We start from the raw sequence: 72,089 nt of genomic DNA, 5'->3' as shown, positions 1-72,089 counted from the left end.
ATCGTTACATTGATCTTTCTTCGGGTAGAATAGGCTCAGATTGAGTTTCAAAAATAAGTTGTCAAATAATTTACAACCAAGGCATTCTCCACCCTCTAACTCACAATTCTCTTGATATGTGTAGTAGAGCTGTGTCATGTTCGAGAAAATTGGTTCTAAGTATTCTCGTGATGTTTTAACACGACAGTAATGCGACGGCATATTTGGAAGACCTGCAAAAAACTTTTCAACATATTTGTGGTCTTCAATTTTCTCTGGATTTCTGCGGTTACTGGTTGAAGTAGACAAATCTGGAGGCATGGCATAGTCTGTTTTTGTCAGCCAATATCTTATAAACGAATCTTTAATGCGCCAATCAAGAGTGGCCAAGAACATTTTTTTACAGACTTGGTGACGTACATTATCAATCATGAAAACGTAAGTTCGACTATCAGTTCTTTTGGATGATTTCTGGATTTTTTGTAATTTTCTTTGGTACTTTATTAACATCAGAAGTTATAAATGATCTTTGCTGCTCCCAGTTCATGTTCTTCCAGAAATTTTCAAATAAATATTGCCGCTTTTGTTCGTTATGTTGTCACATGATCTGAGTTTAGATTTCTTGCAAAACACCATCATCACCTGAACTCCATGAATCAATTTCTTCTCCATCCATAGTGTATTTCAATTATTGAGCTTCCTCAAAGAAATAAAATACATTTTGAAACACCGCCCAAGTTAAAAAAGCTGGTTAGTAAACACCGCTTAAGTAAATGAAGATATTCAATAATGATTTCTTTCTATATGAATATTATGTGATAATCAATAAACATTACTGTATTATATAGCTTACCTCTTAATCTTCTATTAAAACATCTTGCAAAGACCTTTCGGCGATAAAACTCACATAAAAATATAATAATCACGGAGCGCGAAGTACTCTTACGAGAAATGTATGACAGACTAACGACTTGTGCGGTGTTGAGAGGCTAACCGACTTGCGCGCTGTTACTACTTTTTGAATGAAGGCTTCTAATTGACTGAAATCTATATCATGTGACCAATGGTTAGACGCGCAATGAGCAGCTCTATCTATCGGCATTAAAATGTGAAAACCGCCAATTTTCGACTTGAGCGGTGTTGTAAGCTAAGGGACGTTATGTGTATATTTATCTTATTCCTTGGATTTGACTGGGGTTAGCTGAGTAATGAAAACATTATATCATCACACGATGGCATTTTGGCACATATTTATTCAATATATTTATTGCATAAAAAAGCTAGCACACGACCTTACAGTGGCAGTGGCAGTTTAGTACTAAAAACTAAAACTACGAAATCGAAAGCAATACAATTGTCTTATCTTTAGCTTACCACGGTAATGTTTCTATGGCACTTCTATATAAATTGTAATGTCATTGGATGTATGCTTTTGTTATACATCACAGTTCACAGTTGCGATACTAATAGTATCCACAACTCTTTTTAGTCCGTAAACTAAAGCAGCCTCTGTTCACCCACGCTGCTAGTCGTCTGTTGCGAAACAAGGATTATTCAACTGACCTTACAGAATGGATGACATTTATTTTCCATCCGTGTTATCCCTTTTACATATAATCTTGACCCACATCCTTGTTTGCTTAATGCGTTTTACCTACAATTGTTTTGTGCGTTTTCATGATGATCGAAAAATGAATGATGATCATCCATTCTTGCCGACATTTTTTTACAAAATGAATTTTTATTTTTCTGATGTAACAGTTAAGAACCAAACAATATGCGTACTGAATTATTCTTTACATTAAAATCGAGTTTTACAAGTTTCATAGCACATGATGATTTTTTTTACAGTCATAATTAAAGACATCTCCTAATAACATACACTAAATCTCAAATACATGATTTTTAACTGTATTTGTCCAATACCTTCCAAATTTAAATTAAATTGTAGGTATTTTTTTGCATTTTTACGTCAGTTAAACATTTAAACGGTTTCGTCAGAAATATTCTGAGTTTAAAAGGCAAGAAGCTTTGCATTAAAGATTTTCACTCGGATTACAAAAGCTGCATAATGTTACCAGATACAATAATAATTTCCTGTTTCGGTCATTGCATTTTGGACCGGTTTTCGTATTATTTTTGTCGATATCCTTTGACCTAAAATCCCGGAGTTCTCGGCTCAGATCCTCCCACGTGCACTTTGAATTTCAAAGCAAGAATAATCAATATTCTACCCGCAAATTAGCTTTAACACTAGATTACAAACTTATGTATATTTGATTAAGCTGAAAGCATAGTATTTTTTTAACACGTTGACAGACTATTTTAATGTTTTTGTAATCTCATTCGGCATTTTTAACTAGTAATTCTATTAACAGTAGGCCTTGCTTCCAGTAATTTTTTTCTAATTTTAATTTTTAATTTCCTCTTAAATCACCATATACTAAAAACATTATATCTAAAAAAGCGTATGATTAAGTCCAAACAAGTACGACAATTTAACGTGTAAAAAAGATTTTTTTACAGAACCATTAAAACGGCCATCAATTTAAAGCGGAAACGGAACGTCTAATCTCATTTACAGCCAGACATGAAATGCAAAACGGTCGAGTTAAAATCCACTAGATGCTCCATTTTGATGCTCCATGGCTTCTCTCACTAATTTTATGTATATTTCTTGTTCTCAGAGATCGTGTGAGGAATGAAATGTGCTCTGTCGATATATTTAATTTTAATAAAATAAGTCATTTAAAAATCAAATAAACGCATATACAATATGTAATCATATATCAGTTAGTTATTATGTAAATAGGATTGGTTTTGGTTTGGGTTTCGATAGTTGTCTATTCTAGAAACGCCTCCGTACTAGATTAATTTTACTTAGAAACGCGTGGGTTATGAGGCATAGTATTACCCGTTCTTAACCTTTTCACCGCTTGATGTTTCAATGTAAGCAATGAATTTATTGTAGAATTTAATATTTACTTTTAAATTCGAAAATAATGTAAACAATAAAAGCACATGGACAGACATTATTTCCCTGCTTCAAAATCATTCAAACCACAAGCATAAATTGTTTAAGTAAACAGACAAAAGCAGTGATATCAATATCATTAAAATCTACATTTTTGGTCAAACCTATTTTGTACATAGAGCGTTCAGCTGATATAATCTAACCATATTTTTTATTAATATTTATTTACGTGTTTACGGGTTTGTTACTTTATCTAGGTATCTAATTTGCCTTATTTTTATTTTTTTAATGATAGACTAATGTTTATATGACAAGGTTTTATGCATAGCATAAAAGATAACAAATAATTGTAAGCAATAATTAGTCGCCTGAAATATTAATACAAATTGAAAATATCTCCCGAGTTTAAATAAATGCCACCAACGGGAATTGAACCCGTGCCTTCTGATGTCCGGTCAGGTGCTCTGAAACCACTAAGCTATATCGGCTTATTTCCAACCCGCCAAATGATTCAATATGTACTAGTACCTCAATCAACAATTACTGCTAATTATATTTTTTCCACCTCTAAACAACCAACTTTATTTTTGTAGGAAAGGCTTGGTTAGTGCTAAATTTCTCACTAGATGGCGTCGAGACATATAATATCTTCATTTATTGGTGAAATATTTTTTACTTGTCAAATATTATTATTTTTAATGCTAAACTAATGTTTATAATACAAGGTTTTATGCATAGCATAAAGGATAACAAATAATTTCAGGTTACTAATTATTTCTTATCCTTTCTCTGAAAAACTGAATGTGAAACTCCGTGGATCGTATTTGCGATAGTCGCGCATGGGAAACGCCGTCAAAATCTTACAGCCGCTTGCATCAGGTTAACACAGGTTTGCAAGGAATTATGTCGCACAGAAAATCACTGCCATTCGTCGTAATTTTTACGATACAATGCGGGAAAGCCTTCCTGACAAGGTTCTTGCAATAAATTAATGGCAGTAATCACCAATTAAAACATTACTTCAAGTAGTAATGAGAAATAATGCTTCCATTCGAACTCTCGACATTTATCTATATTATCTAATGGCATGAAATAATGCATAATTAATTCCCTTTAGTAAACAATGTAGGTACTTTTCAATGATATTTTAGTTATTTCTTCTGAAAGTTATACAACTATCAATACTCTCTGGAAATTTTCCAATCTTGGTAATGCGTATCCCCTAAACAAAATGAAAAATGGCAAATGGCAAACCCAAGTTTATAAAATGTGGTTAAGCTAAATAAATTAGGAAGAAGAAGAGGAAAAATGGTTATGAAGTATCCACCTAGCCAATAGGATCTTTCTGAACTACTCGTTATATTATAGGTACTGCCAGTTCAATCTTCAGGCGTACTTGAATGGTTAAATTGTCGTCCATCGCATCAGTTCGAAGTCTCTGTAAGTATTTCTCTCATATACGGTCGACTTCAGCTACTCCAGCGACGTGCTTTTGCATTTCTTAACACAATTTATCTATTTCTAATTCATCTCTTCCTGATAATCCTTTCCACAATTGATCTTTGGCACATCATATTTGTAAAACACCCCTTTTCAGGCGTACGAAGACTGCCATGGACTTCTGGCGTTTTTGAGACGGAAGCTTTGTATCCATTTGACAAGTTGTACAATACATATTTGCGCAAGGCTCTATGCGTAATATTTCCATATATATTCTGAATATCAACAATAATTTCAATGTAATCATTGAATCAATCAGACTTCCTGTACGTAATATTACGTGATTTCATCAACCGGTACTATAAACCATAAATCTGTTTTTCGAAGCAGCAAAATCTCTCAATTGTAAACATGTTTCTGGCTTTCACCTTTCAAGTGTGTTCTAGGCCATAATTTCAAACTATGGAGAGAGGGAAGGTGAAGGTTAGAATTATATAACTTTACAATTGAAAAAGTCCTCCACAACACAGGTGAACTCCTAGCGCGGAGGACAATTATACTAGGTATACCATTGTATAACAAATATATTAAAGAATAAATAAATAAATAAATGTTTGTATTTATTTTGATTGAATTGGGAAAGTTCATAATTGTATGGAAGATTGGAGTCGAATTCAGACTTAGAAGAGATGAGTTATTGAATGGAGGGACTTGCTATATTGTTTTTTACAACGATCGATTCAACTTTAAAACGTCCATTTTACTGACCAAAAATAATACAGCCAGAGTTTCGTGTCTTACGCTTCAAATTTTCGATAATAAGTTTCGTAAACGAGTGCCTACTGAAGCTAGGGCTGAAGTTGGTTTTTAAAAGTAATAAATTATTTAAAAAAATCAAACTCCCAGAGCACAATGTTACATGATCTCATCGAAAACATATAAATCAACACACGATGAATATTAACATAGATAAACAGCTACATATTATGGCGAAGATTTGTCAAGTGACAGTAAAGTGGATAGAATGAATTATGATATGATTAACGTATTCTCATGCTCTTTTGGTCTGAGCACGACCAAATGTGGATCAATAATTTTTTTCCACTGTGATAGAATATTAACGCGATTCCAATAAATACCTTGGTGAGTAGAGTTATAGGCATAACAAGTACGGCTTAGTTTAGTTCGGTATTGAATAAGACGATTACATTACTAAGTATTTATTTTTGGTTGATTAAAACATTACACTTGTTTTCTTTTATGGCTTGTCAGGAAATATGACGTGGGATAAATCTGTTTTGCGGATAGGCAGTAGGTAGCTCTAATCCTACTTACGAAGTATTTATGCAGTATTAATAAAGCACGGAAGTATGTTTGCATGAATCAAATTTCAACCCACAAGAAAGAAATATGATAGAATACCTATATTGTTATTTTTGTGACATTTTTAAGTAGCAGAACATCTGTTACATACTGCTTTGAAATTGTTTCATTGGTCGAGTCATTTTCTTTATAAAAATAACATGAGTACTATCGTGAAATTGTGTAAGAAAAACCATAACAGGCGACAGTGATTCACGTAAAAGGGCAAACCGCTTCACTTCGTAAGGTAACTAGATTCTATCGGTAATGTTGTAAGTGGCAAGTGAAATGTTAACAAACCAGCTGTTGGTAATAATACTGAAAATTCTTGGAAAAAAAATTAAAAACAAAACACATGGAAGCCCATATTTATTGTGAGAGATCTAAATCCTTTATTCTTCTTCTGCAGATAGTTGCCGAACAGTTGTATAATCTATAATAAACTCTATATTCTACTAAAACAAACCATCTAAGTTTTTAGATCGAATACTTTCTCATGGCGACAACGCTTCGTCTCTTACTAATCAAGTCAACGGATAGTATTGGTTAGTTTTTCACCCCGCCCGCGCCACTCTGGCTTACTGGTGTGATCCCTAGAAGGAATTTCACAGATGTGATGACCGATAGAAGGTCATGTTTGGCTCAAGAAATTTAAGTTACTAACTGACTCAAGCGACGCTTTGTAGATCGTTGCGTTCAGAGTTTAGTTAACCCGGAGGGATGATGTACCTACTCATTCCAATCCTTTTGGTAGAACCGACGGTTAAGGGAAGAGAACATATTACGGGAGGAACGGTACAGGTGTAAGCTGTTTCCTCACTGAACCCACAAAGGGGATGTTAAAGTTTATTACACCGTCTTACTATTGGTAAACTGCTATAAATATTTGTCATACTTTTAAATTGATTCTACCTAAAATAATGACTTGTGTTCACAGTTAAAATGTGCATGTATTTAATTTTCCCGTTAAACTACAAATATTTGTGTTTTTTAAAAATTTATTTCATGTTAAACCGATTTATGTAAGTAAATTATTACAGTTCAAAAATAGGTTTGGCTCGTTGAATAAAGCCATAGACACATTATGCGTGCATAAATTGGGCATGTCATGTAGTATTATGTGTAGGGTTGACACACTACGCTATTATCTTCCCCACAGAGGGGTCAGATCAATTAAGGGACTGCCGCGGAATATCGTTTTTTTTGTATGGGATCTGTCACCTTCACAGATGACAGCCGCGTAATTACCGTGCTTCGTAAATTGTTCTGACCCCTTTCGTGCCGTAGGTTTCAAATATAGCCTGGCTTGCAGATCACAATGCATATCGTCGCCACGCCCACACGTATAGCACATCATCTTTTTAGGTGTAACAGGTCTGTATGGGATTTTATGGCGAGCTATATAGAGTTATATAAAACGATTTGAACTTATAGCAAAATCTGTCACTCTCTTAAAGAACAACACAATGAATGCGATATGGACGCGTTTCGTGATCCCAAATATTGACTTCGCTCAAATATCAAATTCAGAAAATCGATCTCGGAAGGCGAATACGATGTTAGGCAGTGTTAAGAGAGATAGAGTACACAATGGTGATTGGCTGTCTCTATATTTTAGTCAAAATATACAAAAGTCAGTGGCGACTTTATTTTTTTGAAGTTATAAACAGATATAAAGCTATGATCAGGATGTGCCTCGTTATTTATAAATTTCTTTCCTTTAAAAAAAACATTATTTAAGTTAATAATAAATTGTATAACAGTGTATAGTAATTACTCTTTACTAAAAGACTTAGAGCACCAACGCAAATCGCAGAACAATGAAGACTTAATATTACATCATTCAAACTGCAAACAATACAAAATGCTTTATGAGGTGTTGTTATAAATGCTCGCTGTAAACATTAAAGCATGAAATACTGTACCGAGATATGTGTATATACCTCCTAACATCAATTCTCTGCCATCAGCACCGCCTCTCTCCTAGTTTAACGCGATGGAATGGATGGTAAATGGATGAAAACTTGGAAAAAGTTTATAAGATAAAGTACTTGGGAGTAATTGTGGACTCAAGATATCTCTTGAAGAAAACGCATATTTTATTGCAAAAAATTATAAAACAATTGTTGCAACAAACATAGACTGCTGTTCTAGTATACTAGTTTTCTGTAATTTGGTTATGTAGGTAGATTATAAAACAACTGTTGCACGAAACATACACTGCTGTTCTAGTATAATAGTTTTCTGTAATTTGGTTATGTAGGTAGATTATAAAACAACTGTTGCACCCAACATACACTGCTGTTCTAGTATAATAGTTTTCTGTGATTTGGTAATGTAGGTAGATTATAAAACAACTGTTGCACCCAACATACACTGCTGTTCTAGTATACTAGATTTCTGTATCTTGGTAACGTAGGTAGATTAAAAAAACGTCTAATCCATAATAGAGCAATGAGACAAATTTTGAAGTATAATAAATATAAATCAATACAGAAAATGCTTAAGAAATTTGATTAATGAGTGTTAACAAAGAATTTTGTGTAACGTTTTATTTTTTATCTACAGTTTTTAACAATTTATTACAAGCTAGCATTAGAGATAAACTACGATAAAGAACATATAACCATAAAGATAACATCAGACAAAAAAATGATCAAAACAAACCCACATAATTGTTTGGTGTATAGAGGAATCCAAATATATGGCTTAAGTTCTATTTAAATTAAAATTTACCTTGTTTTTGAAAATTCAAATAAAAATTTACGTAATAAGCATTAGAAGTCTAAGTTAAAATGTAACGTAATGTTAAATGTAACGTAATGTTAAATGTAACGTAATGTTAAATATAACGTAATGTTAAATGTAATGTAATGTTAATATTAGATTAGTATTAAAAAAGTAAGCGTAATAAAATAATGGGTAATTTTCCTATGTTCCTTCCTTTCCCAATAGAGTCTTTCCGTTGACATACAATAGGCAATAGGTACTCGTACATAGTACATACACAATACACTTTATATTCACGCATACAGGGCGCTATACGGCCTCCGTTGGCGAAGCAGCGCATGGCAGATGTTCGCAAAGGGAAGGGTGCCCGGGTTCGCTGCTTTATTCGCCACCGAGTAGCCGGTACGAATCAGCGCTACCAGAAATCGGAAAACACTCGCCGTCGCCCTGGGGCACTTCGCGCCGCCGCACAGTGGGCTGAAAATCGCCTTTCATAGACATAGAGACTTGAATTTTCAAGGGTATTTTTTTTGGCTAGAAATGGATTCTGCTGATCATTACTATGCTATAAAATGTCGTACGAAGCAATTGCGTGTACAAATGAAGGAGTTATAATTTTTTTAAGAAAAATTTGTATGGCGCTGACATTAAAAATGAGGCTATCTCTGGTATCATAAGGTTGGCCGTTCTATCTTTACACACAGATAATACTACTATTTATTTTTATTTTTTTGACATACTTCATATTGTGGCGCAAGGTGCGATTTTTTTTTTTAAATCCTAAAGTTGAAAAAAAATCTTTTTTTTGTTGATGAATCATTTTAATGCTTAAATGCTTTACATATGAGTATGCTTTGTCTAGTTTACAATATTTTATTTACACTGCAAGCCAAAACACTGTGCACAGTGGGCTGAAAATCGCCTTTCATAGACATAGAGACTTGAATTTTCAAGGGTATTTTTTTTGGCTAGCAATGGATTCTGCTTATCATTAATATGCTATAAAATTTTGTATGAAGGAATTGCGTGTACAAATGAAGGAGTCATCATTTTTTTAAGAAAAATTTGTATGGAGCTGACATTAAAAATGAGGCTATCTCTGGAATCATAAGGTTGACCATTATATCCTTACATACAAATATACTACTATTTATTTGTATTTTTTTGACATACTTTGTACTGTGGCGAAACTTGTGATTTTTTTTTTTTAAATCCTCAAAGTTGAAAAAAAAACTTTTTTATGTTGAAGATTCATTTTAATGCTTAAATGCTTTACATATGAGTATGCTTTGTCTAGTTTACAATATTTTATTTACACTGCAAGCCTAAAAGCATTTAAGCATTAAAATGAATCATCAACATTAAAAAGGGTTTTTTTCAACTTTGAGGATTTTTAAAAAAATAATCGCACCTTGCGCCACAATATGAAGTATGTCAAAAAAATACAAATAAATAGTAGTATTATCTGTGTGTAAAGATAGAACGGCCAACCTTAAGATTCCAGAGATAGCCTCATTTTTAATGTCAGCGCCATACAAATTTTTCTTAAAAAAATTATAACTCCTTCATTTGTACACGCAATTTCTTCGTACGACATTTTATAGCATAGTAATAATCATTGGAGGGGACCCACCCTTTCCCGACGGCTGTGTGAGGAAACTGATTGTTTAACCTCCTTAGCCGCACACGTCAGGACTCTAATTTTTTTTTTGTAAAAAGAAGCTACATTTATTTTAAAACGAATCTAGACCCTCCAATGTCCCTGCATGCATGATTGTTAGTACGAAATAATGTATGCATACTTACATTAATAGTAACACAAAATAAGAACACATATGAAATGTGTTCGCCTGGTGGTTTGGCATCTAAAATTAAATAATAAATAAGGAGCACAAATTTTATAAGTGGAAGTATGATTGAAACATAAAAATATACAAGCCGCGTATCGAGGGCAGTTTACCCCACTATCACGGGGCGGTCCCGGCAAGAATGAGCGTGGCAAGCGGCCTGGCCACAACGATCCCAAGCACCCGCGTCCCTTAGCCAGTTTTCCGAGAGTACCCTCGAAGAAATGTAAATGGGGGGAGGGGGGGGGGAGATACTCCCAAAGACCCTAGGGAATGAAGTGAGCCTCAGGTCACCGGAGGCAGGACGGAAGGGGACCGGGCTCGCGCAAACATTCCCCAGGCCCGCTCATGATGCCGGGGGAGGCACCCGTGGTTCGTGGGACAGCCGCCCCGGATTAATGTCACCTTACTGGATGCAGGAACAGGGTCTATCCGCCCCCGTGGTGGGGAAATGGACAATACAGTACGATAGAGTTCAGTTCGACAACCTATTCATAAACCAATTTGTTAGTAACAAATAAAAAGGCAAATAACAAACGTAGAAAATAAGTTGTGATCAACAACAAATTGACCGTTCATAATAGAAAAAAAAGAAGGGAAAAAAAGATTAATATAGTATTAAAGAGCTAAAACACAAAAAGAAACAGTATTATCATTATCAACGCGTTCCTAATAAATAAATAAGGCCCAAATTCAAAAGTAAAAGAAAGAATGTGCATAAAAAAAAACAGTGTAAAGAATTGGCAAAAACGGTGTAAAAAGCCAGTGTACACAATAAATGAATAAGAAATAATAAAACAAACAAATAAAATAATAAATGCATTGCGATCATGCCATAAGACAAAGAAAGTAAAACCAATGAGTATATAAAAATAGTAATAATCAGCAGAATCCATTTCTAGCAAAAAAAAATACCCTTGAAAATTCAAGATTCTATGTCTATGAAAGGCGATTTTCAGCCCACCGTGCGCCGTAGTAGAAGTGTATTTTATTTTATTTATTCTATGTTCAATTTTATATCTTGTAATACATTTATATTTATGTCTCAATAATTATTTTTGCTACCGTAAGGGAGTAAATTTTTTTTTTAAATGCCGTAAAATTAGGGATCCCTATTATTGGGGAACGATTTGGTACTCTTATTATTTCGAATAGTGCTCTTTCACATTTTTTGTTCTGGAAAACCAAGCGTGAAAGCCAGATCGAATCATGGTTTTATGATAAACTTAATGCCTACCTACTTCTTTTATAAAATCTGGTATCTTATGGACAAGGATTCACTGTCGTCCTCCGTAGCGTAGTGGACTACGCATTTGTTCTTGAGCAGGGAGCCTGCGTTCATAATTCTCTATCAATTACCAAAAGATATCTTTGCGTTAAAATAAACAAAAAAACTTACCCATAAGTGCTACCAAGTCTGGCCGTTGTAATCATCGTTAATTTAGATGCACTCCACGTAAAATTAATGCATTACCGGACTAATATTTTGTGGCTTGAGGGTGATTTTATGACTTTGATTTTAAGATAGATACGTCAAAAATACATACATCTGTATCTACGTTACTTTCACATTCGTATTCCAATAATGAGGCGTGTAAATAGGTTTGACAAAGAACAATGCTGAGAAATGCAAAATCGACATTTACAACCCAGCACCATCCGCTTTATCAAAACAGTAAGATCCTTGGCTCTGGGCCCAGAGGGCGCGGTATCATAACCCGGCATAGCACAGATAAAATGAATTAGATTCATAACACGTGCATTGTACAAGCTAAACCATAAATAAGTAAAGTAAATAAGGTGAGCTCAAAAGTGATGAATTTTGCGCATCTTTTTTCTGGTATAACTCCTTACTTATATTCAAATTGCAACGTCATTTCTATTACAAGCTTTGAGGAATTATTAAACTATTAAAAAAAATACCAGATTACGACAAATACACAATAGTATAAAAAACACGGAGAAAAATGAGTATCGCTTTTTATTACGAATCTCTTCAAATTTTTGGTAATCCAATTAAAAACGAGATTGTAAGCCATCTCCTTTTAGGAGTTTAAGCCATAAACTTTTGGAAAATTCGTAGTAATATCGGAACACGTGTTCATGCACCTGAGTTTGTCTTGATAATACGAAAAATGTTAGGATTTTTATGAACACGCATTCAAACATCGGGACAATACATTGGTATTTTATTAAAAGATTATCAGGAAACCTACAAGGTTCTGCAATCCAGTTTTTAAACGGAAAACGAATAATTTGAATAGATTTTTTTATATTTATCTGTGTACCTACCATTAAAAGTATTCCATATGTTTTTGTGAATTGGTAAAGAAAAGTTTTCGCAAAAAATTGTGTTGGAACTCTTGTTGTGCCGGGTATTAACTATTATAAAATTAAATAACACAAGTGAACGACATTTTCAGTATTGCTTTTCAGAAGCAATAAGTTTTTTGTGGTTCCATACACCCGCTGGCAGAAGGACAGAACTTTTGGGTGATATTTAAGTTTATATATTTCTGCAATGGATTGGAATTTTTTTATTTTTTTTTAAGGTGTACTTAACCTAGTTATATTTATACACCCTGAAAACATAAAAAAATCATGCAATTATTGTCAATTTAATTAAATTTTTGCGGTCGTAAAAGGCAAAAGCCCACAAAACAACAGACATTAGCCGCAATTATTTCAGCAAAGTTATTCAGTAAACTAATTTAAAGCTCATTTATTCAAAACAAGGGCATTAAAGTCCCACACGAAAGTTCAGAAACAAACACAACATCAATAATAATCGAGTGTCGCATCTCATTCTACCGTTAGTTAGGCCCCTCTACAGCACAACTAGTTTACTAATCATAAGCGGAGGATAGTACAAATACCTGCAAGGTAAACTATACCACTGAGAAAAAAGTCCAAAGATAATAGATTGCTTGATCTGGGATCTGAGTAAAAATAGATTGTTTTGCGATGAGGTGCCCTGAATTTAAGTCTATTTTCAGCTATTTCAAGTAAGCTGTACCATTGAGTAGAAATGTGTAAAAATAATACCCGGCTCGGTCTCGTGTCTCGGTGTAAATGGTTGGAATTTTTGACGAGGTGCCGTGTTGTTTTAGTCTACTTGCGACTCTACCGGGTCAAGCAAAATCTGTGACCGCCCACTCACAGAAAAGCTCGAAGGTAAGAACCTCGTTGAATTTCAAGAAGAAAGATTCAAGATTATGTCATTGTGGTAAAATAAATATTACGCACGTATTCAAGTATTAAATAGGTAAACAAAAAGTGATGAAGTCATTTCTATCATGGGCTATGCATCCAAATATTTCATTGTTATCATATGTTATAAGATTTGAATACTCCTAGTACCTATAAAACGTATTGTCCTATTGAAAATGGTTTTCACATGCGTATTAATTGTTATCAAGCTTAAGGCGAAGCTTAATGCTAAATCATTATTTTGATTAATCTTTATAACGAATTGGTGTACATTATGAATACCAAAAAATATGCTTTAGGTAAATTGAAGATTTTCCTATCGTTTCGCTTGAGTAGAATACAAATAAAATAAAAAAATTACTCAATAAAAAATATAAATTTAAACTACAAGAAAAAGCATTTTTTCAATAGAAATGTATGAACACGTAAAGGAACCAACTTTAAAAAAATACAGTGTTATTAAAATTATCTGTGACAGTATCACTTGATTAATTTTTTTGCTTTCTTATAAATTTATTTACAAAAAAAATAAAAACAAGTTATGTGCTTGAAATCGTACATTTCTAGACTCCGTTTGTCAAGCGATTTTTTTTATTTATTTATTTATTGACGCCCTATTGGGCTTTTAAGTACATAAAAACAACAAATTTCATTTTTAGCAACAGTATAAAACAAAAATAGGAAATCGAAATAATTTTTTTTTTGATTTTTTATAGTGAACACATCACAAGAGTCCCAACTGCTCCCGTCCGGAGCCAGTGAGACTATGGCATCCCCAATCGGGGGATGTTGTGAGGCTGAAGGTAAGTGGGGAAGGGAAAGAGGAAGGTGGGGAAGTACCTGGCTATTCAGATCTAGTCACTAAACACGGCTAAAGCCATTTGGAGCAACGTTTCAATTCTGAATGGTGGTCTTACACCAGGGCGATACTGGTTGTATCTTCCACTCTGGAATGATTTCTATGGAATGATTTCTCATACATTATTTACATTTAAAAAGTGGCGGACTAATTTTGGCTTTAATCGACATTTTAATGCCTATTACCTACAATATAAGGTATACCAATAATATACACAATTTGGCTTGTAGCTTCCTCTTAATTTGTAGAATTCAATTTCAATTTAAACTTTTTATTTTATATACTTATTAAAAACAGTTAATATTATGATAATGTCTTAAAAGCGAAACAGCCGTCACGCGTGGTAATAATTACACAGCAGAACATGTTTATAAATAAACAGTGTTTTTAATAAAATTAATAATTAATGTTATTGAATATAATAGATAAAAGAAAAATTCAAATGCTTATATTATATGAGAATATATTTCCATCAGAATTTTCTTCGGAGGTAGGTACAAAAATGATTTATAATAAAATGGGGTAAAAAAGTAAATATAGGTAAGTACCCAGAATACTACACGGAGAAACCTTACTGATATTGCTAACTTATTAAGAAACTCATCAAATTATTCGTAATCCGGTTAAAAACGTGAGTTTAGGCCTTAAACGAATGAATTGATAGGTTTCCTAATAAACTTTCATTGAAACACGAATATGTTATCGCGATGTTGGAACACGTGTTCATAAAAATTCAAATATTTTCGCAGTTCGTCACTTTAATTGTCAGGAGAAATGCAGGTGCAACGCCCTGCAACCCCTTTTTTAACAGGATTTTAATAAATAACATTTTTCTCCGTGTGCCTGAATACGTTTACATACTCAAAACACTGATTTAAGGATATATATATACATGTTAAATTTGTCACGGAACATTATCATATGCAACATAAGAACTTTGTCTACATATCTGCATTTGAAAAGAAGGCACAAACCGGTTTTATTTCATTTTTATATCTCCCCGTGCAAAAGTACGGTTGTAATGAAACATTTTGTCAAATTATTCTAAAGCTATGTCTAAGGACCAGTAGTTTCACAGAACTTAAACAATTCATCAAATTTCAATGTTTATTTTCAAGTTCTGTTATTATTTCAGCTATGTAAAATAACTGGCAGTAATGATATGATAACCGAACTTGAATAGAACCTTTACAGACCTTGAAAATTAATAATGAAATTCGATCAACTGTTAAAATATGGTAAGCTTTTTAGTGATAAAATGACCTTAAGGGTGCTTTACATTTCAATATAATGATATGTTTGTTAATTAGAATAGTAGTGGTTTTATCCAAATGTATCCTTTGCATACAGCGCCAATTCACGTATCTACCTTGACGCCCGCGATTCGATGACTCGATTCAATCCCAATCGAGTCATCGAGTCATTTGGCCAAAGGTTCGCGCGGTAAGCCCCGTTCAGACTTTCAGAGACATTCGAACACTCGATCAGCGCGGTCGGCCGCCGAGCTCTAATATACTCAAACAACATTCCATTTTCCAACACGAATCTAATAAATTAACCCATTTCCATTTAAGACACCGAAGTTTAGAGCATAATTTATACGAAAATACTAACTATAACTAGCCAACGCTAAACGGAAACGAACACGAAGCTTTTGACGCGATCTTCGGCAGAATTTCTTTCAGTTTTCTAACGAAACGCATGAAAAATCGCGCACCTGTGCTTCATGTGTGGATTATTGAGGGAATAACGAGAACTTAACACGAAGGTAAGATATTTTATTTGTTGTTAATGTTATTACTTATATGATAACTATCTTTCTAATATTTTTTAAATGTTGAAATAATTAAAATAATGTCAAAATGATTATGTATTTCTAAGAAATCGAATAAGAAGTTGTTATTTTCTCTGGTGTGGTAAATTCTACAGGGTTTTTAAATGGTGTTATGAGGATTTTTTCTTGAGAGTAAAAAAAATTATTTGACCTAAGTCAAGAAGGTTTTTCACTTTTTCTTTTTTGATTCTTCTTGTTTGTTCTATGTACTTAACCTCCCTTTTCCTATTTTCGTACTGTTTTGTAGGTGAATCATAAAATCATGATTATTTTTCTATTTTTGTACTGTTTTTCATGTGAAACCTTTAATTTTCATATAAAATACCAGTATAAAACTGTACCTATTAACACGTAATACCCGGAGGTTGAAAATGAAACACATGCGGCGGTGGTGGGTCCAGATTGACCCGGCTGAAATGATGAAATTAAAAGGCTTTTTATGCATTTTTCGTTCATATTCTTACTTTTATATGATATTATTGTAGTTCCTCATTAACTCATAACATATTCCCTGTGTTTCTTGTATGAACATGAAAGTTTTAGAAATCAGTGTTCCGTAAATTTTGCGGTTCGTCGATATACAGCGGCGCGGACATCCCGCGCAACAGCTAATCAACGACTGAATCGAAGACGGCCCCGACGGCCGATGCGGGTGCCGGGCGATGGTAAGGGGAATGAGGAGGGCAGTGCGGGAGAGGGGGACAGGAAGCGTTCGTCAGCGGAAACAAACATTTTTATGTCTATAATTATTAAAATTTTCGATGGTGTGCATTTACAAGAATATCGTGTATTATTTAAAATACCAGAAATAAATCACTTATTTGATAATTTCCTTGTGGCTGTACCTCTAATAGAAAGATGTGTAAAGAGAAAATAAATTCAATTTATAGCCATATTAAACGATGATTGCTTATGCAAATATTAGAAAATATTATATAATGGCATTCAAATTCAAGTTGAGTATTTACTTCCTCACATATTTATTTGTCACAATTAAAACCATTGAATGACACACATTAAAATATACTAAAACTTTTATTTTTCAATAAAACTAATTTAAATTAACAATTTTCATTTAAAAAAAAGGAATAAAAGCAATATTCTAAATACGAAAATACAAAAATGATTCGACGATTAATAAAATTTATATACATACACAAAACACCAAATGGATTTATTATTACAAATTCAGCGGCAAAATAATTATATAGAACTACCAATTATAAAAAGTTTAACAGTTTTTTATTAGTTAAAATATATTAAAAATGCTAAAATTCACAAAAATAATTCATCGATATATTATATCATTCAATAAATGTCATCGAAACGTATATTGCTAAAATATAGCGGAAGCGATCTCTAGATAAAGCGGAGGGGAAAAAATGCTTCCGGAATAAATCCTCGGTAGTCCAAAGTTCGCTTAGTTCTAACTTTCGGCCGCGATTTCTTCCTGAAGCCAAAAGAACTCCAAAAAATGCATACATTTCTGTCTTCGTAATGTTAGGAAAGCTGGAATTTTTCGAATTGAGCTGACAGAATTTATTCGTGTTTTCAATAATTTCCTCCACCATTTCATTTGAAATAAACAAATCAAAAGCATTTCTGATGGATACTATGTTCTGGCTACCGTTTTTCAATCCAGGGGTAGAAGAAATAATGTTATGGCTTCTGGTAGGTGAGCTGGCTGTTGGCGCAGAATTCCATTGGAATCCGGAATTCGACACGTATAAATGTTGATCTGCAACGGATTCATTCGAATTTCCTACACTAACTTCATTATCACTTCCATTTCCACTTTCAGATATTTCCTCTAGTAATATTTCTTCCGGATCACTTTCAAATTCTGGATCTAATGTTTCGAATTCCAAGTCGCCATCATCACTGATCTCACTGTTCGAACTGTTAAGTAGCTTTTCGATCTCATTATCAGATAAATAATTTTGCTTTGCCATTGCGTTCGTACGCTACGAAAAAAAAATTAAAACAAAGTCACAAACAAAAATCACAATACTAGAAATGTGCCCGAATGGTTGACAACATCTGCGCGGGACTGTGAGAGACAAAGACGGAAGGACAGAGCGAGAGATATGCTGTTTCGTCGGCTGCTCGAATTCAACTGAGAAGAAATGAGTTTTTGCGTGTTTTTAAACACAATTATTCTTATAACTTTTTTAAAACGTGTCCGATTTTAATCATTTTTGAGTCGAAATGTGGGTAAATATTTGATGAAAGAATAGACAAAAGGAAATTAGCCTAAACGAGATATTTGCGGCAAAATCTTTTTTTTTAAAAACACTGGGTCAAACCAGACCCATCACCGGAGTCGAGGTGTTAACTCCCACCTATGTATTGTAAGTTCCTCTCGTCCTACAATGAGTTTTATATCTCATAGGGATTGCTAGAAAGATTTTTTTTTAAATCCAACACTTCCCACGAATGAATTTAGTAACCGTTTTCGTCATATTTTTGGTTGGATTGATATTAAGCGTGTAAAACAATTAGTATTCTTATTTTCCTAACTAAACAACCATATGACAATTATCATTAGCTTGTATTAGTAACACACGCACACATCGATACTGATGTGTGCAATACAACAATGAAAAGGTGCTATTTCTTACTTTGTTTTTCTTTCATTTCGCACATGCATGTAAATTAAAAAGCCAGGGATATTAAATTTACGTTCTCAAATTGTTTTCCTGTTTTGTGAAAGTATTTTGTAGTGATTGTTAGTACCTATATTTTGTTCTTGCCACTGATCAAAAATGAACGGATAAACAAAATTACTTTATTTTGTATTGCGTCGGTAATCGAATCAGTAGCATCTTGACTTGAAGTAAAATGCGTAGACCGTACAAAATAATGTATTTATATATATTTTGTATTTTAGCTTAAGAGTAGGGTTTCGAGAAGTATATATCTGAAGCCAGTGTGACTGTGACATCCCCGATTGGGGTATGTTGTGAGGCCGAAGGTTGTGAGGACGGGAAGGAAATAGGGAAGAGGAACGTGGGGAAGTCTGAATTGAGATCTGGTCACCAAACACTGCAAGATCCACTTCAAACCACGTTCCAATTCGGAATTGTGGTCTTACACCAGGGTTATACTGCGAGTATTTTTGACTCTAGAACGAGCCGCAAATATACCTTATAATAATAATAATAATAAATTATTTATTCCAGGATCTTATATTATTTTGAATTTATAAATCGTGAAATCACACAAATTAATCAAATAAAATTTATTTGCGGACGCCGGGAGTTGAACTAGCGGTATTAGGATTGTTACTTTACCCCTCGACCAAGGATTGCATGGGTTACGTTAAAATATTTTAAAATTTCTAAACTTGAATGCTAAAAAATAAATTCTGAATTTTATTTGAAAGCGTTCTGTAATGCAACTAAGGACGGGTTGTTTCGGAGAATTTGAACAATTCATCAAATTTCTACGTTCATTTCCGGGTTCTATGAAAGTCCTATTCAAGTTCTGTTATTATATCATTATAGGCTAGTTGCTTGACAGAACTGAAATAAAAACAGAACTTGAATAGAACTTTCATATAACCCGGAAATGAACGTTGAAATTTGATGAATTGTTCAAATTCTCCGAAACAACCCGTCCTTAATATTAACTACTAGATTTTTCCCGCGGCTTAGCTCGTTTGGTATTGTGGAGAAATTATTTTACAAAGGATTTTCCCAAGGGAATGAAATGAGTTTTTCGTGATAAAAAGTGGCCTATGTCACTTCCCAGTTTTCTAACTATCCCCACGTAGAAAATTACGTCGATCGGTCGCTCTGTTGCGAAGCGAAAGAAGAACAAACAAACAAGTTAGAATAAGGACTAGAATTTATAAATCACAAAGTCAGCGCGCACTTAAATGTATGTTCAGAAATCAACAATAATACTAAACAAGTTTCAATGACTGACAATATTAATTACCTTTTACAAAAAAATTGTTTTCATTACCTATCGTGGAGTATGATAATTAATACCTCACGTTAAATGGTAGACATTTATATTAGTTTCAACTTTTATCACAAACGGAGTAAAATTACATTTCACATATTAGAACTTCTAAACATTTCAGTAGAATTAGGACAAATGAAAACCACTTGTACACTCAATATTAGCATTCTGCAACTACCGTTTGTTTACTCTATTGAAGCAGACAGACAACTGCTGCGAAGAGATAAAACAATTAAGGATATCCGTAACGCTAATAATATTATTAGCTATCTATCAACTGCAGCCATAATACCATGTCATTTTAAAAAGAGAAAATAGAAACTCGAATCACACTTTCTTTTATCTCGTTATGATTTCCCACCGACTCTTCAAAACCTACAACGAACAATCGCAATTATTATCGTCAGATATTTACGTTTCCTGACTTTTTATCGGAAAATTGTTCTTCAAACTATCCTATCTAGGTAGATAAAAAACACCTCATTCATTAATTTATCAATATTTCTAACGGCAGCTATAAAACTATTTATGGAAAGTCGAACTGAACAATCAATATAATAGCACGCAAACCTAGGAAAATCAAAATAAGACTTGAAAAATATTATAATATCTGTTTATTTTAGCACTGCGGCGGGAATCCCTCCATCAACTTCTAGACTGCCAAAATCTTTTACCGTTACACCATTGAAACATAGATTTGGGCGATCGTTTCTGGATTGTATCATATATGAATTTAAGTCAATTTTCAGATTGAAATGTATGTAATAAAATAATGTTTTGATATTAAAATGCTGTTAATTTGTGGCGGAATTCCATCACATGTTCACAGCTATCTCCTGACCAATCTGAAAATACCCGAAGCAGGGTAACCGGTTCGGTATAAAAATGACTGCGACAAAGTATTAAGATTTTTAAATAAAACAATATTATATAAGTGCTATGATAGAAAGTTGAAGACCAACTTAGTTGTTCTGGGCTGCTGTGACTGCATTGTGAAGATTTCTTTGGTGATAGCTTATCTCCGATATGAGAGGGCAACAGAAGATGAAGGATTAAAAAATTACTCATGTAAACGTCTTAGTATCATGCCTTACAACTATACATGCCTTTCGCTTTTAGAGATTATCTTTCTTTTAATTTGTCTATTATCATTTAGCACATTCAAAAGTCAAAGTGTTAATCGTAACATAATTGGACTTATAAATTATTGCTCATATTTTTTATTAACTCTGTTTAAAAAACAGGGCTTTGCGACAATAATTTAATTTCCAGTCACTATAGACAGCCTGTCGAAGCGTTAGCAATAATTTGCAATAACACCGACACGAAAGTCAACCCATTTAACCTTCGCATCCCACACAACTCAATTTATTTATTGATGGTTTAAATGTAACATTGGAAAACAGTGTAGGACGGACAATAGAGGCACTTTACATTGTTATTTCATCTCCTTATCGCCGTCTATGTTACTAATTTATTTAATGGCGTTATTTATGACTGCAAACATAAATCTATGTTTACATTATCAAGTAAATAATTATAACAAACTTGAATTACTGCCTACGATGATCTCTTGCTTGAGACATTTGTCAATGTAGAAGTCTGTCAGTTGAAAAGTTTAATAAACCTTAAGCAAAAATTGCATTTAAAATTTAAAGTTTCTGCTCAGGAGTCACGGAAGTCAAATTTTTTACCCACATGCAAAACAATTCTGTTTTCGTGTTACATTATTTTATTGTTTGTACTAAGTTTGTTAACTTTACTTTTACTTACGTTTGTACTGTTAACTTTACCTACTAAGTTAACTAAGCTATAAAAATATCAATTATGACGCATTGTAATCAAAAAGTGTGTATTCATATATGCAATCTACTTATTCCTTTCATAATCAGTTTCTGTATTTAGGAAAATCATTTGCCGTTACCTTCAACCATTCTTTCAATGGACTTTTCTTCATGCGAATACATTATTCCAGTCAGTTTTTTTTATTATTTTTGTAATAGCTGTACCTACCCTTCCCCGCGTTGCTATGGAGATAGAAAAAACAATTAACTAATATTGGTATATAAAAACAAACGCGCTTTCGAATGGAACGTTCTGTCAAAATTTTAAAGCAATTGGTGAAGAACTTTAAGAGGAGATTTAATATTTTGAACAAACGAACATTTAAATTTGTATTTATATAGATAGATTGGGATGGTCCGATGCTCTGTAGGGAACTCGCTTGCACAGCGCTGGTGTAAACTGTGCACCCTAGTTTAAGTTTAGACTTACGGAATTCAATACTTCGTTTGTGTGAAAGCACTATGAAACAATACATGATTAATACCACTATATGTTGTATAAAATCTCGGTTGGTGTGAGTACCTACACAAAAAAAAAATAAAGTAAAAACGTAGGAGTAGATATAATAAGACATAAAGAATGTTATGAATTAATATGTATTAATTTGAGAAGATTTGTTTACATTCTAAATTTATATTTAATAGACCTGTGTATACAAGACGGTTCTTTTCAATATATTATATTATAATATAACTCAATAACGAGCAATGTTCAGCGGGGTGTTTAAAAAGATTTCAGATTGAAAGTTGATTTAAATCCAGATTTTTTTTTAAATTCCTGAAATGATGGCTTCCAATAGTTTTTATAAAAAAATATATTTTTGAAAAATTTTAAACATCGAAAAAATGCAACGCAAGGCACTGGTAACAGGTTAAAGTGACCCTACATTGACAGATAGTTATTCCATGTAAATTTCCTGTTCAATTATGTAGACCAACTGTTATTGTAAATTAACATAAAATGAATCTGCCCTCAGGCGAAAGAGCGGTATAAATAAATCCGTTTAAAGTGCTTAACAACTTGGACATAACGAGTAAATAATTACTACATAATCCGTAACCTACAATGGCGTAATTGTGTGCCCGGTAGATTCAGAAATACGGCCACGTTAGTCTATTTTACTTTTTGTAGATAAAGGTAGACTAAAATAAACACTACGATGACGATCGTGAACATTGCGAGTCGTTTGTTTTTCTCAGAACTCCTCAAACTTTCAAAATAAACATCACGTATATTTATATATATTTTTTACCGATTGCAAAAGGGCAGAAGGGAATAATCCAAGTTTACGAAAATGGTTGGAATGTGATATATCGGGACTTGAATATAATTAAGTCTTCAATTGTTCAAATATGCGAAGTAAACGTTCATTTCAATGGGGCAATGAAATCAACCATCACCAGGTTTTTTTAATCTCTATTATGGTTTAGTAGCGATTAAAAGAAATGCTTCAAAATATCAAATTCTAAAACATTATAATCGCAAGAAATAATTACCCTTTTTCTCATAAAATAAGATCTTGCTAATAATCCTTCTAACAAATAAAACGTGTTTTAAATTTTACACAACTGATAAGTAACCAATTACGATATATGAATGGTTGTTTATCAATTTCGTAAAATTTAAAACGCGTTTATTAGTAAAACCCTTGATGTTTTCTGCCATGGTGTGATTTTGAAATGAAGGTGACAACATAATTATTTTTATCATGCTTAGTGGATTTTGAGATCTATTTTCCTTTTCTTTGATTTGTATTTTGGCACGAAGAATTTTATGAAGCAACAAAGTAGTTTTACAAAAAGTTGAGGAATTTTCGCAACCTTCTGTCTAGAAGTTAAATGCGTTGACCGAGAATATCTTGATTCCAAGACCATAACATTAAAAAGGCCTTCCAATGATTTCCATATTCCGTGGTCACTGCAGCGTGATGTAATATACAAAGAACAAAAGTTCATACCAAATAATGACATCACCATAAATAGGAAATTAAGTTGTACAATTTTTACTGTATACATCTACGAACAGTTCAAGATTCTTTCTGATGTCACGATGATCTAACTACAAATATTATAGCTGCAAGAAATGAAAGAATCAATCACTCGTTTTGTGACGTGAATAGTATTAATCTGGTTGACCTCTCCCGGCACCTGATGGTAGACGGTATCAAATGTTATTTTAATTAATCAACTATTCGAGAATATACGCTGAGGAAACACAAAAGGTCCACGCGTACAATTAACACGTTGCACGGTTTCAAGTTTATAACTTTGCTGAATTGTGGCACGGAAATATAAATAACATTGAAAACAATAATAGAAGCACAGTGTTGTTTTTTATATACTCTCTTGTACACAGGTTATATGTGGTGATGCGCAAAGTTCTTCAACACTTTTTAGTAATGATCTGATACGATGATAATTAGATCTGATATCACAATATGGCTGATATTTGAGTTAAAATGTGTGCAGGTTGATTATGGATGACTCGTTGTGGATAATAATGCATTCTATCAACTGGCAATCACGCATACACATATATACACGCGTTTATCTGAAATTGAATGACATTACAGAAGTTAATATACGAAATAAATGTTGGTCCTACCCAATCGACTCAGTTGTTAGCGTCATTGATTCCAGTTTATGGGGTAGAAGGTTCAATCCGCAATAAAACCAAAATATATATTTTTTAAATATTATCAATGCGTAAAATAACTTTATTTTTTTGGGTTGATTTTTTAATAGATGGTTTGATAACATATATCATTTTATTTAGAAAGGGAACTGCTCACATCTAGTCATCGAAAATAGCTATCACAATTTCTAAAAATGTTTCTGAATCTGTTTTTATTTTTGATTCTGAATTGTAAACTCAAATCAGGGCATAACTAAGAGTGCTTGCCTTGCACTTCGGAACGACGACAAAACATACTTTATTACAATATATTCCACCTCGGTATTAAATTTTTACGAGCAAAGAAGACTGACGCTTTGTGACCTTAAATGATTGGAAATTGTAATATAATTATATGTAAGCACAAGTTTGCAAGTTGCAACTATTTTCGATTGATCATACATAAATATTATAATGTATGGGTACCTACGCTACTATAAAGATAGTTGCCAATAAAAAAGTGCGGTGAGAAAAATGAAGACGATGTTGGTAGATTTTATTCGAAGTATGATAAAGTTAAATATGACCGAACGAAATAGGGTCCCATTAGCTCAGTTAGTAGAGCATGCGGTGCCCCGGCAAGTCGAGGGTCATGGGTTCGAGTCCTAGATGTGACCGTATCTTTTTCTGATTTTTCCATTTCAGATTTTCGTTTGGGAATCTTTAATATTGTCTTCAATAATTAAATATTACAATTTGATATTTTACTCATTAAGTTATTCCAAAAAAATAAATGTTTTATTTTTCTCTTAATACATATTAAGATCACTGAGTAAATCTACTTGGCAATGCTGCAAAACAGGTATATTCATACACGCTTGATGCACTGCCGATATATTTAATCATGATGAAACTAATAACGTCATTATAAGTGGGATCCCCGAAACCAAAAACGAAAATGTGTACGACATTCTCTCCAAAATTAGTGCTACCGCTGGTTGCAATATCACCCGACAAGAAGTGGATTTCGCCAGCAGAATTGCTCCCAGAAAAAATCATGATGCAAATAATGGTAAACCAAGGAACATTATCGTCAAATTAACACGCAGGTACCTCAAGGATGAACTTATAGCTGCAATAAGGAAGAGGAAAGGGATGCTCGCTTCTGAATTACAGCTCCCTGGTGCCGGTAAAATATACATCAACGACCATCTAACCCCAAAAAACCAACATCTGCTGAAACAATGTCGCGACATAAAAATAGCCGGTAAAATTCGCTATTGTTGGGTAAGAAACTGCAAAATATTTACTCGTATAAGCGATTCAACCCCCATAATCCTAATTGCTGACCAAGAGGATGTCAACAGGCTATCAACATTGAAGTCAACACAAGATGCACATTCTACCAGATCAACCGGCCCTTTAGGAAATATATAAATCTAACATTATTTAATTACTGTACAAAGTCACTAAAAAACACGATTCACACGATCTGTCACTACTCTCATGAATTATTACAACCTGCTAAGTACAAAAAACTATTACACATCATTGCAAGTAATTGTGCTATTACGACACAAATGTTATGTTTACAATCAATTAACCTAATCATAAATGAACTTCTTAACCTAGTTCTGTCAATATCTGATACCATAGACAAAATCACTTACCACAAACAAACAAAATATTCTCATGTTCAAAATTGCCCCCTTTCAAAGCATAATTACTTAATAACACATAAATTATTTTCACATCAATTTTACAAAAATACATATTTAGTAATGCTTAATTATATACTTTCAAAATGCATTCTAGCAAAACGGCAATAACATTTTACTATCAAAATGTACGTGGTTTAAAAAGCAAATTAAATGATTTGCACTGCGAAGTGCTCAGTTGCAATTATGATTTAATTTGTCTTACAGAAACATGGTTAGACTCCTCAATCTATGACCATGAAATAGTAGATGATCGATATAATATTTACAGACGAGATAGGGACACATCGAGTTCTTTTAAAAAATCAGGTGGTGGAGTTCTAATAGCCATAAAAAAAGAAATGACATCTATCACAGTCCCAACACACAACTCAAAATTTACAGAAGATTTATGGATTAAATTTAAATTGTATGAAACATCTAGGCAAACCATCAACTTATGTTTGGCGTATTTGCCTCCAGATATTCCAATCGAAAATCTCAGAGATTTTTTCGAAAAGTGTCAAACAACATATAATAATTTATCATCAGAGGATGTAACAATAATAATGGGCGATTTTAATGTACCATCTATTCAATGCCCACTAAATGTCAATGAAATTCACACCAGACCAGTCATATATAATAGCCAAAAATCAATATCCCTACTAGAATTTCAAAATTTGACTGGACTTAATCAGTTCAATCACGTCTCTAATAATATAGATCGAATTTTAGATTTAGTGTTTTCCAACAATCACCTTGAAATTCAAATTGCTTCACATGTGCTATCTAAAGTTGACTCCTATCATCCTCCCATTGAATTCGAGTTTCTAATGTCTAAATACAGACTCCTACCCACCAACCCAGATCACATCAAATATAACTTCAATAAAACGGACTACACTAAATGCAATGAAATGCTATCACTAAATAACTGGAACGATCTTAATACTCTGAATTGTAATGACTCCCTACTACATTTTTATAACCTATTATGGCTATCAATTGAAAAACATACTCCGCGCTTAAGAAACAGCAACAAAAGGTTTCCAATTTGGTTCAGCAGTGCTTTGATCCACCAACTCAGAGAAAAAGAAAAGTTTAGAAAAAAGTGGAAAAAATACAAAAATCAATGTGACTATGACAGTTTTTCCATCTTGAGGGCTAGAGTAAAATTATCCATACGTTCCTGCCTTAAAGCCTATGTAGATTCCATAGAAAATTCTCTCCCTAACAGTATCAAAAATCTGTCAACCCTCATTAAATCGAAAAGAGTTTCTAATTCTCTCCCAAAAATCATGCATCTCCACGACAAATCAGCAACAAATGGCAAAGAAACATGCGAACTCTTTTCTACTTACTTCTCTTCTGTATTTAGCTCACCATCTAATTCTAAAAGTGACTCTAAACATTCTTTCCCACTCTATAATTATCCACTATCTCATATCAAAATAACCCTAGACGAGGTCAAGGTGAAGTTGAACACTCTCGATATCAATAAAGGTTCCGGTCCAGATGGTATTCCTCCACTATTCATTCGAAATTGTGCAGATCAACTTGCAGCACCTTTACACAAATTATTTGTCAAAAGTCTGAACGAAGGGGTATTTCCAGATCTGTGGAAAGTTGCCCACGTCATTCCGATCCATAAGTCTGGCAGTAAAAACGATGTAAAGAACTACCGTCCTATCAGCCTTTTATCTTGTTTTGGCAAAATATTTGAGTCCATTGTATATAAAGAAATATTTGATCATGTAACACACATACTTAGCCCTTTTCAACATGGCTTTGTAGCTAAACGATCCACAAACACTAATTTAATCGAGTATATGGAATTTCTGTGTAAATCAATGAATAAAAAAACACAAGTAGATGCCGTATACACCGATTTCAGTAAGGCTTTCGACAAAGTTAGTCACCCTATCTTAATGAATAAACTGGATAAAATCGGCATACACGGAAATCTGCTTCGTTGGTTAGAATCATATTTATCAAATAGAAGTCAATTGGTTACTGTTAACGGTTTTAACTCTTCCCCAATTTTAGTCACGTCGGGCGTTCCACAAGGATCACACCTTGGACCCTTGCTTTTCTTAATCTTCATCAACGACCTTACATGTAAACTCCACTGTAATTTTTCTCTATACGCTGACGACCTCAAGATATATAAAGCAATTAAATCTATGGAAGATTGTGAACTCTTACAACAAGACCTTAACACATTATCTGCCTGGTGTATTGACAATGAAATGGAATTGAATATAGCTAAGTGCAAAGTTATAAATTTCACCAAGAACACCAACAAAACTCTATACTCATATAGCATATGTAGTCACAATCTGGAAACAGTTGAATCGATCAAAGATTTAGGAATTATATTCGACAACAAACTAACGTTCAACCAACACATAGAATACATTGTAAATAAATCAAATAAAGTACTAGGTTTTATTGTAAGATCAACTAAACTGTTCAAGAACTCTAATAGCCTAATAATTCTATTCAATTCGTTAATCCGCAGTGTTCTTGAGTACGGGTCAACAGTCTGGAATCCACATTACATTACACAAGTATCCAGACTTGAATCTGTCCAAAGAAAATTTACACGGATTTTGTCTTATCGATCAGGTGTCTACCATCTTCTAAATGGGTATGAACAAAGACTTACATATTTCAAATTAGAGAGTTTAGTTAAAAGACGAAATATAAATGACCTCTTAATGCTTTACAAAATTGTGAATAATCGTGTTAATAGTAACTTAGTCAATCAAATCAATTTTTACGCCAGGCCCAAATATACTAGAAATATGAACATATTTTGGACCGAAATTTTTGCCAATAACACTGGATATTTTAATCCTATGTCTAGAATGTCTCGATCATACAATGATCTTGCTAAAATACACACTGTCATAGATATTTTTGCAAATAATATAACGTGTTTCAAGAAATATCTCCACGATTTCTGTACTTAAAAAAAAAGAAAAATAAATAAATAAAAAAAATGTTTAGTGGTTTAGAATTTTTTTTAATATGTACTCTTCAAATTTTTCTACTTATTATGTGCTTAAATCTTTGTAATTAAGTTTTAAGTTTTGTATTTAAATACTGTCATTATTTTACATGTTTGCTTATGTGAATGTGCAAATGTGATTGCTGCAGACACATTAGTCTAGGGATATTTATAATTGTACTTTTTTATTTTGTAATCCATTATTAATGTTTTTATAAATATCCTGTTTGTGTCTCGAATAAATAAATAAATAAAAAATAAATAAACTAGTGCGTTCTTCACTTCGTTTTATGAACTTCAATTTTTTGTTTGCTCTATAAATATAAAGTGTGTCACAAGTATGTTTGGCATTCCAACGGCTCGAAAACTGTACATAAGAAAACGACGTAACGTTAAAAGTCGGCTGTTGTACATTGATGACCGCTTTCACCAATCAAACTGAGCGAAAACTTTGTTAAATTTGGCTCAACTAAGATTAAAATTTTAACTAAGAACAGCTTGAGACTTGAGACGCTATTGTTTTCATTCAGTCAAATGAGGAAATAACAAACGATTTTTTTTATATGTTGTTTTTGGGGATCCACAAAATCACACCAATGATGACACCGACTGCAAAGTTAAGCATGTCGAGTTGTAGATTTATTTTCTGTTAGTCATTATTTGCGAATAACAGCGAATATTTTACACTCTCGGAAACATAATATATCGTAAAAAAGTTGGCAAAGGTATTAAAAGATTAAAATTTGAATGTGTTTCATTTTTAAAGAACGTTTAGCAAAGAATAACAACTTGGTTTTGATTCATGAATTTTGCAGACGAAGGAGTTGTACAAAAAAAAGAAGTAGAGATAACAGAAATATTCACAGATACCATTGATTGGCAGAATGTTAGAAGGAGAAACGTGGATTTATTAGTTAGAACCGTGTATGTTCTTCAACTCTTAATAAGGCACCCTGGTACATTTACAAGAATCCCAACTGCTCTTAAACGTCTGGATCCATTGAGACTATGTCATCCCGATCGTGGGAAGGGGAAGGAGATGGGGAAGAGAAATGTGCTGCCTGGCTATTCAGATCTGGTCACCAAACACTGCTAAATACATTTTGAGCAACGATTCAATTTTGAATGGTTGTCTTACACCAGGGCAATATTGAGAGTATCACACACTCTGGAAAGTGCCACAAATATACTATAAATTATTCTAAATGAATAATTTGTGAAATAACACAAATTAATAAAATAAAATTTACTTGCGCACGCCGGCATTTCAACCCCCGACCTTCGGCTTGCTAGTAGAGAGCCTCACCCCTGGCCGTGCTTCGAATATGGAATTTTGCCATTCCTAAACGGGAAATTGCTTCTGGACATCCCATAATATTTTGAAATTAGGATAGAGAATACTCGTACATGTATTGCAAACCACATGAATTCTTATCATTATTATTATGTTACAGCTGCGTAAAGTAGTTAGTTCATGTTTCGTGATTACTCTAAATCGATTATAGTGAATTTAAAATTCCTCTACTATGTCCGGTAACTATTAATTATTGCAAGATATCTTAAAATTTTCAGTTCTGCCTTCGAAATTACATAAGTTTTTTGTTTTTGTGCATTATCAAATTATGAACAGTTGATGAGTTAAGTTTAACGTTTTTATATGAGACAAAAGGTTTTTAACCCTTACTGGGCAAGGGAATGAATATATCCCATACGTGTTTTTATACGAAATTTTTTTAAGTTCGTATATGCACATTAGAAAAAAAAACTTTTAATTTCTAACTTTCGAGGAGAAAACGTTGTAAATAAACGATGTGGTGTCAACATATTTCATTAATGTATGAACGTAATTATTATTTGAATTATGTGATATACGAGTATTCCTAAACGTTCTGCTATATAACTAAATGATTAATGTCTTTAGAATTGTGTTCGCATCGATGAGCAAATATTATTTTTACACATTTGCTCATATCATTTCAAATACCTACCTGTTTACTCAAGCTCTGACAAGGAATTTAAAATTACTGTATCAATAATTCTTTAAAAACATACATTTTTAATATGTCGCGGTACCTACATAGCTATCTGTAGCTTACCTATGTATTAATATTGACATATTTTCTTACAACTAAATTTATTTAAAATTACACTTATGTAAGCATTTTTTCGATGGTTTCTTTTTTAGATCAGTTAGCCTTTTGTTTGGTATCAGCAAAAATAAATATTTGCTCACAAAAGTTGAGGCCAGGTCTGAAATAATTCAGCGAATCTTAAACGGTGTACAACAACTCAATAAGTGCATTTTGAAAAATTAATTTATAAGAATACTCCAGGTTAATTATAAGATGTAAAGCAACAAAATTATTGTGAATATATATTTTTTATTAATTTAAGATTTAGTAAGTAATATAAATTTCTAATTTAACACCTGTTTACAAAGTTAGTAATCTTGATAAATGCTTTACAAAACACGTAATTGTTTTTAATTAAAACTGCACATAACACGTGTGTGCGCTAGGCCATTGATATGCAAATTTCTAGTAAATAATACTAGAACATTCGTGCATGAAACAATGCTTCGTAGAATACATCAGCTATTTCAAAATGCCATCAATTATTTAGTGCAGAAATGTCTATAGTTCTGTCGTAGTTTCTTCCCAACGCGCCCGCAAACGAGGCAATAATAAGGAGGAATAATCATTGGTCCATATATTATTCATGCGATCAGATAAAGTTGCGGTTGCATGTGGCGACACTCAATCTCTTCTCTTCATCTACACCCGTGGGAGTTGCAGATTGTAGGCAACTGCATTGTCCTTGACTGGTAATGCACTGAGATTATTCCGTCTGCCGCTAAACTGTCGTAGGTGATGCGTATGTAGTTACAGTATACCTTACTAACTAGGTGAGGTAGATATTCATTCCGATACATACTGGGTGGGGCAAAAGTAATAACCTGTGTTCTTTTGCTGTATTTTTTTTTAATAATAAACTTTGATACTGTTTATTATTCCGCGTTTTTGCAAAGTAAACCGATTTTTGTCTTGTCTATTTGTATTCTGCGTTTGTTTACTTCACAAATATTAAAACCGAATTGACATTTGGCTTCATTTGCAAAAGTTATAGCATTTTCCAATAGGGTGATTACTTTTGCCCCAACCTGTATAAAGATTAGATAATACGATACAATCTGGAAATATCACAGACATAGGAATTAATAGACGAGAAGATAATGGCGAGGGGTAAAATCAACTGTTGAAGGGCGAAGGGAGTAAGGCTGACTGTGATTCGTCAATAAATCAATCTGACAGTAAATAGGCATCTCGCATTATAATATCACCATTTACTTCTTAAAAGTAAAATCTGCTTTTGAATGAATAGACATTTTTACATGGGAGCGCAAATTACTCGCCACGTTATGAACAAATTTGCGAAGTCCAAATTCGGCAAAAAATTCGGTTCTATTTTCAGAGTCGAATATTTCGTTTAAGTATTTAGTTAAGACACTTTTATAAATGTTCATAATTTACTTCCCAGCAACCAACCAGCTTTGTGTTTCGCGTCCAGACTTTTCTCGATGTGATAGTATATGTTTCTAAAACTGATCTATATTATACGATGTGAATATGCTTAAAATAAAGTAAAATAATGCTTATATATGGAATGTAATACGACAATTGGGTTTATTCTCTTTTTCAAATCTATTTTTACAAGTTTTCATAGTACAAGTCAACATTTTGCCGTTTTATTTCGTAAAATGAACCGATGATGCCTCGACCATAGTTCGCACAAGAATGATGACGTCACGTTTTCAAATTTCACTTGAGGCCATACGCGAGCACATCCGGCTCCAATGGAACCGGTATGGGGAGTGGGGATAATACGCTTTTAATCACTTAGGGCAGGTCTACTAATATTCATATGTCTATGGGAAATATCAATTTATTTAACTTTGTTGTTGTAAAACGCATATCAGAGTCATATTTTCAATGAAATTTTCCTCCAATCTAACGCGCCATCAATGAATTTATAATACGATGGACGTTTCTGTTTTCAAATTTCTTTTATTCAATTTTACGACTCTGATAAAAAAGGTCCAATGTTTTTCACTTATTATTTTGCACTTTTCAAAATCAAATCATTTTGCCTATTTCTTTAATTTTATTTTTAAATAAAACTAATATAAGTAATAATAATTTGCTTTCGAGTTTATCTAATGTTAATTAAACACACGAAAAAAATTGTACTTTATGAGTGATTTATTGAAGTCCTGTAAAAAAAGTGATTGCATTCCATTTCCCAATAAAATATTAGTCTATTTAGAATACATCGGAACACGTGTTCATGCAGGTGTCGTTTTCCTGACTTTTAAGGACGAAATTTTACAATGTTAGAACTTTTTATGATCTGTTTGTAAGGAAACCTGTCAATTCATTCTTGCCTGCAATACCGTTTTTAACAGGAATTCGAAAAATTTTACCAGATTTTTAGTAAACTAGCAATATTTTAGATCTCAAAATTTTCTTGAAGTTTGAAATCGTAAGATTTTGACTTTCACCTTTATTTTAATAAACAGTTAAAAAATTATACAATAAAAATCAAAATAATATGTTGAAGTGTAACGTAATGCTGTAGGCCAAATCAATTAAAATATTAAGTTGATGTGTAGCGTAATGCTGTAGGCCATATTAATTAAAATAATATGATGAAGTGTAGCGTAATGCTGTAGGCGAAATTAATTAAAATAATAATGTGAAGTGTAGCTTAATGCTGTAGGCCAAATTAATTAAATATCATGTTGAAGTGTAGCGTAATGCTGTAGGCAATTTTGTTTAGCTTGTATTTGTTGTACTTTGCTTGATTAGATATTGTTATTTTCTAGATAAATAATGTACCTCATTATTTATACAAAAATTATGATCTTCAAACACGTCGCCATTTATTTTCTAAAAACAAGTTTAAATCAACAAATACAGCTTCTGTTTCTCGACCAAGCCAGTTTCCCTGTATCAAACGGACGCTTCTTCTTGTTCCGTACTCTTCCAATAAAATTAACATATATCGGATAACTTCATAATGCTGTTCCGTATAATCAACGACACCCACGCTCTTGATACCAGTGAGATGAAAACCTCAAACTCTGTACTCAGCTACAAATCAACCAGTCATAAACTTTTCCATCGACAATTAACAAACGTTCTTATAGCTCATCACAGATTTGAAATAGGCAGTTTGCATATTTTTGCAGTAAATATCAATCGGCCGGTAATATCACGGCATTTAATTATGTAAAGCGATTTAACTTGTAAAGATAGCTGTATATTTATATCTCGTGCTGATACATGTGATAAATTTTCTTGATTTATTTTATACGAGCTTCATTAATGAGCTTTTGTTTTTCAAATTGCCTATTGAGTAAGAATTTATTGGTTGTAGAATTTCCTCAACTATCGTTATAGAGAGGTCTAAAATGGTTCTAAAAAATACAAAAATTTTGGAAAAGTTGACGAATTCCGCGGTGAATGGTTCGCATCATTAATTTACTATATTTGCACAATAGGAGATGCTTACAGTATCGTACTGGTTAGCGACCACTATTCAGATCAATACTCATTTTAACTGCTTATGTTTAGTGACTAAATCTGAATAGCCAGTTATTTCGGAACCTTTTCCTACTATACCTCGAACTCACCATTTGATTTAGCGTCACAATATTCCTCCAAATGTGGATTCCATAATTCCATCAGCACTGGGCAGTTGGTCTCTTTTGTGGTTTCACAATAATAATTTAATTAAAAAAATCATAATACAAAACTCCCAGTAAAATGGGTTACACATACACACGTTACTTCTTAGGTATTCTACCAACGTACTGGGCAATTTTACCATACCTTCGTAACTATACTAGTGAAATATAATCGGTAAAATCTAAATATTTGTATTTCAAAATAAAAATATGAGCAGGTAAGCAAACATCTAGGAAACACCGCAGTTCTTAGGCGTCCTACAAATTGGAGCTTATTTCTCCATAAAGGCATGTTAGAAAGCCGTTTTGCCTAACTTGGATTGACAGGCCATGGAGATAAAGAATACATAGAGCTACATTAATGAACTCACCAAATGGTCTGCTCGTCAATTACCCACGATAATAACAGGAAACATTTCGGGATATAATACCTATCGGGTTGGGCGCAACGTCTAATCAAGCGATTTCCAATAAACAACGCTAATATACCTTATCGCTACATCCAAATAAAAATAACACAGATTGGATCAAATAATATCTGATCGAGAATTTTTTATTGGTCAAAAATGATACATTTATAATGACAATAATGTACGATAAATACATTAGTTTTTTTATTTAGTAACAGACTTGCGTCCAGTTTACGAAATCAGTAACACGAAATTAAATAAAAATGTTAATTATAAGATTGAAGGATAGTGTATGAAAGCAAAGAGAAAAGGCAGAGATAAATATAAGAAAATAGAAGCGAACAAGTCAAAGTAAGGACATCGCTAGAAGCCGATTAAAAACTAACTTATAAACCTAACCTACGTAACTAATTTAACCTAGTTTTTGTTTCATCACTTTTCATGACTTTATATAATTTTTTAAAGGTGTGTTGAATTGTAATTTCGATGCGTTATCTGTCCACAAAGTTAATCAGCTCGTGTAATTTTTATTTTTTGTTTATACGTTAGAATATTTTTTTAATAAAATATTATTTGTTAATGTGCGCCACTAAGTAATATTATATACATTTACCTCCAGTAATATTATATACATTTTATTTATTTCTATTCCCGTAAATACATTTTACATACGATTACAATTTGCACACATAATAAGTTCCTGTAATACATAAAATATTAATAATCACTATAAACAGTAACAATATGTGAATATGTTAGTAGTAGTGTTTGTGAACATCTACTAAGAGAACCTGTGCTGAGGTGTTCGCATATTTTCGATAAAGTTTTATTTTGCCATCATAAGTAAAAACACAGAATCCTCGAAGAATCTCGAAGAGGACTCCACCCATGGAGGGAGTATTGTATTACAGGTTTGTATTAGTTAAGAAGTGTTAAAAATATATAGTAAGAATGTAGTGAAAAGAAAAGGATACTACATGAAGTGAACTTAAGAGGAAGCTACAAGCCAAAAATGTGTATATTCTTGATATACCTTATATTGTAGGCAATAGGCATTAAAAGCGCTTGACAAACGGAGTCTAGAAACGTTCGATTTCAAGCACAAAACAGGTTTTTATTTATTTTGTAAATAATTTTATAAGAAAGCAAAAAAGTTAATCAAGTGAAACTGTCACAGATAATCTTAGCTAAAATACTTTATTTTTTTTAAGTTGTTTCCTTTACGCGTTCATAAATTTCTATTGATTTTTTTTTTTTTAAATTAGTTTACATTTATATTTTTTATAGAGTATTTTTTTCATACTCAATCGAAACGATAGGAAAACTTTCAATTTATCTATAGCATATTTTATGGTATTAATAATGTATACCAATCCGTTATAAAGATTAATCAAAAAAGTGATTTATCATTAAGCTTCGCCTTAATGATGCAGTCAAGACGAAATGATAGTAAAACGAAACAAAAAGTAGATGATAATAATTAATGACAGTATTTTAAAACATTACAATCTATTTGTATTTGTATACTATAAATTTGGAGTGAATAGGTTTCGAAAAAAATGGTGTATGAATAAAATCAATAGTAATAATCAATAATTATTATATGTTTATCCTGACGAAGAAACCATTGGTTTAGAAACATGTCGATTATTTTGATTGATTAGTAGTGGAACATGGAATGATTTATTTTCATTATTAATATTTGTGTTCAAATTCATTGATATTTATTTAATTTGTAGATCAAGTTCAATAGTTCAGACCTTTTCTTATCTGATTACTTCAATAAAACTATGTCAGAGACGTTCACTTAAGATACACAAGAAGATAAACTAGACGATAAGAATCAGCAAGAAAGTCAAGCAAAACGCCTTCGGAGTAATTTCAAGAATTTAATGTGGTATTTTGATCATATAATTTGAATCAGAAGTCGGAATTATCTCAGATGACCTAGTGTATACGCCCGTGGCTCGTTTATTATAATTTACATTCATAGGTAGCCGGATGATTATTCAAAAATGTTATTTATAAACAATGACGATATCTGACCTGTTTATATCTACATAGTAACAATGAGTTCAGAACAGTTAATGTATTATTGTGAATATCTACTGACTGTGTCAAATAACATAACGGGTGCTTTTCACGGAGAAAAATGAGTATTGCTGATTTATTAAAATCCTGTTAAAAACGTGATGGCAAGCCATTTTCTAGTAAAATATTAGTCCATTCATAATATCGGAACACGTGTTCATGCAGCTGTGCTTTTCCTGATAAATATAATGACGAAATGCGACAGTATTCAATTTTTTTATGAACGCGTGTTCCGACATTCTCACTCACATTCATGTTTTGCTGATAATTTGTTAGGAAATTTTTCAATTCAAAATTCGTTAAAGGCCTGCAGTCTCGTATTTAACAGAAAAACGAATAATTTGACCATAATTTTAATAAATTGGCATTATTTTATATCTGTAAGTTTTGTGTCAAGTCAAATAATATAGGTTAAAGTTATCGTTGCATAGTTTTACCTGATTGCATCTTCAATTATTCATTCATTTTGAAGGTCACTAAACGTAAGCCTTATGTATCTACACAATTTTTGATTTTTGAATCAAATTAATCGTTTTGCTAAAACGGTAACTGGATACGAAAAAACCTTGACACACTTAACTTTACAGTCGGTGGTGTCGCTATAGCAAGTTTTAAAGATAAATAAAAATCTAACGTATTTTTTAAAGTTCGTTTTTTGTTCTCCTTTTGGCAGCTTGCAAAAATAAGTGGTCCATGCTGCATTTATTATTTTAATTTGTTTATCTAGTTTGTCGTATAAAGCGTGGTTCTCACGTGATGGTGAATAATATTTATATCATGTTACTTGTGGTTGGACGTTGAATAATGAGACGAGATAAAACGATATTGAAAGGTTATGAAATAAGTTTCATAAAACCATTTCAAATCCATATATATAAAAATGTTGTTTGTTTGTTTGTTCCCTATACACTGAAAAAACTACCGTACCGATTTCACTGAAAATTTCAAAATTTGTTTCTATTATTCCCAGGAGTGTTTATATAGTGGTTTGAATGATAGAAGAAGTCTGGGATGCCCGGAGAAGACTTCTCATTATCTACGCACTGGAGTGAGATACAGAGTTGAATGAAAGTCGATAATTTGTAGTTTTTTTTAGTAGTACCAATGTGGTATACAGAAGTGAATGGTGGAAGTCGGGCACACCCGAGGGAGACATGATGTATAATATATACAATAACTTATAATATGTAAATTTTAAATTTTTTTCTAATAACATTATCTCCACCTTAAAAAAGGACATAGTTTTCAGGTACACTAGAATTCACCACCTCAAAACTCCTCAGCATTCATAACTTCGAGCAAGGCCGGTACACGGCAGCTAGTTCGAAATAAAAATCAGCGATGCCAAAATCTATAACTAACTAAGCATTACGCCGCTTCTCCGTAAGCGTAAGCAGAGAGGACAGGCCGCCACACAACACTTATACAAATCGTCTTATTCTCTCTCTCTTTCTCGACTCTTGACATAGTCGGACTTAATTTCATCACAAAAATACTAATTTTGGTTATGTGTCTGTGATTGTAACGCTGGTTCAATGAATCGGATTTGTTTTGAAATTTAAGTGTCATTTTAAAAATTTGAACAGATTATTTAAAGAATTCAGACAAACGATAAAGTACCTATCAATAATATAATTTTTCAAAAGAAAATTATTTTCATTGTCATTTCCAAAATTCAAACTGATATCAAGAATTCAGACAAGCGAAAACACTTACAATAAAATATTTTTTACCTGAAAAGTATTTTAATCCTACATTTGAAATGTGTATCTTGACATTAAAAAATAAAAGAGTTTGTTTTTAGTTTGTATATTTTAGTTTTACTATTTATTTATTTTTGAAGTCACAGTTTATTATTTGGTATTCGTACGCATAAATAAAACGTTATCCTAAGGATAAGCTATCGATATGATAGGATAAGAGGATGGTGAAATAACCTCATATTCAGATTTCTTACAATTATTATAATATCCAGTGATTTTCAGTGGTCTGCGCTAGAGTAATATAATATTATATTCTAATGATATATTACCACGTTCTTACAGATATAATGTATATTTATTCTATTTATGATTCCTAAACAATTAAATCAATTAAAATTAAACAGTGTCATGTTCTTTATAAAAGTCATATAAATCATAATTTTCAGTTTTCACACAACTTGATTTGTCACAAAAGTGTTGATAAAGTGTTCAATTAAATGCAAATGCAGTGCTTTAATGCAACTTGTGCAAGAATATTAATTTACCTGGTTTTCCATTCATCGATGGTAGGGACCTACTGCAACTGCAAATGCAATAGCAGAATGTGCAATGACGACTTTTTTAAATGTTCCTATTTAGATAGATTCCTTAGTCTGATGAAACCGTTAATTGATTAGCGTTTATACAAACCATATCTAGAATAAAACCCATATCACGGACTTTAATAAAATAAAACCTATTATTCGGACTTGGTTAAGTATAAACACTGGTTATTATGAAAAATGAGTAGTGCTCATTTATTAAGAATCGCTTTAAATGATTGGTGATCTGGCGAAAAACGGGATATCAGGCCTTAAACGATTGAATTAATAGGTTTCCCGATAAAATTTTGGTTTATTTCCAGTACATGAAAATATTATCGAAATGTACTAAAATTTTTTTAATAACTTAGCAATACCTATTTTTTCTGTTGGCATTTTAAGGGATTTTAATGATATGTTTATCAAACACAAGTGGTGACAAATTCAACTCGAATGTTTATGAATTATCTAAACTTTTTACTGAATAAACCTGTTAATGCTAGCCTCATGTTGTTGGGATTACGTCATTTTTGATCTAATCGCTGCAAATACCTTAGTGGTCATCTAAACTGTAAAGCATACATTCATTTTGCTTGTTCCAAAAAAGTTTTACAGAAAGTTATGGCGTCTAGAATTTTCTGTCTATAATTTACAGGTCAACGCCATTGACAACAGGTCAACGCACCTATTTTAAGCTTGCAACATAATTTCCAGCACGAGCTATGGAACTTTAAAAGATTTATTTGTTCCATAAATTCATAAACATCTAACATAAAATCTGGGTAACATTTCGATGAGCTGGAAGTAAACCACGTGATCTTATTTTTAGCATCAGGAGGGTTCGAGATTGCTTTGAATAAATTATGACATCAGTCGTATATTAACGTAAGGCAAAAGTTAGCAGCGCTGTCTATTGTAGGTCTTTTCAACGCATCATAATCTGAAAGTTCGTTCTTAAACGAACCGTCTGACGTAGCGACGCTAAAATTGAGTGAGTTTGCTAAATTATAACATATTTGTAAAAGTTTCTAACTAAATAGTGTAAAGAAATATTAAAATTTGGAAACAAACCCGAAATTTTGTTTACCCGATTTGTGATATTTTGGGCGCCACTGTAAAAAGTTCTAGTAATTCGTCAGGAGATTTTATTTTCGAGGACTTAATGGTGACACTACAATCTGAGTTGCCTGTAAACTGGTAGATTCATTTATTGAAAAATTACCGAAAGTGGGGCGGTCCGCGGGCTGCGCAAGTTAGTTGTTCCCTTTTCCCAATTCGGCTCGTCTAATAATTTGAATGTAAATGCATTTATTTGAATTATTAACAAAAAAAATATTTTTAATCAAAAAGAAATATAGGTTTGAAACCTCCACTACTTTCAATGCTTTGGTATAGTTGGCAATGTTTTCTGTGTATTTCAATTTCGGTATATAAATCTTTTTTTTTAATTTTCGTATGAAAAATACTGTTTAAAAAACTAGATAAAATTATCTTTCCGGTGTATGCATTTAAAATAAACATTACTATTTTTGTTGTTTGTTTTTGGGGTGTTATGCCGTGTTGCGCTAACTCCTTCTTTAGCCGACGTTTCGGACAGCGTTGCAGTGTCCATCATCAGGGCAGATCCGGTAGATCCGAAGATGTGAAAAAAAAAAAACTTACCTAAACATTACTATTTCTAAATAGTAACATTTTAAGATCAAACGTGAAAAATGTTGTCAAAAACGCTAACCACATTTTTACTCCAACCATAAAAAAATTGAGAGAATTTCTAAGAAAACTGTATCTTCACTTTTATCTCGTTCATATAATAAAAATATTTTTTCAGGTTAAACCGATTGTTACGATAGCGACGAGAAATATGAATTATTCATTTTGGCTATATTTAAGATTTTATGAATGGATTGCAGTAGAGTGAGGCAAACTGGAAAGAATTACTATTTCGCTTTCCAACGTCAAAAAATTAAGTATTTTTGCATGATAGAAAAAAAGATTAAAATACTTTTATAAAATATGGACGCCCGGTCATATACGACCCTAAAGCTCTGTAATGTCTTTAAAATTTTCCAACATAATTTTTTCAGTTCAAATTGAAAAGTGTATTTTAAAGAAACAGTACTTAATCAATATTTTGGAAGATAGGTAGGTATCTAGTTAGATGTTTATATTTAAGTATAGGTTAACTTCACTTTAAAATAGCAGCCAGAACAAGCGTTGGACGGTTGAAAACTGTATCGATTCGCTACGGTACTAGCTACAAGCAAGTTAAACTTTGCAGTCGTTGGCGTAGTTAGTGCAGATTTTATTCTGATGCCTGCAAAGAAGGCGAAGCTTAATGCCAAATCACTATTTTGATTAATCTTTATAACGAGTTGTTGTACATTATGAATACCAAAAAAATATGCTTTAGATAAATTGAAGGTTTTCCTATCGTTTCGCTCGAGTAGAATACAAATAAAAATATATTTTACTCAAAAAAAATAAATAAATGTAAACTACTAAAAAAATTTTTTTTCAATAAAAATGTATGAACGCATAAAGGAAACAACTTAAAAAATACAGTATTATAGCTAAGATTATCTGTGACAGTTTCACTTGATTAAATATTTTGCTTTCTTATAAAATTATTTACAAAATAAATAAAAACCAGTTTTGTGCTTGAAATCGAACGTTTCTAGACTATATTTGTCAAGCGATTTTAATGCCTATTACCTACAATAAAAGGTATACCAAGAATATACATATTTATGGCTTGTAGCTTCCTCTTAAACAACAATTTTAAAAATGAAAAAATGCAATTTCTTCTATTAATTTCTGTTTATTATGTCGACAAAACAAAAATGACAAAAAAGGGCAAAAACTATTACTTTGCAGAAAAGGTACCTAATTCACATATAGGTAGATTTGTTCTCTTGATAAGAAGCGGTCAATACTTACACTTCTTTGGCTTTGAATGATTAATGTGCATGTTTTATTAAGGTTGCATATTTATTAAGTACCCCACATGCTAAAATCTTAATTCGTGCAATAAACAATAAATCAATATACCTTCTAAATATGTAGGGCACGCTTGATTAGACGATGACACGACAAGTTTATGTAATAGTATCCTTAGATTCCTTGATACGATAATATTACAAGCAGACGGTGCAACGTTACGAAATGTCCAGGTACAGAATAGCACAGACATCGGTCTATGTAGATATAGGACAGAGCCTTCTGTGGTTATCGATTCAAATGTGGAACAGCCTGCAGTTGGGGTGGAGTAGCTACGTGCTAGTCTAGAAGGCTCTGTCTACCCCCGTACCAGTCTGGTCACGTCTCGGAAAAACGGACGCTTTTCAAGGCTTTCATTTTTAGGACTTTCCCTTTAAAGTTTAGGTCTTAAAGCTAGAAGCTTATAATAGTTTGGCTTTTGCGATGTGATGATTGGCATACACAAAACGCAGTTTTTTTTAAATAATTGGATGATCATTTATTTATTTATTTATTTGTAAGAAACAAACAGCTTTTACATAATATACAATGATAAATATAAATATACAAGTTAACTGAAGTCAAGCCGCAGAAGTGTCTTATGCTTAAGTTAATTGGAAATGAAGTTTTAATATCTTAAAATTAATTTTGTGTTAAAGAAGGGGAGAGGAAGAGGAAAATAGATAGAGGATAGGATATACTCCCGATATATTCCATACTCTCTTATTAATAATCCATCGTACGCATTACTTTATTTCATAATTCTTTAGGTTATTACCAAAAATTTCAATGCTGTAAAATTTTGTATTATATTTTGCACATATACGAGGAATCGGGGAATTTTTTCGAATATTTGTTCTACACGAGGGTAAATAAAATAAATCAGATTGTCGGGTTGATCTAGACGGAATATATCGTCATATCGTCTCATCGATTCAATTGTATATCAACTCTATCTTATAGATTGGAAAACTCATCTATACGAGCAGTAAAATTATAAATTAGTTAAGAACAAAATAAATTTCATTAAAATCATTTAATGAATATTATTTTATCTAACGCACGTTTCCAAGAAAATCACTGTTTTTTTTTTAAATTAAATTAATAGGTAATTAAATAGAATTTTCTCAGCTTTTACAGGGAATTTCAATGTCAGCGTAACTATTTTATATAACGTATGTAATATCACTTCCATCATAGGCTACGGAGTTGTGAAATACTTGAACGAAGCTGGGTAGAAAAGCCAGTAATGTATAGATCAGTTGTCATTTGTGTTGGAGTTTTTAATCTAAACATAATAATAATTGTGTGTACCAGTGGAATTTATGCGCAAATCAATACTTAATTACTTTGTTTTCAGATTGATTTATACAAACATTTACAACTGAAATGATTTATTACAATGACATGAGTAAGGTACGACTAGCGACTAACGTTTTGATAAGAAAAGTCTTTCCTTATAATGTCGATAACGACGACTACGACAGAAAAGAGGTTTGATTTGTTATTCAAAAATATCCACAATATTCTCGATAAGCACAGAATTTTACAATAAATTTTGCTTTACGTTTGGAAATATTATAATTATGTTTTATCAGTTTGTGCCTAAACCGTGGGCTGCAGGAATTCATTTTATTATTAACTATAACAACAACACATCATGATTCTTAAATATTGATTGTGATAAAAATCATGTGGGAATGGCTGCTTTTAAATACATTAATCTATTTTAATTTCACTATTGTTTTCGGAAATGAATGAATGTAAATCTTGGAAGCGGAAATTAACCCACTTCCCGACATCCGATCAAGCTGAAATTCAGCAGATAGACTCGTTGTTGAAGACAATGTATTCTATCAACTTTTGGTGACAATAACGTACACACACGCGGACAGAAGCGCATTTATCTGAAATCGGATGACATTGCAGTAGTTCAATTATTTCGAAGGAAATAAATATCCCTCCTAACCGATCCCCATTTGCATAGTTTATCAACTCCAGTTCCTGGGTAGGAAGGTTCAATCTTCAGTCAGACCAATAAAAAAAAATAAGTTCAAAAGACATTTAAAAATAGGTATATTATAGTAAACAGACCTTGTTTTTTACAGGCTGTGTTTTTTTTTAACATTGAATTTCTAACAATCTTGCAAATATGGATAATTGGAAAGTTGTGCGGTTAATGTTGACAAAGGAAGTATCATTATAATAACTTAAAAAAACAAAAGAGAAACATTAATGATGCGGTAAATAACAAATAAAAAGTCCTACTCGTTATCATTTTTAATGACATATTTCGTCTAGTGTTTAAAGTGTTGTCAATTTATCAAAGTATTAAAGTTAATGTGGCTAACAGTTTTTATTATGTTATCTCGATAAATAAATAATAATAGTAGCAAGACTTTTCGCAACTTTTACGATAACACTGGCGCAAAACACACTTGTTTATACCGCTATAAATGTTTGGACCTAATCTCGCCAAACCAGTCAGTCTTCTATGTGTTTTAAAGAAGGATTGTTCATGTTCATTCTTACAAAAGTGGTTGTTGTTAACATTTAAGGTGTGAAATTGAATACATAAAAAGTTTAAAAATAAATTGCACACCTTGAAGATGATTTCGAAAACATTATAAATTGATAAGTGCATCTAATTACGTGAGATTACTATCAGTGAAGATATTTTGATGAATATTTAACCTTAAGATATTATACTTGACTAGCTGACGTGTACCCGGCTTGACTTTTCTCTGTTCCTTATAAATATAATTTGCATGTAATACATATATAAACCTTCCGAAAGAAATTCTCTAAATGCTAGTGAAAACTGTGTCAAAATCCGTTTCGTAGTTTGGAAGAATTAAGAGCACAAACAGACAGACGCGGTAGCGTTGTGTTTTATACTATTTAGAGATTATTTAGAATGATAACTAACTAACTAACTAACCATCACGCCGTTTACCCGCAGGTGTAGGCAGAGAGGACGGACCTCCAAACAACTCGGTCTTGGCACACACTCCTTGCCTCATTCACATTCATACATCGTCTCATACATACTCTTCTATTGTTCTGACTCTTGACATGGCCCGACTCAAGTATCTGATTCACTTGGTCGTGCCATGTCTTCCTCGGGCGTCCCCGACTTCTGCTACCATTCACATTTGCATCGTATATTCTCCTTACACTCCTTTCTTCGCTCATTCGCTCTAAATGCCCAAACCATCTAAGCGTCCCTTTCTTGATCTTACTCATACGCTTACATCAGCCTTGCACTATTTGCGGATCTCCACATTCCTCACACGATCATACATGGTTTTACCACACATACGCCTCATGGATCTCATTTCAACAGCATTCAATCTACTTTCGTCCTTTCTTTGCCAGCTGCATGCCTCACTTCCATACATCAGGGTAGGTACCAGCACTCTATTGTGGACTGCTAACTTCGCTTCTTTGGACAATTTTTTGTTTAAATTATTCTTATTTTTAAACCCGAGGGAAATGAAGCAATCAATTCTGATGCAATAAAATGCAAGGCAAATTTTTATTTAATCCTTAGTGTTATTTTAAATAATACAGTTTAGTATACTTTTGGAGGAGATATTGTACAGCTTGACATATTTATTTATGGCCAAAAGAAGAATTAGTTACTTTGCATTTTAGCCTCTGTTTCTACATAAGATAATAAGTACAGGTTTTAATCTTTATCTTTATCAAACTCGTAAAGAAGTAGACCGATATCGCTGAAAATTTTGTTCTTATTAGTGTTTAGAGGGGGTTTGAATTGTAGATGAAATCGGGGACTCCCGAGGACTTAACGTAATTATATCTGCACTGAAATGAGATACGGGTCTTATTGAGTCTAACATTGTGGTAAACAGTAATGAATGGAGGAAGAAGTTTGAGACGCCATTGAAATACGGTTCCATGATAACTCAACACAGTGACAATTCAACACACTTTTAAAAAGTGATATAGTCATTAGACATGATAAAAATTATTTTTAACCTAACCTAACCTAACTTACTTAACCCAGTTAATAAAGTTTTTGTTTCATCACTTTCCATGACTTTATATAACTTTTTATAGATGTGATGAATTATCAGATGACTGAATAAATCATCACAATGATAATTCATCACAACTTTAAAAAGTTATATAAAGTCATGGAAAGTGATGAAACAAAAACTTTATTAACTGGGTTAAGTAGGTTAGGTTAGGTTAGGTTAATTTTTTTTCATCTTTTCTAATGACTTTATATCACTTTTTAAAAGTGTGTTGAATTGTCACTGTGTTGAGTTATCATGGAACCGAATTATCATTGTGATGATTTATCCGGTCACCGTGAAATACATAAGCAATAGCGAAGCATTGCGGGTCCATAAAACATAGTTTTTCATAGAGTACATCACAACTTTGGTCTTGTGGTCTTTGAGGTCTTGTTTTTTTGCCTGGCATGCGTTTTTAAGGCATCATTTCAGAAATTAAATGTTTATGTTATTTGATAAAGCTTTTAAAAATAGCATTGTTGATTTATTAGAAAGTTGGTGTCTTGTTGATAAAACAATACGAGGTTAGCGATATAACACGTAATTATTGCGAGAGAATGATGTCATATTGTACTGCAGTCAATATTATGCACGTCTATTAAGATAATCACATTATCTTGTGACTTGTGAGTGTTTTTTTAGACACTCAAATATTATTCCTAAGTATTTCAAGTTAAATATTTAGCTTAAGCGATCATCTATGGAATTGCAAACAATGTGAAACATAATAGTTTAAATTTCAAACCATACAAACACTTGTCGGTGGGTTATTGTTAAATAAACAAATAAAACAGAATTTTTTTCACACTACTGTCAAAATATTAATATTGTAGACGTCAATCAAGAAACGGGACGACGCTATTGCACAGAATGAAGAGACGTTTTATTCCGCCTTTCGATTCGTCGACTCTTTTCGCCCGGCCGCCAAAACTCTGTGCGGTATATGTCCTTCTATTTTCACAAAAAATGACAGTGAATCTATTTCAAATGATGATTATCAATATATAAATTACAAACAATACAAAACAAAATGAACCTTTGTCTGTCCAACTGGGAAGGATTCCCGTTTCAGGACAGCCAAATTGTGTATTTAGTACATAATATTCTTACAATGGAATGGCAATGCTGTCAAAACAAATTTTGAGAACATTGTTGATTGCATTCGAAGTGACAGGATGGTTTCTTTATCCCTGAAAGAATCGCAAAGATATAATTTATTACCAGGGTCAATTTAGATAACATTAGTAATTGCATTCAGAACAGATGAATGGTTTCTTTCGGGATATCACAAGTCTGAGATTCTTTCCAGGGCATTTTGGAGAACATTTACAATTGTATAGTTAGAATTTCCACATTTATAAATCATTATAAGACATGAATCCTATAGTACTATAAAAGGGCTATTTATAAATTTAAAAAATGTACGTAATGCGTAGTATTGCGCAGTAACGTGAGTTCGCTTTTTTATGCAGAAGTTTCGATTTCATACCAAATTATGGATTCCAAAGCTTTGAGTTCTACTAGAATCCATAGCTTTGGAATCCAGAACGGTTCTAGAGCTAAAACCGTTCTATAGCTAGAACCATTCTAGTAATTTTTATGTAACCTTTTTCAAATGTAGAAGATAGAAGTTGAAGATTACAATCTCTCCGGAAAAATAGCACTCCAGTTTTTGCAGAATATTGTGTGAGATGATATTATTTTTGAGACGATATTACATTTAACTAATTGAAGAAATGTTTCAATTCTTAATATTGGTTCAGCGAGTCCTCTCTTTCAGATGCCATTTATTTCCATTTTAATGTAAATTATTTAATTCTCTATAAATTAACAATGATTTTCTTTCCATTCCAGAATCTTCTTCACCCGAGATCGTGAAAGGCTATTACCAAGATCCTCATTGACCAGCATCTGTGCGCCCCTTCAGAGATCACCATAGGTTAAGCAGACAAGATGGTGGGAATAAAGCAGAATCCTTGGACTCCGACGAAGAGGCGCGGTCCTATAGCGGCGGAAAGCAGCAGCCCGGGCCCAGCGGCCGTGGCACTGCCCTCACTCATAGGTAATAATAATTAAGATAAATACTACAAATATTACGGTCGGTACAGGCAAATAATTTTAAAGATGTTACGTTTGAATGTATTGTGCATACCGATAGTATCAAAAGTTACGAAAATGTTTTTTAACTAGTTTGAAACATCCACCCGCAGTCCCCTTTTACCCTGCAGATATTGGGTATACGTTTAACAATTCCGTTTAAATTTAGACTCTCGGTTCAATTCGAAAACATTATTTTTAATTTTAATTTGATTCATTCTTCAGATTTCTAGCAAAAACAACTAAAGCAGACACGTGAAAAATCAGGGGATATTATGATTGTAGATTTTGTGATGTGAAAAGTAGGTATTTATAAAAAAAATATTTGCCTTTCAAAAACAAACATTGTTAATTTTAGAGTCGATCAGAAATTTACATTGCGAATGAATACCGTTAGTAAACATTAAAAATTGCGATATCTGTCATAAAATGAAACAAAAAATACAAATTTCCAATATAGATTTTTAATAAATAATAACATTATCGCTTGTCTGAATGGTTCCCAAAATCAGTTCTTATTTTAAAAATCATAGAAAGCCTATTCATGGAGTTCGTTCAACTGGTGTTACAGACGCACCACCGGAATTAGTATTTTCAATGCGTTTCTGTGCCTTAAATTAATAAGTAGGTATTATAAGTATAATCACTCAATTATTCTATTCTCCATTATATTTATTAGGCAACATTTCCATTCGGATAAAATTAAAACACGCACACATATATGGACCGTTGTTCCACTTTACGCAGTCTCTATAAATAATTGTGTAGTTTCGCTCAGAAATTCCATGGCGTCATTGATTGTTCAGTTTCCATGGTAACTTCCTTTCAGACTCAGAATAATGGGTTTGAATGTTTTATCGCGCATTTCCCTGAATAATTCTGATGTAAAATTCACAGGCAGAATGTATATTATCGACATTAATATTGCATGTGCCAATAGTTTTTTTTACAATTGACTATTTATGAGCGTAAATATTTTTGCCATGATATTTTCAGTTGCAATAAATATGTAGAAATTATTAATAACATTTTCTATTTTCACATATTTTATCACAAAAATAATGCAGAAATCTTTTTACAGATGGCATCATGAGCTAATTATCTAACTAATATATTTATCCCATATGCGAAATAATTATTCAGATAAACTAGTAGTTTTGTGAACAGTAAACCTCGCGTCTATATTAGGATTTTTCTAATTTTCTCTTAGGTAGGTACCTATTTAATAAATCAAAACCAAAATTTACTCCAAAATCATAAGATTTGTAAGTGGGTACTTATATATCTACCTAACTAAAATTATAAATCATGTCTTTATTAAAATAAAATTTAAATTAGAAATTATGTAATTTGTCCAAATAGAGGTCATTTTCTCAACGGCACTTCTTTTTTCAAACTGCATTCGTGAAGGCAGGTACCATAATATTGAAAAATTGTAGATAAGAAAGTCCTAATAAACGTGACAATTTCAAGTTTGAAAAAATCTTTACTCAACTCAGTAATCATCTTGAACTGGAAACGGAACGTACAAATAAATTTACAGAGAGATGAAATTGAAAAGGGTTGATTTAAACGAGTGCTTCTCGTGAAAAGTCGGATAAAAAATACAAAAATATAATGTGTAGTTGGTGCGTCGCTAGTTGCTGCTACAAAAATATTCTGAATACAGTGCAAAAAAATATTCACTTCGTTAGTGAGTGAGGTGAGTGAGAAAATGTCAATAATGTTAGTAGTGAATACAGTGCAAAAAAATATTCACCTTGTTAGTGAGTGAGAAAATGTTATTAGTGAATACAGTGCAAAAAAAATCACTTTTTTAGTGAGTGAGTTGAGTGAGAAATTGTTAGTAATGTTAGTAGTGAATACAGTGCAAAAAATATTCACTTTGTTAGTGAGTGAGTTGAGTGAGAAAATGTTAGTAATGTTAGTAGTGAATACAGCGCAAAAAAAATCACTTTGTTAGTGGGTGAGTTGAGTGAGAAAATGTTAGTAATGCACAATGTCTGTAGATGCCAATGTATAGATCGACACACTTAAATTTACAGTCGATAGTGTAGATTTTGTGAAGAATATTTTCTTTGGTTAGTTCCTCCTTTGACGACCTTAAAGAAAAAAATTAATGTGTCGTTGTCCACAGATAAAATGAAAGAAAAAAATAATGTCTCGTTGTCCACAGATAACCTGGAAGAAAAAAACAATGTGTCGTTATCCACAAAATTTTATTTATGAAGTGAGAACACAGTCATCATCATTCAATACACAGTAACTCAGCGGTATGTACATACATTCAATGGGGAAACAAACACAACAACTTCACACGAGAAATAAAATGGATATATCGTCGTTATTGTAATTATTGTTTCAGTGTGGGAGAGGTGTTGTGTAGGCAAAGCTATTTTAGGACCGGTGTCATGTATTTACTTTCACTAATTATTAATAAATAAAATCTCTGCGAATAATAATTGCGTAGGTAAATTGAATTTAATAAAATGTTTATCATTATCTCATTCCTTCTAGAAATTTAGGTAACCTTCGAGAAGATTCGACGTGTGCGAATAGTGAAAAAATATCACTATTAGAATATAATAATGATAGACCATATTAAAAATGGCCACATGTCATTGCACCACGCTTTCTAAATGTCATACTTGATTCTACAGACGTGTGGTCAATATTTTGTCTTGTAAATATTCCCAATTTTTTTATCTGTTAGGTAGGCTGTCGACGGCCTCCGTGGTCGAGTGGTAAGGCTCTCGACTAGCAAGCTGGAGGTCGCGGGTTCAAATCCTGGCGTGCGCAAATAAATTTTATTTAATTGATTTGTGTTATTTTATTTTAATTAAAAAAAACATATTTAATAACATTTGCGGCACATACCATAGTGTAAGATACTCTCAGTCTCGCCCTGGTGTATGATTACCATTCAGAAATCAAAATTTGCTTGAAATGGATTTGGTCGAGTTTGGTGACCAGATCTGAATAGCTAGGCACTTTACCAACTTCCTCTACCACATCTCCTTCTCCTCCATACTACCTTCAGCATCACAACATGGATGCCATAGTCTCACTGGCTTCAGACGGTTGGGAGCAGTTTGGATTATTGTGCTGTTTTACCTAAAAATGAAACTTTTGTATGGTTTGAAACATGGCTAAATTTTCTATGTTCCCTACTTTCCAGGCAAAACGCCTAACGAATCTCAGAGGGCGCGCGCACCGGCTTTCACGTTCGGCGGAAAGTATTCCAACAGCGACAAGGCGCAAGGACCGGGGCCTGCCTCCTATAACACCGAGGGCATGACCGCTAAAGGTAAGTTAACAAATCTCTGCTTCGGACAACTAAAATATTACTAAAAGCATACCGCTGATAGCTCCGTTGTAACCGTTCATTTCTCACAAAAGACGCACGTACCATCTAACAGAATGAGAGGTTACACCAGAGCTCTCAGAAAGAAGGACATTAAATAATTTATTATCTATGACTAGGACTACTTCGCTAGCTTTGGGTAGTCAAATTGTTAGTTAATTTTTGTCAGTAGGAGATGATATTTTCTTCCTATGGTATAAGGCTTCCAAAACCGGTGGTGTCATCTGATTTGTTGCAGGCCCATAACGAATGAATTGATAGATTTCCTAAAAAACTTGATTTTGAAAATGCAAATGTTTGATCACGAAGTCGGAACACGTGTTCAGAAAAATTCTAACATTTTCGTATTTCGTCATTATATATTATCAAGACAAATGCAGGTGCATAAACACGCGTTCCCATATATTTTGAATTCACTAAAAGTTTATTAGGAAACGGCCAAAAATTTTAAGAGATTCTTAATAGATTAGAAATAGCATTTTTATCCATGAGTAACAAGTTTCCAAAAGATTTAAATATTTTAACAAATTGTATCTGGAAACCGTTGGAAACAATTTTAGATGACAGCACTGACTAAAAGTATATTTTTATAGAACATTTTAACTGAATTCTGTAAAATTTTCAAAACATTATATTTTGAAATTTCTTTCTCTGATATTTTTGCTTTATATTACACAAACATGCACATTAAAATCAATCAATTAAAAAAGGTGTGATGGTATCACGTAGCAAAGCTATAAATTATACTATGTATTTCGGCTTTGGAAATGTAATAATAATTAGCTGTTGAAAACTTCGCAGTTTATTCATTCAAAGTGTTGAAAGGAGAGGAAAAATGGACGGCATAACAGCAAATAATTGACAGTTAATGAATGACCAAGACAAATATGGGATATGGCACGAACGAGTGAAACGAATGATGAAATATATTTAACCAGGCATGTTACAAGTTACAACATTACGTATTCGAAGATTGAATACACTAAAGGAGATCATTAGAAATAGTCAGATGGTAATGATTGATTGCATTTAGCTAACAAAAATGTGGATCTTATTTTTAGAAGCATGTAAGGAAGAGAATGGAAGCATGTTTAAAACCCTCGCAATTATTTGTAAATAATTTTAGAATTGCATTACAATTAAGCCATTGCATGAGAAAAGCATCAATGATTGACTAATTCAGGGTCCTATTATAAGACAGCTAATGCAAAATTATGCTTAAAATTGTGGCAACATAAGTAATAAAATAAATAATTAGCAGAAAATTTGAAGAAGAAGGAAGAACGCTAAAAATGGCGTACGTAGACCACCTTTAAATGTATTCAGATCTTTTTTTATGCATAAGAGCGCCCCTGTCTTGTACAATGTAAAGGCAAGGGAACTATGTTGCCAGTTGGGCAGCGTTGTGAGGCAGGTTAAGTAAGGGGCTATAGGAAGGGATTTATTAATTTGGATGATTCAAAGGAGGCAAAACAGATGCCGGTAGCTCGTTCCACATGCGAGTCGTCTTACACCAAAAAAACTAGTCGAAGAAGTGGCCCGTTCTCATGAAGCGAACATCAACTGTGAACGGGTGTTACGCTCGTGCTTAGAGCATTGTCCATTAAAATACGATGAATTGCCAATCAGACGGACCGTCCTCCTTTGCACAGAATCAAGTAGGTTTATCAAGTATTGTGGGGCTCCAGCCCGGAGGTGGCTCCCAAATTCAATTGTCCGGCGTACTTTTGATTTATATAGGGTTAGCAGCTGGTCATTATTGAAAAATCTGCCAGCCATATACAAGACGCCCAGTCTTTTTGTCACGTTTGCTGATTTTGACTCGTCGTTTATTATAACATTAATTTAATAAAATTATGACATCCAATTTTAACATTAATGTCTAAGTAGCCCATTTGAACGTAGATCAAAACCACTACATATATAATAATAGATATTTCTCATAGTTTTGACTAAATCATGCTTTCAAATTTTTGTTGTATAAAATCAATTTGGTTTCAAAATGTGACCACCTTAAGTATGACATGCTTGATCTAATACCCGTTTCTTCATCTCATTACTACCGAGTTCCAAATATAACTGTTGTTATTATTGTCATATGTGACGTCATTTGCCTTGATTTTCACCTTTCCCGCTTGCCCAAATCTGTCCATGCAAAATGCAAATGACTCAGCCATCGGCATCAGAACAGGAACCCAATATTAAATTCGTTAATCGTTGCATTAAAGGCAGCAGGCAGCATTCATGCTTTTAGCGAGACGCTGGTTCAATCGATGCCGTACGTAACGTGTACCGTAGACGTAGGAGTCAGTGGTAGTTATTAGAACCGAGCCATATGTGGCAACCGGCTGCGACTGTGACTGTTTATTGGGTTATTGTGGTCTGCCCACAGTTGTTGCTCCGAGTCTCAACTCCCCCCTGCTACGTCACCATGGCATATGGTGGATCATGTCCTAATTGGAAGTCGCGTTGCCGACCGACGGATTTATTGATGCAGAACTCAAATAAATCACTTAGGCGAAATCTTCGAGGAAGCCATAAATTAAAACGATAAAGCAAATTACAAACAAGTTACCATTGTGAAAATTTTCGTCAATTCGCCAAGATTTTGGTTGCGAAATTGCTTAAAAATAAGATGAAACTGTATGTTCTTGAGGGTTTTGTAAGAAGCAGTCAACGGTTCTCTAGATTGGTGATCAAATTCTTTAATGGCGTTTTACAAGTATCGTAGAAAGATCGAACATGGAATTCTGCTACACCTTTCTATATATTTTCAAATAATAATGGATACTAGGGGGGTTATATTGAAGTATGTCCGGTGTGTAAACGAAATAAAACAGATGTAGGAATGATGTTCATTGTACATGGTTTACGTAGGTATGATTCTAATGTATGAGATATTTTATTAGACGATTCATTATGACAACCGAATTAGAAAACCGAAAATTTCGCACATTATTACATTTCCACGCCATTGTTATGTAACCCTTTTAAAACTAATGTCAGTATCTTTGCTATGGTATTAAAATATTTGAGCTTTTCAATGCCAACACAAGCTTTCTTTAACCCAAAATATTGAATGAATTAACCAATCGTAACCTACCAGATCTAATAATGTTTAATGATATTAAGTTAGCGAGCTTTAATGGGTCCAGGTCAAATTATCAAATATTTAAAACAATAACAAAATAACTTTAAAAAACCTATAACCATGAACTTTGCCAAACCTAATCTTGGCTGTAATTGATTTGTTCTACAGATCACAATGGTGAGCTCAGAAACTATATAGACATTCCGTTGAGAGCTGCATTAAAACAACCCCTTCTTTCTTATAAATAACGCGTGCAATAGAAAGAAATGCAGTGGATCCATAGTAAGTGGTTCCTGTGCATTATTCGAATCGGTGTCTACGCGTAACGCTGATAGCTACGCTATAGCCTCTCAGTCGTTCTCATAGGCGACGCATGCAACAAAAATAGAATTTACCTCTCACTAGAGAGGTGTCAGCGTTAGGACAACATGAGGTCACCATTGTAACCCGTGGAATCATCAAATGCAATCCCGACCCATAAAGCGTTATTAGATCGGTGAGGAAACGATTCAAACAGATCAAAGTGGATCAACGATTGGTTTCTACATTTCACAACACTGCGAAGTGCAAGCTGGATGTTACCCCTGGTCTCCGGAATGTAACACATAGTCTGGAATGTTTCTCCTAGCCTCCGGAATGTTACCCCTAGGTTTTAGTGGGATTTTACTTATAGTTTTGGCGGGCAGGTAAGGCGAACGGCACGAGCGCATCGCTCCACGCTCGCCCCCGATCGCCCAAGACCACGCGCACACCCGCCCCCGGGGACTACGAGGCCCACGCGGCCTCCAAGGTGGTGAAGGAAGCAGCCCCTAAATATACCTTCGGCATCAAGCCTCCAGCAAGGGCGGTGACGTCGCAATCACCCGGTAGGAAGCTACATAACAACTATTTAAGTAAAGGAAAACACAAAAACACCGGCTCCAATCAGGACATTTTCGGCAGAACTGTACCAAGAGTCAAAAGGCGCCTAAAACGTCACACATTTTGTAATTATCAAATAAAAACTACAATACTTATTATTTTAGATATTTTCTTAATTGTAGTTTTTAGCAGTATTAAAGTTTTGCAATCTGTGTTGTCGGTAATGCAATTTATTTATTAACACGAACAGGTACTTCAAATTACTTCGTAGTTCTGCTCTATTGGCTTAGCATAATAATACTCGAGATACAGATGTATTTGACTTAGCCAAAAGGTTGCGGATTTGATTCCCGCACGGTATTATTTCTCGAACCCACATGATTTAAAACCTATCAAACAAGTTTCCTATTTTGATATAATATGATATTATTCATGATTGAATGGTTCATTGAACAGACCACAAATATTTTTTAAATGATCGTTTTAAGCGTATTAGAAAATTTTGCCTTCGTTTTTATCTCAAATTTCATGCTAGCCTGGAGCGCTATATTTATAATTGTAGGAAATCGATTAAGTACGAATACGGTTCTTATAAACATGATTCCAGGTGAAAAAGTATATTAACGTAGATTTATCTATACAAGATCCTAGTCATTATGTATGTACACTATGCCCACATAAACTTGGGCGTTATTCTTTATAAATGTGGCGATCATTTGAGTGCATGTGGATGGTAAATAGACGGAAATAAGTCTAAGGTCATAAACACTTCCCACGAATTGAAAAAAAACTGTATCGCAAATTGTCGTCAATCCCACACACGGTTTGATGGTCAGAATCCACGCCCGACCAAGACCTTGTATATTTGTCCCCATACAAACATTTATTCAGTTCAATTCATCGAAGGTCGATCTTGTAAGGTCTTGCATTATTTAATTGGTGATGGAAAACTACTTAATTTCAGATATCTGGCATGTTCAAAAAATAATAATAGTTCTGGTAAATAATATAAAATGACACAAAAATGCATTATATAACAATAACAACACGCCAATGCACTCACATTATGATATTTTTCGCCTGCATGTTTAGATAAAATTTGAAATATTACAGGTGAAATACTACAAGTCATTTACAACATAGATTACACTAAACTTTCAATTAACTGTATAAATAAAATGTTACTTGCACATGGATTACTATTGGAATTGCATTTTAATTTTTTAAGCATAATAATATATTGTACAATGTACATAGAAGAGTGTCAATTTCAAGGAAATATTATACTTACTTCAATATCTCTGAAAAAATATGTTAAATTATTATTTACACGCGTTTACTCCGCCTTTTTAACATGAGCATTTTATCTAAAAAAGGTGTATCACAATTTACTGTAATGTATTTAAAAGAAAACAAACTTAATGTAATTTAATATTAAATAAAGTGAGAAAAAACAAAAATATCACATTCTCATTGCATTCTATAAAGAAAGTTCTTATTACATAATGTTGATTAGAATAAAGAATGTACATTGAATCATAATGATTTTATAACTTAATTTTTTGTTATGTGATTAAAATTTTGATTACAATGTTGATTACAGTATTGATTACAATATTGATTACAATATTGATTACAATGTTGATTAATTGTTGATTACAACAATTACAATGTAGATTACAATTTTGAATACAACAATTACGGTGTTGATTACAATGTAGATTACAATGTTGATTACAACATCAATTACAAACTAACTTACATAACCCTGCTTCAACGAATTCCAGCCCCGAACGTGTACCACGTGGGCAGCTGCAACGGCGGCGGTTCGCCCGCCTACAGCATGAGCGGGCGCGCGCGCGAGGCGGTCCCGCCCGGCGCGCTGCTGCCCGGCCCCGGCACGTACGAGGGCACCTGCCTTGAGGCCGTCAACCGCCGCCCTCCCTCTTACACCATGGCGTCCCGCCCTAAACGCACGGACGACACTCAAACGCCCGGGCCCGGAAATTATTCGCCCGAGAAGGTAACGAATATTTTTTTTAATGTTTCGGGTGGCACTTTCTACTGTTCAATTCTATTTTTCATGCATCGAGCATTTTTTTAATTTTTGTCACTTTCTATAATAGTAATGCATTATATTAATACTCATTATTATAATCTTGATCACAAAAATGCCTACAAGTTAAATTTAATCTGCATTTTATACCTTCTGTAGTAATATCTAATATCATAAATATTCTAAAATTTTGTTTACCAAATAATCAACAAGCTTTTCAAAAACACTTATTTTTCCAAATAAAACCAGCATCTTTATGCATATAATGAATGCAATATACCTTTTCTGTCGGAGATGAGCTTTCTGCATGTCTAAGCATGTGATTTATCACAGAAAGGATGCTTTATAAAAAACATAATTTATATTAACTACTTATATTAATTAACAGCTATATAATCAATGGTTTGAACTTCAACTGAACCATTCTCGAAAGTTCCTTTGCTAGGATACTGTCCAGGGGCACCGCGGCCGCACGCGTAATGTGTGCGTGGCACAGAGGCGGCCGATCTTGGGGGCGTAATTTAATAAGAAGCGGAATTTTTCAATTTTCGCAAATACGCGCACAAGTGGCAGAATCTATCGCGGCGCCCCTGATAATATAACGCCCATGATTCTTTCAATTCTTCTTCTTTATGTGCCGTATCAGGCCCCCCGACATTGGCGATCACTCTAGAAAATGTCTCTTTGTCTTGCGCTGCCCGGAATAGCTCCTCCACACTTCTAATGCCGGTCCACTCTCGTATATTTCGCAGCCAAGACATTTATCTCCTACCAGGCCCTCTGCGACCCTTTATCTTGCCTTTCAATATTAACTGGAGCAAGTGATTCTTTCAATAATAAATGTTAAAAGTGATTGTTTCTTGAATGAACACTTGTAGAATTTTGTATGAATTTGTGTTAGAATGTATTGCATGAACTAACAGGGCTGTTGACACTACTTGCTTCAGGTTTATGTGAACACGAGGTCTTCTCCCGCCCATACGTTTGGTATTAAACACTCTTGCTACCTCGGCACTCAGATATCAGATCTGACGACCGAAGCAGAACTTTATTAGCTTTTGCTAAACATAACAGGTTAGTGAACTGGGCATAGCTCTTTATTCTAATAGGTTGTTGAGAGTTTTATTTAATTCGTGAAATTTGTCATTCTTGGCGTACTAGATTAGCTGGTATGTCAGTTTCTATTAATTCCTGTGTTGCAAAATCATGGAGAATTTTCTAGTAGCACCAAATGATACTAAAATATCTACCTAAAATATTTATTTCAATAATAACACTATTAAAGATACCCTTGTTTGATTTTTCGGGAAAATCTTTGATGTTTTGTAAACTTTATAGAAATCCATCAAATACTCGAATTTTAAATATCCAATAGTATTTTGGATACCTATTATGTTTATATTTACTATGCAGGTGTTAAGAGTTGCACTTAACACTTTGGTCTCCGGTGACAACAATAAAACAACATCTTCCACAGGTCGTCACTGTCCAATACCTACTGATTTTCTGTGTTTTTAGTTAAAAACCTCGAAATTTCATTTACATTTTTTATTCTCTAATAATGTCAGGAATCACTGGTCAAAGTAAGTCAAGTACGTCCCTTAACACCTGTATATATATTTTTTCTTTTTGTCTGTGCTTTTTCGCTATCTAACATCAATCATTTCATTTTCAGTGCAAACCTACAACATTTCTTCGCTTCGTCATTACTAACCCAAACTCTTCTCTGACATCTAACTTCTGCCGCCTACAATGGGTTTCAGGAATAAACTTAAGCATACTCTATTAACTTCTTAATTAGTATATTTAATATGTAATGCCATTAATATTGTTAAAATATTGTGATTGTGCATCATGTACTAATATGGCCATTTCAATATTAGTAAAGGTGTTTGTGATATTATGATTATGTACACAACTATTTACATTTCTTTGATAAAAATGTATAAAAATAATATTATTAATTATTACTAACTGTTGCCATCATTGATTATTATATAACCTTAGTTATTGTATAATGTTTTCTTTGTTGTTAAAAGGAATGCATTTTGTACTTAGATATTTATTTGTGAATAATGCGTATTAAATAAATTTAACACCTTCTTACATTATTTTGTTTTTCTGTTTAAATAGGCTGATAAAGTAATGCTCGACCATGCACCAAAGTATTCGATGGCCTGCAAGCTGGCTACTGAAAGACCAGTAGAAACACCCGCTCCTAATGCATATTCCATGGATAATTCCGATAAAGCCCAACACGATAGATCTCCAGCTTACTCCTTCAGAGTTAAAGGTAACTTGCAGAAACCAAACGAAAACCCAGGTCCTAATGTTTACAGTTTAGAGAAAGCCACAAAGGTTTTGGAAGCAGCACCGATGTACTCTTTCGGTACTAAAGCTGCTTGTGAAAAGCCGTTTGATACTCCAGCCCCAAACGCATACAACCATGAAAAGGCCGATAAAGCCATCCTTGAAAGTTCTCCAGCATATTCCTTCAGAATCCGAGGGCAAGATCATAAGCCCGACAACACACCGGGACCAAATGTGTACGCTCCAGAAAAGTCCGACAAAGCTCTGGACACAGCTCCAATGTACTCTTTCGGTTCAAGAACCGCTGGTGAAAAGCCTTTCATTACCCCGGGACCTAGTGTCTATGCCCCAGAAAAGGCTGACGTTCTGGACAGTGCTCCAATGTATTCTTTCGGATCAAGAACTCCAGGGGAAAAGGCATTTAATACACCAGGACCCAATGAGTATAATCCAGAGAAGTCTGATAAAATTTTAGATCAGGCGCCAATGTATTCATTCGGATCAAGAACCCCTGGTGAGAAGCCATTTATTACCCCTGGTCCCAATGCGTACAATCACGATAAGGCTGACAAGGCAATTCTAGATAGCGCTCCGTCCTATTCATTCAGAATTAGAGGGCAAGATCACAAACCTGACAACACACCTGGGCCCAATGTATATTCACGAGATGTTCCTGACTCAGCTCCGAGGTATTCGTTCGGATTGAAGGGAGCAGACGGCAAACCATTAGACACGCCCGGGCCAAATGCCTATAACCCAGAGAAGGCTGATAGAGTTATGAGTGAAGGTTCACCAGCTTATACAATGAGGCCTAAAGGTCATGATGATAAACCCAATAATAATCCTGGGCCGAATGCTTACGATCCATTGGCGCTCGATAATACCCCTAAATATTCTTTCGGATTGAAAGGACCAGATGGCAAACCATTAGACACACCCGGGCCGAATGCTTACAACCCCGAAAAGGCTGACAGAGTAATGAGTGAAGGTTCTCCAGCTTACACAATGAGGCCTAAAGGTCACGACGATAAACCAAACTCAAATCCTGGTCCAAATGCTTACGATCCATTAGCATTAGACAATACCCCTAAATATTCCTTCGGTTTAAAGGGACCTGATGTAAAGCCATTAGATACGCCTGGACCAAATGCATATAACCCAGAGAAGGCCGATAGAGTAATGAGTGAATGTTCACCAGCCTACACAATGAGGCCTAAAGGTCACGACGATAAACCAAACTCAAATCCTGGTCCAAATGCTTATGATCCGTTAGCTTTAGACAACACTCCCAAATATTCATTTGGAATGAAGGGACCTGACGGTAAACCATTAGACACACCTGGACCAAACGCATATAACCCAGAAAAGGCCGACAGAGTAATGAGTGAAGGTTCCCCAGCTTACACAATGAGGCCTAAAGGTCACGACGATAAACCAAACTCAAATCCTGGTCCGAATGCTTATGATCCACTAGCATTAGACAATACCCCTAAGTATTCCTTTGGATTAAAGGGACCCGATGGAAAACCATTAGATACGCCTGGACCAAACGCGTATAACCCAGAAAAGGCCGATAGAGTAATGAGTGAATGTTCCCCAGCCTACACTATGAGGCCCAAAGGCCATGACGAAAAACCGAATTCCAACCCTGGCCCGGATGCTTATAAGCCTGAAAACGCTGACAAGCTCTTCGACAGTTCCCCTGCCTACAGCTTCAGGACTAAGGCTCATCCAGATAAACCGACCGACAACCCTGCCCCCAACGCGTACAGCCCAGAGAAAGGAGACATCGTCACAATGGATGGAGCTCCTAAGTACACATTTGGAATCAAGAGCTTCCCAGAAAAAGCATTCAACACCCCAGGTTTGTAACAAAAATGCATATTAATAACTTTCTCAGGTGGGTGGGATTATATATAAAAATTTAAATCAACTTGTGTTCTCTGAAAAAAATGGTAAGTAAACCAAATACATATTACCTAAACCGCAGAGAGATTTTATTAGCTTCGTACTAACAGAACCCAAACGAGAATAAATTGGTTTTAACAAAAAATAAATAATGGGGGAACTAGCGAAGAGAAATAGGTATTAGTTTGGGAAAACTTCGCTAGATGGCTAGATGAATATATTCCGAGATAAATTAAAAACATTGAATATTGTGACCACATCCTCTAGTCCTAGTCCGACAAGGAATGCTAGCGATTTTGACAGAATATGTTTTGGGGTAAAAGGATCACCTCTGAACCAGATATCTTGTGTTCATTCAAAAATATCAACATAGGTACTATCAGAAAAATTCAGGAGTATGGATATTGAAATTGTCGGACATATGTACGTGTGGTGTGTTACGTTCAAATCCACCCAGGCAAGGAAAGTGATAGAATCATGAATACGCCTGTGGATAATAAACTTGATTACTTAAACCAGCTTTAGTTTTTTTCCTGTACGGTCCAATGGCTGATAACTTTCTTTATCATCTGCATAAACGAAAACTTTTGAGTTTATCTAGACTTTGTTATTTTTGTGAAAACCAAATGTTGTTTATCATAACATAACACGAATTCTGCTGCATTCTCAAATTAAACGATATCAAAAGCAGATATAAATATAAATGTTTCGCCTGCTTCGTATCACTCGGAAAGATAAACTGTTTCCTGTTGATAAGTCAAATCAACCACAATATTGTGAGACCGCCGCACTAACTGCGCCGTTTTAAAATCAGTAACCTCGTTCAGTTAGTGGTAAATATTTTAATAATAATATAAGGACACGCAGTAAGATATGAGTATTTTTGAATCGAGATACGTTTTATTTGATAGCACAAAAGTGCCGAATTCCCGAAGCCTGTGGAACTATGGTAACCCCACATGATATGGATCGTGACTTCCACTTTAATGTCCACTGACTTACCGGATGCAAGTGATACTTGGTCACTCAGCTTCTTACTAGCATAATATTTGGCGTTGCTTTTCCTCAAATTTGTCTGGGGTAAGCATTTAGTCATCTTTCCTCTCAAGTTACAAATATGATTTTTGTTGGTATATCTACTCATATAGTGGAACTTCAAAGTCATTCCAACAGCAAACCCTCTGTTCTTGAAACGTTTGGTAACATAGCAGGGGTGTCAGGGTTCATGGTGTGAAGTTTTCCGTTGCATGGCAAGCCGGATCGGGAGAGACTGGTTGAGAGAAACCTTTGACAACCACAGCAGGACTCTCTCGGAACATCGTCGTGCACCGCAGTGGGAGAGATTCCAACCCCCAGATTCCTACCCACCCTTATACCCTTTTCCTTCCCAGATCTTTCTCCCTTACCTTTCCTAAAAATACCCTTACCACAGTATCCCCAAATATGACATAGGCCCCGAGGAGAATTATTTTCCTCAGGGCCTCCTGTGACGAGCTAATTAAAAAAGAAATTCAAAATAATTTCAAAACAATTTCCCCAGATTAACCTCTGACCTCTTCTATTGAGGGTTAACGATTATTAGGTCAATTTTTTTTCACCATACTGAAGAACCTCTACAATGGTCACTCTCCCATCTCTCTAGGGTTTTTTTAGGGTTCACCTACCTCGTGTATTATTTAAATCTTTTGCGAAATTGCTTGGTTTGGTTTTAATAACGCTATGTTATATCTCACATGTATAGTAGTAATAGGTAGATACCTACATACATAAATGCTAGCCCATCTAAAATAATATTTAATCTCTATCGCCAGTACAATGTAATCAATACTAACATTAAAAGTACCTAACGTAAATGAAAAACGGGTGGGTTCAGTGTCGGGTAATAGTTCAATCAATTTAACCAATTGTAACCAATAATACCCCTACAACTTAAATTGTAATTGTCAATTAACTGCGAATAGAGAAAGTGAATGTTTCGGAACAACGTCCAATAAAGAAACCGTTATAATAAGCCAATAGTTATATCTATTCAACGAGATATATCCAATAATAATAACACCTTAACGTTGACATTGCCAACTAACGCTAAACGCTAAATAACGAATGATGATGGTAGCGCAACGAATAATTAAAACATATTTTAAAAAGCAAATAATTAGGAACCGTTTTTTTTTATTTTTATGTGACGCCTCACAAGAGTGTCCCTGCCTGTGCGGTGTACAGACAGGGGAACTATGTCACCACCCGGTTGGGCGGCGTTGTGAGGCGGAATAAGGTAGGGGCTGTAGGAAGGGATTTGTTAATGCGGGCCTTGAAGAGGCTCGGATTATAGGAGGGAGGAAAAACAAATGCCGGTAGCTCTTTCCACATACGAGCCGACTTACACAAAAACGAGTCGTAAAAACGGCCCGTTCTCATGAAGCCAACGTCAACCGTGAACGGGTGTTCAGTTCGTGTCCGTCGAGTTTCGCCCACGTGCACCGGTGCATCAGGAATCAATGCTGCTAGCTCCTTGGAGCAGGCTCCATTGAAATACCTGTAGAACAGACACAGCATGCCTACATTGCGTCTATGCATTAGAGAAGGCAATCGGTCTGTTAACAACGGATTGTCAATCAGACGGATCGCTCTCCTTTGCACAGATTCAAGCAGGTTTATCAAGTATTTTGGGGCACCAGCCCAAAGGCACCGGCTCAATAATATCGGCGGAGAGTTCAAGTTTTTAACATGTTGGTGTTATTTTTAGGTGTTCGTTCATATTTATCCCTAACATGAACGTCAAATAACTTCGAATGGAGATGGTAACGAAAACGAGTAACGAATAACGTACATTAACAAATTTGTTTAACAATAAGTAAACGAATAACGTAGCCATAACAATATGGGTGAATATTTCAATTTACTTAACTATTTTAAACAAATTGTAATAACCCATAACCTACATGTTTATCCCAAACGTTAATAACTGCAATTTAATGGTTATTGATAACGCACAAAGAAAAACGAATACTGATAAAAATAACAATATTTAGAAGCAATAATTCAGCCGCAACAATATCGGACAATAGTTCAATGTATTGACGAAGTATACAGTTATTTACGTATATGTTTATTAATATGACACACTCTAACTGCCAAAGGAAATGGTAACGATAACGAATAACGAAATAACAATAATAATTATGAATATCGTTGTATTGATTAACGCAACCGTAACAAAATGGGCGAATAGCTTAATATATTATTTGCTTAGCAAAAATTAAATAACTACCAGTGGGGATGGTAAAAAAACTTTAACGACAAAGAAACGAAATTTTGGCAAATAATTCGTAAATTGAACGAATTTCAGCGCCAAACGTATACACAATGCCTTCCGTCCTGAATACGCCCCTGTACACCATATCCGGGAGGCACAAGCTTCCTATCGACGACCGGATCTCAATGCCAGGACCCGGAAATTACTCGCCTGAGAAGTTCGTGCTCACGTGCTCCCCCAAGCACTCCTTCGGGATCAAGATTCAAACGGAAAAGTTCTCTGATACCCCCGGTAAGAATACCACGAAAGTAATATTCGTACAAATAATAGTTATGGTACATACCCTTAAACGCATCTTCTGATAGAACTACAACCTAGAATTATAATATCATCTACGAATAAATAAATGACATTAAATCTCAAGGTAAAAACAAATAAATATAATTAATATATACTATATCCAACAAGCAACTACAAATACAACATTCCATTCCGAAAAAGCTTCCTAAACTATGGTACTAAACACTACAGCAGAATCCCATTGTCATTCAAAACACTCTCAACAATATTATAACCTTTAAATCTCAAATAAAAAGCTCGACACAAATCTAGGAAGATCAGAAATAGATAATATACAGACAACAAATACAGACTGAAAACGAATCCACTAAGCTGAACAAAAAAAAACACCATGTGATATTATATTATAATAAAACAAATAAAAAACTTTATTCCACTTAATTTTATTTTGACCGTAACCGGTTTCAGCTCGTCAAAGCCATCTTCAGACTGGTACACAAAATTCTTAGTCTACGGTTTATATACACACCCCTCTCCCCCCTCCCTCATGTGTTGTGTATATAAACCGTAGACTAAGAATTTTGTGTACCAGTCTGAAGATGGCTTTGACGAGCTGAAACCGGTTACGGTCAAAATAAAATTAAGTGGAATAAAGTTTTTTATTTGTTATATTATAATATATTATAATGGAATTCCACCACGAATTATCGGTCTCAAAAATAGAAATATTAAAACCATGTGATATATTTATATTTATTTTTAAAAAAATACTACGTAATATATTTATAATTACTTAATATTATCTATAATACTAAATTTTAATAATACGTGAATGAAATCCTCAGCACGGGAGATCCAAGTGAGGATATTATTATATCTATTTGTTACAAAAAAGAAGACAATGAAGCACCCATTATTATTCGTTTGGATTCAAAATGACACCAAACTGCATATTCATTAAGGTTCAGGAAATATTTTTTAAATTATTTTTCTGACACCTTTTTCTGTGATTTGCCAAATGTCATTCATTTAACAATTTTCGGAACTTTTTTTAAGTGTTCAAATCTTTCCATTAAAATAAACACTGCAGATGAATCATACATTTTAAATGTACGATACTGTTCATTTTTTTTTTCCTGAAAAACATAATTTTTATGATAAAAGAAATATTAGAGTGATTCAGATTTTTACTATTTTTCCTGTCAACTGAACACACACATGAATAACAAAATATACAACTTTTCCTTTTAAAAATTCATGCATTTAATATCCGTAGGAGTGCCTAGTATAAATATTATTTAAAAAAAGGTCGCAGTACATACAATGGAAAAAGACTAACAACAATCTATAGCAGAAAATCTTTTTAAAAATAACCGCATTCGGTCTCAGAAACAAATGAGATGGGTCATTATCTATTGTATTTGCCAACATCGTTTACCCATACTGCAATACATACCAAATGCATAAGTTTCATTGACTCCGCCACTTTGGTAGTCCGTGCAGTTTGATATTAACTCAGCGACGGTAGGCTCACTTCTATAAAATATACTTATAATAATTGGATAATTTGCAGAGCGCCATTTTTGCAAAAAAAATATCTCCGTTTATTTCTATTATCTATATTTCAAACGGGCTCTAGCGCCATAAAATTTCTGGGTTAATACAACTTTTAATTCGCTAAGTCATTTCTATTTTGAGCCATTGAGTTTTGAAATATTGTACATGTTTAGAAATTCATACATTTGATGAAAACTTGATCGGAGGAAATTTACAAAAAATAAATTGTTACGATTAATCTTTCCCAATTTGGGTTACTTGATATTTTAAAAAATATGTATTTTTCTGTAGAATTATGTCAATACGAATTCACCTCAATTAACCTACCTGTATAGATTTTTTTAAAATATATCTACTTCTCTACTACCGAACCGTGTGTACCTACTTAGACAAATTAAATTATTTCGCAGTTCATATAGAACGTATAATCGGTAATAACAAACGCCCTTCATGTTGGAAACTTTGTGGGAAAACTATTTATAAAATAGAAATAACTATTATCAGAATGTGATATAAACCAATTTTAGTATTGTTTCCTACATTCTAGCTAACACACTGCTATGATAACATTTACATTTGCGATAATCGTGTGAAGAAAAATTGTAAAGCTCAAATTATGTTGTTTTGTTTCGTCAACACCTCGCTAGGAGAACACATTACGAGGTGTCCAAGTGTATTACAAGTGCCTTTAAAATATTTATTGGGTGCATTCATGTGTTTAGATTGCATTTTTATAAACATATTTTTTGGTAGGTATACATTAATGTTGGACTAAAATGTTCCGATTTCGTCAACTGGGAGGTCTTGCGGGATTTGATTTCCTTAGATCGAGATAACCTTTTGTTTTGCTCTGTTAATTAATTTTAATCTTTTTTCCTAGCGCCAAATGTGTACCGCATTCCATCAGTACTGGACACCCCCATGTACACCATCTCAGGGAGAACGAAGTTACCAGAAGACGATAGAGTGAAGGTGCCGGGAGCGGGCACTTATTCCCCTGAAAAGGTTATTAATCCATAACATTGTATATATAGTATATATAGTTAAAATTCAACTAAAAAAGTTTCCGTAATCCATGAATTCAACAAATTTTAATATTTTTTATCCTTATAGGTCGTTTTGGACAACAAACCAGCCCACAGCTTTGGAATCCGTCATTCCCCTTACGTCAGTCAACTCAGGCCAGACCAAACCACTTTCGAAACCCAAGACCTTCGCCAAGCAACAATACAGTCACAAGCACACGTGCAACAGATCCGCACCACAACCACATACTTAGAACCCAGAGAAACGAATACAACCTACACTGTCCAATCCGTCAGGGAACCAGTGGAAAATAAAAGTCTTCCATCTTCTGTGGAAATCACAGAAGTGAGGAATGTTACTCGTCCCGTTACGCCAACTCAAGTTATGAATGGAAATGTCTTCGATAGGAACACAAGGGTGGAGAACAACGCTACACAAAACAATCAAGTTACAACTTTCAACAGACAAGTGAAGCCAAGCAGCGAAACCACAGTCACTCGCACAGTTGAAAACTACAACTCAACCAAACCAAGCAATGATGTCAGGACAACAACAACATACGAAGTGCTGCCAGCCTTGAATGGGTCTACCACAAGGACAACAAAAACATACAGCACAGAAGTACAACCAGTACAAAACAACGTCACAAGAACCGTCAAGACTTACTCAGTGTCACCAAACCAGACACAGACAATCACCACTCAGAGAATTGTGCAACCCACTCAAGTCTCCCGGTCTTCCACTACTTCCCAATCCACTCAACAAAGTATCAAAGGTCAACAGACTCAAGTCAGATCGCAAACTCAATCCAAAACACAAACCCAGAACGGAACTGTTGTGCAGAAAAGTATTTGCGCGTAATTAGCGTTGCGCTTTCACTTTAAAACACTTATATTGATGCTAACGACAATAATTATTAACTTACATAATGTATAAATTAAAAATGTAATAAGCTTTATATCATTACTACCTATACTCGTTTATCGCCAATTGAAAGCTTCGATATCGGAAATTACCATGACTGAAGTAAATATTCCTATATCTATTTATGTTAACAATGGATAAGTTTTCCTTGCTTCTCATTACATTTAATATTTTTGAGAGCTTCATTTTCATATTATTATATTTTTTTTATATTTAAATATTTCCTAATAACAATACATCCCCTAACTGCCAAAAAAAGAAGAAAAACCAAGAAAAAAATCGAATAAAATATAACATGACAACATTACTCGTAGGTAACCTGAGTAAATCCACGCACAATTATCTTAAGTTCACAAACCATTTAGAATAAGTGCATCAGTGTATCGAGAAAATTATCAGAACTTTGTTACCTAATTTTTAGGTAAGATTTTATTCAAAATATGGCGATTATTTTGTTACTAATAAAAGCTTTTGAAAAAAAAACACATTTTTAAAATTATTTTTCCGTTATTTCATTGTTCAAAATTCGTGATAGATCTGGTGAACATCACCAGATGCTGCTTACCGTACATCCCCAGATATGTTGTAGAACTTGCTAGATTTTTAATTTTATAGATATTAAAAAAAAAAAAATTGGTAACTATCTCAACTACTATACTGGGCTCATGGAGGTATCATTTTTGTAAGTATTTCATAAAAAAAATATATAGTAGATATATTTGCACTGCATTCCAGAGTAGACGATTCCCTTAGTGTCGACCTGATGAGATATGACCATTTAGAATCGAGGCTTAGCTTGAAATGGCTTTAGTAGTGTTTAATGATCATATGAACAAGGTACTTATGAGCAAGGTACTTTATATATGAGCAAGGTACTTTTTAACGTTCCTCATCCATACAGCCTCAAAACATCCTTCAAACACGGATGCCATACATTGGCTTCATAGAACAGGTGGAATTCTTTCGCAGTATTAGAGAAGTTTTCTTTAAAAAAATTCTTCAAGAAAAATGTACTTAAAATGATATGAAGACATGATATTTTTTAAATTGACGACAAACTCACAAAGGTTAAGTGATTATAACTAATTAAGGCAAGTATTGTTTAATGCGGGGGTTGGGAGGTTGGAGAGTGTAGGAGTGGGGGTGATGGGGGGGACCGCACCCTTAACCACCAATCATCCCGCCCGCGTCATCACACTATTACCGCCATCTTATCTTTCAGGGAATTCCATTCTAATACGTCAATCGCCGTTCACCATTTGCCATTATATCAATTAACTGGCATTTATGGTAACATTTAACATGTTACTCTCTGTAATTAAACTATATAGATTAATTGTACGCATTTCCGGGAACTTAGTACTCGTGTAGTGGGAAAGTTCGTCCGATTTGATATATTATTATGACAATTGTGAAAACAATTTATGATTCACATTAAATTGTACAACTAAGAACGATGAGAGTGGAACAAATAATTAATTGATTAACAATAAATACTCCAATAAATATCCTGATTTTGCTTTGGCTGTATTAAGAGAGCAAATCTTCTTTCAGCCCGGTATTTACCAACCTTCCCAACCTTTCTCATACCATCTTTCACATTGTAGATGAAAAGAAAAATGCGTATTTGTCCGCGTGTTCAAAAGTTGAAAAAATGCACTGTCATCGACATCTAGACACCGATTTTCAGCTCGATCGAATGTTAGGAAGTGGGTTAATTTCCATCCCCAAGATTCCACTTCATTCATATATTTATTCAAGAAAACAAAAATGACCTTATAATAATATTATAATATAATTGAGATTTTTACATAAAGATATTGAGAATTTTTTTTTTAAACGGAAAATAATATACTGCTTATTGTATTTTTTTGCATTATTCCTTGTTGCGTTCCTCCTTCTTTACACTTATTTTTTTAAATTTTATTTTATATAATAGAAACAAACAGTACATGATTTGTAGAGATGAAACAATATACAGGAATAAGATATTTCATATGATATGTTTCCTTTTAGTGTCTCCTAAGAGGTATGTTTATTCCTTTATTACCAGGTGACGTGTGTACTTTATAGGTGTGTGTGTGTGTGTGACGTGAGTAATGTATGTGTGAGCGCGTGTGTGTGAGAGGGTGTGTGTGTTTGTGTCAGTATGTATGCGCATTGAATAGTTTACATTACTGACATGATGCCGCGTTTGAATTTAGGCAGTGAATCCGAAAAAATGTCAATGTTAGAGTTAAGACAAGTATTATTTAGAGTATGAAGACTGAAGAGCTCGGTTAATTGGCGAATTAGATGCTGCATTTGTTTTATAATTAAGCGTGTGGAATAGCACTGTACGTCATGTACGTCTCAAAGGTATGTTTAAGTTAATAAGGGACAGAAGTTCAGTACATAGTACATAGTTTAGCCAA

General features: G+C 33.6%; 1 protein-coding gene across 4 annotated transcripts; it reads left to right on the top strand.

Moving 5' to 3' along the window:
- The first annotated feature begins 15,849 nt into the window (after nucleotides 1-15,849).
- Nucleotides 15,850-69,942, top strand: LOC149423476 (uncharacterized). 4 transcript variants are annotated; one of them, XM_089631570.1, is made up of 9 exons: nucleotides 15,850-16,169; nucleotides 48,780-48,987; nucleotides 52,201-52,329; nucleotides 56,164-56,343; nucleotides 58,126-58,361; nucleotides 60,528-62,568; nucleotides 65,962-66,159; nucleotides 68,606-68,730; nucleotides 68,839-69,942. In XM_089631570.1, exons 2-9 carry the CDS (start codon nucleotides 48,879-48,881, stop codon nucleotides 69,610-69,612), a joined length of 3,792 nt encoding a protein of 1,263 aa, XP_089487696.1. In that variant the 5' UTR covers nucleotides 15,850-16,169; nucleotides 48,780-48,878; the 3' UTR covers nucleotides 69,613-69,942. The 4 variants fall into 4 exon arrangements, with proteins under 4 accessions (XP_089487696.1, XP_089487697.1, XP_089487698.1 ...); XM_089631571.1 differs by lacking the exon at nucleotides 56,164-56,343; XM_089631572.1 differs by lacking the exon at nucleotides 65,962-66,159.
- The last annotated feature ends 2,147 nt before the right edge of the window (nucleotides 69,943-72,089 follow it).

This window comes from Hesperophylax consimilis, chromosome 5 (assembly GCF_061612785.1).
Source record: "Hesperophylax consimilis isolate HC1 chromosome 5, BYU_Hcon_1.0, whole genome shotgun sequence".
Taxonomy (NCBI): domain Eukaryota; kingdom Metazoa; phylum Arthropoda; class Insecta; order Trichoptera; family Limnephilidae; genus Hesperophylax; species Hesperophylax consimilis.
The sequence above is the reverse complement of the archived record's forward strand: the minus strand, read 5'-3'. Positions and strand labels throughout refer to the sequence as shown.

Bases quoted from the DNA above. Each gene is read 5' to 3' on its own strand.
- LOC149423476 (XM_089631570.1), top strand. From the start codon at position 48,879: ATGGTGGGAATAAAGCAGAATCCTTGGACTCCGACGAAGAGGCGCGGT. The intron at 58,362-60,527 runs GTAACGAATATT...CTGTTTAAATAG, and splicing joins GAAATTATTCGCCCGAGAAG to GCTGATAAAGTAATGCTCGA. The intron at 68,731-68,838 runs GTTATTAATCCA...TTATCCTTATAG, and splicing joins GCACTTATTCCCCTGAAAAG to GTCGTTTTGGACAACAAACC.